At 40.0% G+C, this 72,089-nt stretch overlaps 1 protein-coding gene across 2 annotated transcripts; it reads left to right on the forward strand.

Annotated features, from left to right (window-relative positions):
• The first annotated feature begins 12,619 nt into the window (after positions 1–12,619).
• LOC126169940 (exonuclease 3'-5' domain-containing protein 2) lies at positions 12,620–41,354 on the forward strand. 2 transcript variants are annotated; one of them, XM_049920684.1, is made up of 7 exons: positions 12,620–13,014; positions 13,082–13,238; positions 15,912–16,504; positions 23,752–23,954; positions 31,257–31,399; positions 31,578–31,768; positions 40,965–41,354. In XM_049920684.1, exons 1-7 carry the CDS (start codon positions 12,827–12,829, stop codon positions 41,248–41,250), a joined length of 1,761 nt encoding a protein of 586 aa, XP_049776641.1. In that variant the 5' UTR covers positions 12,620–12,826; the 3' UTR covers positions 41,251–41,354. The 2 variants fall into 2 exon arrangements, with proteins under 2 accessions (XP_049776641.1, XP_049776642.1); XM_049920685.1 differs by lacking the exons at positions 12,620–13,014; positions 13,082–13,238 and adding an exon at positions 16,626–16,791 and having other exon boundaries at positions 16,199–16,504.
• The last annotated feature ends 30,735 nt before the right edge of the window (positions 41,355–72,089 follow it).

The raw sequence follows: 72,089 nt of genomic DNA on the forward strand, positions 1-72,089 counted from the left end.
ATGTAAAACGCATATTTTTGGGGGTATCCAGATACTTTTGACCACATAGTGTATGTGTTGCATGGTGTGAGAGTGCTTGAAGTTGAACGTGCATGTTGTGCCAGCTTAGCCCAATGGGATGCATAAATGGTGTTGGGAAACTAACAAAACACCGACATCCACTACAGCAATACGACTTCATCGCTAGAAAATGATAAGCTTATGTCTTTTAGATAAGCGATTAATTATCGATGAATGCGTTTTTTTTAAAAAAAATAACCTTAGTAATAACTAGAGACCGGAGTATATGCATTTGCATGTTGCATATGCATTTGCATATTTGGCTCCTTTTCATCGGTTATTGCATATTTTAACTAAAAACTGATGATGATCGTCTGTGTTTACAATAATTTAAAACTTTTGACGGACGGTCTCTAGCACGATCTTATTTTGATGTCTCACAGATTAACCGAGACCTAGAACTGCACGCAGTGGCTAACCGAGAGGCCACTGCCTAGCGAAATCATTACAGAACAGGAACAGGCAGACAGAGACAATGCTCCCGCGCTCCGGGTTAATCCCCTCTGCTGTTCAAATGGCTCTGAGCACAATGGGACTTACCATCTGAGGTCATCAGTCCCCTAGAACTTAGAACTACTTAAACCTAGCTAACCTAAGCACATCACACACATCCATACCCGAGGCAGGATTCGAACCTGCGACCGTAGGGGTCGCGCGGTTCCAGACTGAAGCGCCTAGAACCGCTCGGCCAAATCAGCCGGCCCCTCCGCTGTCATACCATACGCGTTGGCAATTAAACTACGCAAGCTTTTCGTCGCACGTCCATTGTTTCAGTTTAGCTTTCTATTTGCTTGTCCACAGTTGAATGTGTTTACGACATGTAGAGTGTAACGTGTTGTGCGCCACGCCGCCCGAAAAAAGAAACGTCGTTTCGTGTATTTCTGACCATTCTGGAACATTTACATATGACGGAATTGTTTTATACTGTCGAATTTGCCAGAAAAAGTTACGTGCAAAACAAAAAAGTTTCAAAACATTGTCAAAATAAGTCTTTATATCGCAGGAATGAAGAAGAAAGGAACACGAAAACAAATTCTGACAACAGCAAGTAGCAGTAACAGGGATTTGTTCAAAGATAACCAGTAAAGTCGGTTTAACATGGATCTACGTGAAGCATTCATTGCAAGCAATATTCCTCTTCACAAACTTACCAACCTATTCTCAATGGCTTCCTGCGCAAATATTACTTAAATCAAAATATATCAGATGAATCAACATTGCGTAAAAATTACATACCGACAATTTACGTAAATGTTCTGGAATAAATATGCAATGAACTCAAGGACAACATTATCTGGATTTCATTTGACGAAACTACAGACATTTGTCGCCGTTACATTGCAAATTTAGTTGTTGGTGCTTTAAAAGAAGAGCCTTCTTCTTCATATTTAGCGGCCTACAAAGAACTTGAAAAAGCAAATCATTCTACGATCGCCAGATTTGTGAATGACGGCATTAGAAAAATATTTTCAGAATCTTCTGCAGATCTAAGGGTGTTTGTGTTTATTTCAGATGCTGCTCCGCATATAATCAAAGCAGGAAAAGCCCTCCGAGTATTTTATCCCAATCTGATTCATGTGACGTGCTTTGCTCATGGAGTACATCGCCTTGCTGAAGAGGTGCGTTCCACGTTTGTCAATGTAGACAAACTGATGTCATCCACAAAGAAAGTGTTTCTAAAGGCTCCTACTCACATCAAGACCTACAATGAAAAAGTACCACATGTGCCTTTACCTCCCGAACCAGTGGTAACTTGTTGTTGTACGTGGCTCGAAGCTGTGTTTTTTTACAATGAACATTTCGAGGCCATTAGAAGGGATAGTAAACGACTTCGATAGTGCAGAGGCTTTGGCAGTTTAACAGTGCAAGGAAACTTTTAACGATTCCAGTATTAAAAAAGACATTGCTGTCATAAGCACTCATATTTCCCATATACCTGCAAGTAATAAAAAGCCTGTACTCAATGATTGGAGTTGAATGAATCCACTGAGTTAATGAATAAAATTATTCTACTGAACTCGTCATTGCCGGAGGTATTCGCAAGAAAACTTAAAGAAATGTTTGAAAACATTTTAAACAATAACCCAGGCTTTGAATCCTTGTGCCAAATTGACAGTTTTATTAATTTGACAGGTGAACTTGTACCAGAAACATTAAGTGAAAATGTAGCACACAAATTCAAATACTGCTCAGATACCTCAGTTGATGTAGAATGATCCTTTTCTGATTATAAAAATATTTTGAGTAATTGGAGAAACTATCTTACTACCGAACATTTGGAACAGTGCATGGTCGTTTACGTTTACGTCAGTAGAAAAATATAAAATAAATGGTTAATGATGCTTTGATCCAGTAGTATTAATTAAAAGTTATTGCTCTTCAAAAAATCTTGATTGTATGTTTTTTTTTTTTAATAAAATATTACGAAGGTTTTGTGTGTGCCCCTCTGTGTACGACATATCTCAAAGTTGGCCCTAATAATATTGTGAAGTTTTGTTGGTATTGGTATTAACTGTAGTGTAGTAGTATTAATACAAGTAGTTGCTTTCTTAGTAGACAGAGAATTTCGAGACCACTATTGTTAGTTCTATAAATAGTTCTACATGTAACTGAACTTAGTTAACATAGACATATAGTTTTTTTCAGTAACTGTAAAATTTTACCAAGAGTGAGAAGTGTGGGCTGTGTTGCGGGTTTGTGAGTAGTGGTTTACGGTGTGGGATTTGTTCAAAGTATTTTCATTGGGGGGGGGGCGGGGGGTGCAGTGGGGAAGCCATTGGGCATTCTAGTGAGATCCTCTCCTGGGAACGCAGCATTTGTAGTAGAAATAAGTTGATAGAGGAGCAGGAGCATATGATCTGTGCCCTTCAGGCCCACTTACAATGCGCAAAGGAAGAACTAGATAGGTTGAGGAGGGTGAAGGGTGGTGGGGAATGGGAATTGGCAGTTGGCAAAAAGGCAGCTAGGAGGAGGAGGTATTCAGACAGTTAAACTTTGCATATGCGCAATAGATTTGACCAGCTGTCAGAGGTGAATGGAGAAGAGCCTCTTTTAGCTGTAGATGTAGGAACATGCTGCAGTTAGGAGGCCTAGGTCAGCTGGAAAGTCTAATAGAAAGAATCAGGTTTTGCTGCTAGGTAGTTTGCACAGTAGAGGTGTGGGCCAGAAGTTGCAGGAAGTGCCGGGGAGTGAGTACCAGGTCACCAGCATTGTGAAGCCTAGTGCAGGTTTGCCTCAGGTGACTGACAGCATAGGGGAGTTATGCAGGAATTTTACGAAGGAGGAATAGGTAGTGGTAGTGGGTGGAGCAGGGAACAGACTTGATAGGGATGGGAAATATGATGTAGGTAGTGACCTGCTAAAGATAGCTACTGAGACTGGTGGCACTAATGATCATTTCGTGCAACTATTTCAGCATCATGATCGGCCTCAACTTAATGCATCTGTTAGGCATGTTAACATGGGGCTGCAGATGGCACTGATGGCAGAGGGCGTGGTCACATTTCAGTGGTGCCAGTTGAGTCTATCAGTAGATCGTGTTTTACTAGGCATGGCCTGCACACAATAGGTATGGGGAGGGGAGGCTGGCAAAGCTTATACATGACAGTGTAGTGGGTGGTGATGGGATCACTCCTGCACCTTAGATTGAAGTCAGCTCATAGGTATACCTGCTTAAAAGGAAGTCCCTCTAACTAAGGACTCACCTTCAGAGGATGTCATGTTTCCAAGTAGAGAAGGAATTAGCATAATTCATTAAAATATAAGAGATATTAGATATAAAGTTAATGAACTGCTTATAGATGTTGACTCTGAAATTATTGGTATGTTGGAGAACCACTCAAATAACTTGACAGATCAGAAGCTTCCTTTACCAGGATACAATTTAGCTGCCTGTTTTTCAAGGAGTTCCTTGTGGGGTGGGTGACTGGTCATGTATGTAAAAAATAGTATTCTATTTGAGTCCATAGACCTATCATGGCACTGCACTGAACAGATATTTGAATGTTGTGAAGAGGCAGATGAATTTAGTGAAAAACTAAACTTCTAATTGTTGTTGTTTATAGGTCCACTACCTCTGATTTCAGAGCAGTTCTGCTCAAGCTAGAGAGGGCTCTTGCTTCACTTTGTAGGAAGTACCAGAAATTAGTTATATGTGGTGACTTCAATATAAATTTTTGTATGATAGTGCAAGAAAGAGGATGTTGGTAGATCTCCTAACTTCATATGATCTGATGCAGGACTGTATTTTTTCCAGCTAGGGTCAAGGGGAACAGTAGCACAGCCATGGACAATATTTTTATTCATTCTTCATTACTAGATGGTCTTTCAGACCATGCTGCACAAATTTTAACATTAAAGGCTTTTGAACTCAAACAAATGTCTCATGTAATTAGAAACTCTGTAGGAAAGTTAATCCAATAGCAATCAGTTTTTAAAACCTTGTCAAGGAACAAGAGTGGTAGGATGTTTATAATGCCGACAACATAGATGACAAATATAATGATTTCCTTAACACATTTCTCATGCTCTTTGAAAGTAGCTTTCCATTACTAGATTCTAAACAGGATACTAGCAGCAATAGGCAGCCTGGGTGGTTGACTAGTGGGATGAGGATATCATGTAGAACGAAGAGGGAATTATATCAAAATGTTAGAAGTAGCCACAATCAAGCTGCAGTAGCCCATTATAAACAGAATTGTAAGGTGCTTAAAAATGTTATTAGGAAGGTAAAGAGTATGTGGTATGCAAATAGAATAGCTAATTCACAGGATAAAATTAAAACCATATGGTCAGTTATGAAGGAAGTGTCTGGTCAGCAGCACAAGGTCGACGATATAAAGCCAGTTCACAGTAAAAATATTCCTGTTACTGATAAATCAGATAAATGTACCGTATTTAACAATCATTTTCTGAGAATTGCTGGTGAATTAAATAAAAATTTAGTTCCTACAGGGAATATTATAACTTTCCGAGATTGATGTCTGAAATACTCCTCTGTGATACAGAGAAGGGGGAGATTGAGTCAACAATCAAATCAGTGAAGACTAAGGACTCTAATAGTCATGAATGGAGTGCCTAACAGAATATTAATGTACTGTGCTGCACATGTTAGCCCTGTATTTAGCCATATTTGTAATTTTTCCTTTAGGAATGGTCAATTTCCTGAACGATTAAGGAGCTCAGTAGTAAAGCCACTTTATAAAAAGGGAGAAATGGATAATGTAGACAATTTTAGACCTATTTCTTTGCCATCAGTGTTTGCTAAAGTTATTGAAAAGGCTGTGTATGTGAGGATAATCGATCATTTTATGTCACACGATTTGCTATCAAATATACAGTTCATCTTTAGAAGTCAATTAACAACTGAAAATGCTATTTTGTCTTTTCTCTGTGAGGTACTGAATGAGTTTAACGAAAGGTTTCAAACGCTAGGCATATTTTTTGATTTAACTAAGGCATTTGATTTTGTTGATCACAAAAGATTGCTCCAGAAGTTGGACCATTATGTAATATGGGGAGCAGCTCACAATTGGTTCACCTCTTACTTTAGCAACAGACAGCAAAAAGTCATTATTCACAATGTTCAAAATGGCTGTGGTGTGGGGTCTGAGTGGGGTACGGTTATGTGTGGGTTCCCCATGGATCAATGTTGGGGCCCCTCCTGTTCCTTATTTACACAAATGATGTGCCCTGTAGTATTACAGGTAACTGCAAAATATTTTTGTTTGCTGATGACACTAGCTTGGTAGTAGAGGATGTTGTGTGTAACATTGGCTTGGTTTCAGATAGTGCTGTTCATGACCTAAGTTCATGACTTGTAGAAAATAAACTAACGCTAAATCACAGTAATACTCAGTTTTTACAGTTTCTAACACAGAATTCAACAAAACCTGACATTTTAATTTCACAGAATGGGTGTATGATTAGTGAAACTGAACAGTTCAAATTTCTAAGTGTTCAAATAGATAGTAAACTGTTATGGAAAGCCCATGTTCAGGATCTTGTTCAATGACTTAATGCTGTCATTTTTACTATTTGAAAGGTATTTGAAGTGAGTGATCATTCGACACAGAAATTAGTCTACTTTGCTTATTTTCATTCGCTTACATCATACAGTATAATATTTTGGGGTAACTCTTTCTATTCTAAAAGAATATTTTTGGCTTAGAAATGAGCGATTCGGGCAAAAAGTGGTGTAAGTCCATGAACCTCTTGTCGACACCTGTTCATGAGTCTGGGTATTTTGACATTGGCTTCTCATTATATATATATACACACAGGGTTGATCATGACCGGGCCAAACACCTCACGAAATAAGCGTCAAAAAAAACTACAAATAACGAAACTTGTCTAGCTGAAGGGGGAAACCAGATGGCGCTATGGTTGGCCCGCTAGATGGCACTGCCATAGGTCAAATGGATATCAACTGCGTTTTTTAAAATAGGAACCCCCATTTTTATTGCTTATTCGTATAGTACATAAAGAAGTATGACTGTTTTAGTTGGACCACTTTTTTTGCTTTGTGATAGATGGCGCTGTAATAGTCACAAACACATGGCTCACAATTTTAGATGAACAGTTGGTAACAGGTAGGTTTTTTAAATTAAAATACAGAACATAGGTACATTTGAATATTTTATTTCGGTTGTTCCAATGTGATACATGTAGGCCTACCTTTGTGAACTTATCATTTCAGTTACAGTGTCATTACCTGTAAATACCACATTAATGCCATACATGCTCAAAATGATGTCCGTCAACCTCAGTGCATTTGGCAATGCGTGTAACGACATTCCTTTCAACAGCGAATAGTTCGCCTTCCGTTATGTTTGCACATGCATTGACAATGTGCTGACGCATGTTGTCAGGCGTTGTCAGTGGATCACGATAGCAAATATCCTTCAACGTTCCCCACAGAAAGAAATCTGGGGATATCAGATCCAGTGAACATGCGGGCCATGGCATGGTGCTTCGATGACCAATCCACCTGTCATGAAATATGCTATTCAATACCAGTTCAACTGCATGCGAGTTATGTGCCAGACATCCATCATGTTGGAAGTACATTGCCATTCTGTCATGCAATGAAACATCTTGTAGTAGCATTGGTAGAACATTACGTAGGAAATCAGCATACATTGCACCATTTAGATGCCACTGATAAAAATGGGGGCCAATTATCCTTCCTCCCATAATGCTGCACCATACATTAACCCGCCAAGGTCGCTGATGTTCCACTTGTTGCAGCCATCGTGGATTTTCCGTTGCCCAGTAGTGCATAGTATGCTGATTTACGTTACTGCTGTTGGTCAATGACGCTTCGTCGCTAAATAGACCGTGTGTAAAAAATCTGTGCTCAGTGGCAGAACTGTACACGACCTTCACAGTCGCCGCCATGCAATTCCTGGTACATAGAAATATGGTACGGGTGCAATCGATGTTGATGTAGCTTTCTCAACACTGACGTTTTTGAGATTCCCAATTCTCACGAGATTTGTCTGCTACTGATGTGCGAATTAGCTGCGACAACAGCTAAAACACCTACTTGGGCATCATCATTTGTTGCAGGTCGTGGTTGACGTTTCACATATGGCTGAACACTTCCTGTTTCCATAAATTACGAAACTATTCGGCGAACGGTCCGGACACTTGGATGATGTCGTCCAGCATACCTAGCAGCATACATAGCACACGCCTGTTGGGCATTTTGAACACAATAGCCATACATCAACACGACATCGACCTTTTCTGCAATTGGTAAACGGTCCTTTTTAAGACATGTAATGTATCAGGAAGCAAATACCGTCCACACTGGCGGAATGTTACGTGATACCACGTACTTTTACGTTTGTGACTATTACAGCGCCATCTATCACGAAGCGAAAAAAGTGGTCCAACTAAAACATTCATATTTCTTTATGTACTACATGAATATGTAATAAAAATGGGGGTTCCTACTTTAAAAAAAACGCAGTTGATATCTGTTTGGCCTACGGCAGCGCCATCTAGTGGGCCAACCATAGCGCCATCTGGTTTCCCCCTTCAAGCTAGAGGAGTTTCGTTCTTTGCAGTTTTTTCGTTTGGTGCTTATTTCGTGAGATATTTGGCCCGGTCACTATCAATGGACCACCCTGTATATTCCTTACTGTCATTTGTTGTTAACAATGTTAGCTTATTCCCAAGAATAAGCGACTTTCACTCAGTTAATACTCGGCAGAAATCAAACCTGCATTTGGATCGGACTTCCTTATATCTTGTGCAGAAAGGTGTGCAGTTTATTGCTACATCCATTTTCAATAAGCTACCACTTGAATGAAAAAATCTTAGCAGTAATCCATGTGCTTTCAAATCGAAACTGAAGAGTTTCCTTACCGATCACTCCTTCTATTCTGTCGAGGGGCTCCTTGAAAAAGTAAGCTGATTCTTGTTGTATTGTTGATTATGGATTGACTTTTTCCGGGTTCATAAACGTTTTATTTTTATCTGTTATTACTTTTATGTTTTAATTTCATGTACTGACATGTTCCATGACCTTGGAGATTTCCTCCTTAATTTCGTCCTACTGAACTTGACATTTAAAAAATAAATAAATAAATTGTTTCCCTGCACCTCACTTGTTACCGACAACAATAGCAACGAAGGAACAATTCCTGAAACATGTTATGCTTCCCTATTTTGCAAATTTTTAGAGAATAATCCCAGAAGGGCCCCCTTCCTAACCTCTACCAGAAAATATTCGGATAATGATATCAGCATTCTAAATGTACTGATTTATTGCATGGCTGGCGCTCTTCCTCGTGATTGATATGCACAGATTCGAGATATAATGCATGCAGTAACTACCATGATTGTTATTATTTGATTTAGCATATTTCGACACTTCTCATACATTTTTAAACATTTTCGTGCATATTTGCATGCATATTTTAAGGTTTTTATGATGCATCTGATCCGGTCTGTAGTAACAACATTGTTTAAATGAAGGAAACCATTAAGACGCGTTCTTTTTTTTTGCTTTCATCTTATTGTAAAGTTTCACCTACAAACAGTTCATATTTTTGTCATGATTTTCTATGTGTGTGTTTTTTTAAACATTCATTGTAAAAACACAGCACTAAAATTTGTGCTAAGTGTTGTGGAGAGGACTACAGCATTCCAAAGGGAGAGAGAGAAGCAGATGTGTCTGAGCCCTTGGCAGGGAGCCAATATGCAACGGAGGCCTGCCTCTGACATCACGCGACCGTCTGGGGCCACTGGTGATTAATCAAAGAGTCTCAACCCAGCTAGCACTCAAGCTTATTTCAAGGTGGATATTGAGTTTCGGTTCAGTTGAAAATTCAAGATTGAAAAATCAGCCTGTTACACAGCTTATTTCAAGGTGGATATTGAGTTTAGGTTTAGTTGAAAATTCGAGATTGAAAAATCAACCTGTTACACAGTTTACATCAAGCTGTAAAAATTTAGCTTGAATTAAAATAATTTTCCCAAGCTTGAAATAAACTGTAATTTCCCTGGAAGGCTGTACAGCAGATGCGCACGCAGCATAGCTTCCATAGACGTCCACGGGAAGCATCACAAGCGTTTATAAGCCTTGCACTGACTCTGCTAGGTTTACGGCCATTTTACCTTTGTGACGCGCGTTAGTGATTGTTGACTGTTGTGAAGTTTGTTTTATACTGGAAAATAGTTCGGAAATGTGTGGTGTCTCCTGCCTTACTGCTACACCATGTCTGAAGAGGATATATAGTGTATTACAGGTACGTTGGTGCATTTTTCTCTGGTGGTATGTTAATATTAGAAATGTTAAATATTATTACGTAATGTAAAGAAATATCATATTCTTTTACGTAGAAAAATTGAGCCTGGATGAAAGTGAAATGGATTACCAGCTAAGAATACATATTACAAGATGTTCAGCAAAAAGAGGTCATTTTAAACTAGCTCTCTAGTACGTGGCAGCAATAAATTAAAACTTAATGTTATTTTACCTTTTTAAAATGTCGCCTTTTTTTGTTCTTTTACATTTCAGTTCCACTGAACTGGTAATTTCTGAAATTCATTTCGATTTCATCTTTTATTTCATTTTGATTCCGTTTCACTAGCCAAAAAATAATTGTGGGTAGAATAAAACGTCTACATTTTTCTAAACGGTAGTTTCCTTATAAGCTTACAGTATGAGGTGTATATGACTTCAAGTAATTGTTTCTTTATAATTCAAATTCAGATTAAATGGCCCTGAAACTATTAGAAATAGTGATGTGTGGCTTCTTCATGAAGTCATCGCAAAATTACCCATATGTCATCTTTACTTTAAAAGTTTCAAACAAAAAGTTATTTCAAATTACTTTAAAACTCTTTGGAATGAAGTTACCAGAAGCAGATGCTTACTCAGTGACGTTTATACTAGTTAATGATTCTTACTACATCAGTGAGTTTGAAGTTATTTTGCTAATCTGGGGCATAAATTATATTTAGGTTGATCAGTTTCAACTTTTTACATTTTTTATGTTTAGGTATGGCTAACATTTTCTTTTACCTGTTACAGGATCATTATACCGGCAGAAGTCAGCGATATTTGATCCTGCTCTGGTCTGTGTGCTGGGGCCAGAGGGGCTTCAGAATAATTAAATTTTAAAATAAAACAATTTTAAACACTTTGAAAATAAAAAATTTTAAACATAAATGTCTTGATAATTTTTTTCACACCATTTCCATTCTGATATTTATTTAATTAATTACGTTCAATAAATTCAGATTAATAATTATAGAGCTTAAAACAAGCTGTAAATATCAGGCTGTATTCCACGAGTGTAGATACAGCTGGAGCCAAACTTCATAAGTCAAGCTTGAAATATAGCTTGAACTCTGCCAACTTTGAAGTTTGTTTCAAGCTTGAATCCAACTAACAGGCCTGAATATTTCAGCTTTGATCAAGCTTATATACTTGAACTTTACATCTGGAGACAAGTTTGAAACCGGCTTACTGTGCTATCTGGGAAGGGATTGGACCTAAATGTAACGTCGCTGTCAACGAGAAAGGAGGGATTAGAGAGTGTCAGACCAAGCAATTGACGTTCCCAAACATTCGCCACAACACTGACAATTGTGGCTAGAGGACTGTCTTTAACAAGAGCGACAGTCTCTCAACTACTGCCCAGTCTCTGCTCTGTCAATAGACCAGATGACTACTGGTTGCTGCCATAGACTGCCACACACACTGCTGCCAATAGTGATGCTGTGAAGTAAAGGGGTAACCCTTCTCTTGGCACAAACTAATTCCCTACAGCTGCCATATCGAACCTCTTGCACATTTCTTGAGTGTAGTTCTGGTTTTTTTATGTTTTGTAATGGGGTTTGTTCTGTTTAAAGTAGTTATGGTAGTGTGTAAGCGTTATTCTAAAATGTATGAAAATGTAGCAGCAAGAATAACAATATTATTTGAAATAAATAAATATTCTCTGATAATTCTTATTTCTGTGTTGCTGAGCCCGAGTATAATGATTTTTGTCATAGCTTATCATTATAAATAAATATTGAAATGCTGTTTCACTAATTCGGTAAATGACATTAAAAAGTATGCAAAAAATAATTAATATATCACGCCACAACCTCTTCCCATAAGAACACTGGTGTGTTTTATTTAAATTCAGTGATGAATTACTCTGAGCAAAATTAATCTTACACACCACCCACAAAAATTATTTTATTTACATGAAGTCTAAGGTTGTAGTACTGAATGTTATTTTCACTGTTAGAATAGCTTTGTCTGCCACCACTATATGAGCATATGGAGCGGCAATTTCAAACTGCAGAGATAATCCGACATTAATTCTTTCGATCGATATAACAATATTTGAACTCCAAGGACAAGACCCACAGGAATTTATTATTTTTCTATTCTAATCTCTCTCGTAATCCGCAGATTAATCTGGCTGCATGTTTTGTTATTAAACAGAAGAAGAAGTGTACTATACATACTGCAAGTGGCATATTGCGACGGCGGATATGTATGTAATTATGGTCTTCTGAATTTGGTGGCCAATGTCGCTCAGGTCGAGACGCGGTCCAGAATAATCTGCGTGTAGCCACTAGCCGCGTACGTTGACGCCTCTGCCCTCAGGCAGTGAAAACATATCCGAAGTTCTATACTATGATTCAAGCCTGTTCGGCATCACCCCTTTCCCCGAGAACTGACAGACAAATCATATGCAAATTCCCCCATATGCCGGGGGCACCTGGATTAAAAAGTGGAATGGAACGTTGATGGGGAGGAGGGCTGATATGGCGAAGTCGCTGGTCCACTTTGCGTCAATGAATGGCGAACCTATCGCTACCTATATAGAAAGTATTTTTGCCGCAGTCAATTTGTTTACAGTTGTTTACTCTCGTTCTGCTTTTATTTTTATGCAATGCAAAATTAATGTTATCTGTTAAATAACTGACCTGTCATTTTATGAGGATAATATATAATTTTCGAACTCCTGGAACTATTGTACATATTTGTAGGTTTTCTATCTTTTAAAATTCTTTGATAAAAGCACAAAGACACGTGGATAAAGGTGAAAGAAAATCTGTGACAGCCCAGCGTTATTGTTTGGTGTTTGGGTTCTGTTGTATAATAATAATAGGGGTGTATATATATACTTATGGTGGCAATGCTATTATCAAAGGGTTAAGTGCCCTATTGGGCATGTATTGAAAAAGAAATCCCAGACCCTAAATTAATTTGTTTGTACGAGACACGAAGAGATCTCTCTTTATCAGAATGACTGATCGTAATAAATATTTGATTTCTGGCATTGTTTGTGCCACTGTAGGAGTAAGCGTAATTTTTGCGTTTAGGAGATACCGGAGATTAAAAACAAATATACTCCACAGTCAACAATGGAAAAAGAATATCATTGTAGTGGACTCTTTAGAAAGATGTGCGCCGGTTATTGACAGCTTAAAAGAGTAAGTACCAGATCTTGGGGATAGTGCATTGTAAAGTGTTCCTCATTGTAACTGATCGACCTTCCAGGAAATGCCAGACCCTTAAAGTTCTTGGGTTTGATTGTGAGTGGGTAACAAGCGAGAAAAAGTCACATCCAGTAGCGCTGCTTCAGTTAGCATCGTCGGACGGGTTTTGTGCTCTGTTCAGGCTTTGCAAAATTAAATGTGTTCCAGACGACTTGAAGGTAGGCAACTGGTTACATGCAATGTGTACTTCATAAGAAAAAAAAAGGTCTTTCCTTGAAATGCGTGTCGTGAAGCTTAGCTTTATTGCTGTTTGTGCTTTCTTGATGTTCATTGATTTGCTTAGCACGATAAACTGAATAAATTTTTATACACAATAACTGTTTCCAAACGTTGCACTGTTGGAGCAATGTTTTTATGCTCATTATATATTTAGGTTTCTTTCCGGTGCTAAACAGTTATGCTACACTTTTCAAGTACTGTCTATCAGTGTCAATTCTTTGTGTAGGCCCTACGTATTAAATAATTCGTAATGTCATTTTGCTGCAGAGCAAGTCTGAGGTTGTGCCTTCAGAGTAGTACACTGAACGAATTCCTGCGTGTATTATACATTAAAAGCCATGGTTCATAGTACCATAGTATTTCTGAAAGAATAAAATTGCCATCACATAACTTGTATAGGAATTGGGCATTACGTCGTACCGAGTTTGTATCAATAATTAACTCGTGTTAAGAAGAAATTATTAATGAAGAGCTGTTGACAGAGGGGGTGGCGCCCACAGTCGTTCGCATTCTTCGCAAATAACTTGGCAAGTAACGTATCCCACTATGAGAGACAGCGACAGTGACAAAAGAAAATTGTAGATTAACAAAACTGACATACAAATGTAAAAATACAGAACTGTCTCGTTATTCACTCAGTATAAATATGGTTTCTCTATGTTATGCAGTTAAGTTGAATTACGATGTGCACGAATTTCTTCGATTTTACTCCTATGATCATATGATTTTTGTGGTTTTTAATAATTCGCTGCAGGAGTGCCGATTTTCTGTGATGTTTTTGAAAAACCATTTTTGTGATGCAGGTACCATTCATTGCAGGTACTGACGACAGAGCTCCCCATGCCAGGTGTTTCTGTTGGTCTCATTAAGGATATTAGCAATATGTTTCTAACACAGAACTCTAGGTGACAAATTTTATTCACAAGGTACAGCATGGAAACCACTAATATTTGAGCCAATAAGGTTTCCTCAGTACAAGCATATTTAAAATGTACCTTTAAATGGCTACATCACGTAACAGGTTTCCATTCATACACTCCTCCCCAAAATATGTCAGGTTAAAGCACTAGGAGCTACTAACTGCATGGAAACTATTGCTGCGTGAGAAATGAAAGAACATCACTATCATTCATGTTCTTGGGTATTCATCAAACTTGTTTACCATCTGATATAAACACTTATTGATACTTTGTAGATAAGAATTCTGACCACTCCTATAAGGTCAAGTGAAAAGTGTGGTACTATGTTTTTGAGTTGTGTGTGTGGATTTTTTTGGTATTGAGGACTTCATATAAGCTACATAGGTCAAGCAAAATGTAAAGTTCCTAGGGTTTTAATGTTTGTAGCATTGTGTTGAATGTTGAGCACCTTTCGTGCTTGATTTTTGTTTTGGGATGGTGCTGTCATTGGTATTGTAGCACATTTGGCTTTTCCCCACCCCAAACTCCCTGTTCCCCATGGTTGGCCCTCACCATATTGCACATGCTGGAAATAGGGGTACCCACTATCTTGATGATATCACACATCATAGTAGACGGGCGGAATCAGGATTTTCAATATTGCACATTCCTTGCTGCAGATACATTTTGTGTTAGTAACTTAGGTGTTTCGCCTTGCATAATAAAAGCTCCAACCAAATAAGAAAAAATCCAATAAAGTAGAGAAATAAGATTATCTATGAATAAGATATTTGTTCACACAAGCACATCATAAAATAATGTGTTTTTTGGTTTTTGTGTTATTATTATTTTTTTAACAATAGAGGAATGTGAATTTTTTTTTATGGCAGTTGTATCATTCATATGTAACTTCCTTTTCTTCCCAAAAATAAAATCATTCTTTGCAGCAGAGTTTTGGTAGATGCTAATAACTGTAATTTATGACTGTGATCTCCAGTAATGACTGTTATTATAATGAAATATTGCTTTAAAATATTTTGCAACTTCAAGCTTTTGTTTGATTAATAAAGATATTTGAGTGGTGAATTTTTGAAAAAGCTGTGGAATTTGTTCTGTGATTTTTTTCCAACACTATTTGTAACATAGTTTTCTTCCTTAGATTTGGATCCCTGTCAGAACAAAAAAGTTATTTACTTTCAGCAGTGATTTTCTGACATAATGCAGATCATGCACTTCTCTCCAGCAACATTGCCAAATAAAGTTTGTTTTTATTCTCATTTCCAGATAGTCATACAAGTAATACTATGTTCATGATTTACGAAAATCTTTTTATATATTTATAAAAAAATATTGAAGTTCTGGTTCTCTCTCAAACCATGTGTAAAGACTCTGATACAGTGACCTTATTCTTCTTTTCGTCTGTGAATGGGTCACTTAGGACCTACCAAAAGCAACGCTTGTCATTCCTTTCAACCCAGCATTGTTTCATGTGCTATGGGTGAATGCATTTCATACTAGTTTAAGACCACCAGTACTGTTCAAAAAACTTTTCTGTGAGAGAATAAAATGAAGTTCTTAACTTGTGAAATCAATTTTTGGCCATGGTTTTCTGTGTGAAAACGTAATGTAATGTATAGTGTAGAAATATGTCTTGTATGGGGTGCAGAGAGCCATTAGGTGTCTGCAACTTACAAAGCACTTTTCTTTTTCCAGGTCATACTCGAAGACAGCCGCATTTTGAAAGTAGGTGTAGCTCCTACTGATGATGCAAAATACCTCTTTCGAGACTATGGAGTATCAGTGCGGGGCTGTTTGGACTTGAGGCATTTGCTTGCAGCAAAGGGCCTTGTAATATCAGGTGGCCTTGCAGGCCTGGCAGAGAACATACTGGGTGTTCACTTGAATAAAGACTGGAAAATTCGTTGCAGTGATTGGGAGCGTGATCACCTTACTCAAGAACAATGTGAATATGCAGCACTTGATGCTTTAGCTGCATATGAAATTTTCATCGATATTGCCAGACCATCAGGATGGTTTCAGAGTGGACCTGATGCTGATAATGTATCAAAGATAACTGAATCATGTCAGCGTTACTTAGATATCAAATACAAGAGTAGAAAGCACGGTACAGCAGTGGAGAAAGATGCTGGTGTTAATGGAGCTTTTTGTGCTGTTAAAGAGGTCAAGAAATTTAAGCAGTCATCTAGAGCACATTATACTCGAAGTCGACCTCTGTATGATAACTGTTACTTACAAGCACCAGATGGAGAAATTCTTTGCACCTGTGATAATAGCAAGGCCAGATGGTAATTAATTTTTACATTGATATAATAAAGTATGAAATGTATCATAATATTTAGAAGGAAAATAGTTTTCTTTTAATTTATCTTGTTTTCTTTGTATATTTAATGTATGTAAAATTTGCAGGTATTTCTGTATATGCCATGTCATTAGACATGGAAAAGAAAACAAAACAAAAAAAAAAGTTGTTGAAGAATACAAGACAAGAAAAGTTTTTACATTTGCGATGGGGTTGCCCTCAGTCAGTCCCTCTAGCCTGCATCTATATGCATACTCCACAAACCACCATATGGTACGTGGCTGAGGATACCTTGTACCATTTACTAGTCACTTCTTGCCCTGTTTCATTTGCATGTAGAGTGAGGGAAAAATGACTGTCTGTATGAGCCCAAATTTCTCTTTTCTTCACAGTTCTTACTTGAAACGTATGTTGGTGGCAGTAGAATTGTTCTGCAATATCTTTCAAAGACTACTGCTCTAATTTTTCTTGCCTGTGTATTGTGAAAAGACCGTCATACCACCCCCCCCCCCCCCCCCCCCCCCCACACACACACACACACACACACACACCAGGGGGAATCCGCTCTGAATTCACAAAGCATCTCAGTAATTGTCATGTATTGGTAATGAAACTTTATAAAGAAGTAACTTGTTTTGAAAGCCAAATAACATTGTGAAGTTTTAAATTCTTGATTTTGTGTGGTTTACTGCCATTTATCTCTGTACATTGAAGACTGTAAATGCTCCTTCATGTTTGACTTAAATGTGCGTATTCTTCTTTAAATGATCCATGTAAATCAAAACCCAAAAGTGCATCCAAGGATGGAAACATCAATTAAATGTACAATAGGATATAATCTACAATTAATGGTGTGACATAAAACAATATAGGCATATTCATTTAAAGAATATGCTACATATCTACATGAAGAACTATGAGAAATCTTTGCGAAACATTGGCACCACATTTGTTTAAAGCAGTCGGGCCAGATAAGGAAATTAATTACTCAGCAATATATGGATTATTTTACATAGAATTGTAGCAGTATCTTTCTTGCACATGTTTGGTACCATGAATTGGTTTCGATCCATCATTTAATCCCAGAAATGAAACAGTAATTGAAGCAGTGGGTGTACCAGATAGACAAAGTAGGTTCTATCTGCAGTTAAGAACAGTACTTGACAATACACTTTCCTAGGAAAGTGCTTTGATGGTGGGGGTTTGAAAACTGATTAAATGGCTTGTCAACATTATTCACTTCCTTTGGCACATTCTGATTTCCATATATTCCTGTGATTAAGAAGTTTGTGGCTCAATAATTTTCTGAGTCCAGTGACAAAGTTATGGCAACTCTGAGTGAGTACTTACCGATCCTTCCGGTATATACTTGCTGTAAAAGGGGGGGGGGGGGGTGGGGGGGAGAGCAGTGCATTGACCAAAATGCAGACTACATTGAAAAATGAGTACAGGTTTACCTCTTAAAAATTCTTTCATTGCTGCATTTATACCTTATCACATAATACATCCCAGTTTTTACCTGTGGATCTGAAACATGGACTGCGAGGAGAAAACATGGGGATCCCAGTTTTTACCTGTGGATCTGAAACATGGACTGTGAGGAGAAAACATGGGGATCCAAGTAGCTGACCTGAAATTTGTTGGAAGCACAGCTTGTGGTTTCTTAACAAAGTCAATAAAAATGCAAGATACAAAATCTGTATACATACTCTCAATATTATAACCAGAATGACCATGACCAACTGGAAGTGCAGAGAAGATAAAACAAGGCTGTGAAACCCTCAACATATTGTTATTGAAAGAGATATCATAATATGCCATTTTAAACTTTTTATTCATGTATTTAGTCCCTTAAATGATTCTAATAATTTTATAGTAACAACGAATTCTGGAGTGAGCTTCTTTATGTTTATATCATGTTAATTGTAAACGTGACATAAACAAAGAACTATGAGTTAGGCAACCGTGGTAGTATGCAGCTTTATCTGGTGAGGCAGGCCTGCTTTCCGACGAAAGCAGACATTTGAGTACAAACTCAAATTGTAACTGCTTCTGAATATGTGTTTACTAACAGCTTCAATTCCCATCACCAGTTTTAATAATTTCAAACAACTTATTTGTTGTAATAATGTGAGCACACTGTGTTCAGTATTTGAATGTTTCGTTTCTCATCAATACAATAATTTGTTGGTAAAATATGATATGCAATTTTTGCATACATGGTAAAGTGGGTCCATGATGGATGAGCGGAATTTACTGTAGTACTTTTATGAAGTTCCTTAGTTTAAGTAGAAATTCTTTTCCCTTTTGGAAACGGAGATCTAGTTTTTTCCCAATTATGCAGATAGGAGCAATAGGGTGGGGGATGATCCATGCTCATGCTAAATAGTGAACACCTCACGGAACTTGGCAATACTTCTGGTTGGGAACTGGTTTTGTTGAGCCCAGCATTCCCAAACTGGTGGCTGGTGTGCACAGCTAGTCACCTATATCCACAGCAGCAAAGTGGTGAAAATTTGTGTATCATGGGGAGTAGGTAAATTGGCTGGAAAAAGTGCAATGAACTCTTAATGTCAAATGTTTGATATGTCCTGATGGACTCAACAGTTTAGCTGGTAACTTCTGGGGAACCTACCGTACCTCATTTGTATCTGTCTTTACCAAACATCATGAGTACCTGTCTATGTGATATATATTTGTGTAACTGCTTGTGAAGGAGGAGGATTTCCTGTGCCACAAAGTGATTGTTCCAGCCTTTTTTATCTTGATCAGCCTGTCTCATATAACAGATCTGCCATTGTACTTTGGGTGTACTTATTTTCACTTAATGGATTTCAGAGGATTATAATATGGTTTGAGATCAGCTGAAATTATTTTAAACATCAAATAATTTGTGCTGTATTGCAAAACTTTCATGTTATCCTAAAGTAGTTGTAAAATGTTATAGATAATTCGGTATATATGGACAGTGTACAAAAATGTGGCAATTTTGTTTTTCCATGGAAGAATTTAAGTTTTGTGCTTTATACTGAATAGTGGCCATTTTCTTTACTTGTGAAAAGTTTACTCACACAGGATACTGTCACAATTGACACAGTTCACAAGGGTAGCTAGCTGTTAATGAGTAGAAGAAATGAAAATGGTGTATAATAAAGTGACACGGATCCCCAGTAAGAAACAGTTGAATTGTTCATATGTTAGATATCAGTAGCCAATGTTTGGCATATAATGAACATGTGAAATATTTTCATCAGAAATAATTGAATTTAATATGGAATTCCTTTTGGCTGATCTACTGCAACCAAAGAAAGATGGCCCTTTTCATGTCACTCCACACATTGGTCACAAGCACATCATCAACAGGTTGAACATACACAAATGTCTTTAAATGCCCCTACAACCATAAACCCAAAGGATTCAGGTTTGGTGAAAGGGGAGGCTATGCTGTAGGACCTCCTTGACCACTCCATCATCCACAAAACATTGTGGTGAGGTGCTGTCACACAATATGTAGGAAACATGGTGGTGCTCTGTTGTGCATAAACGACAGCCATCTTTCTGCAAGGGCAACATTCTGCAGTGCTGTTTGTTGGTATGTTTGGTAAAGTGTATGGTCCTACGAGCCTATCATCGACAGTTCCTGTCCATGCATAGATACTGAAGTGTTCATGTTCCCTGTGATTGCTTGAGGATTTGCATCTGCCAACATGTGTGTATTGTGGTTATTTACTATGCCATCTCCTTAGAACCCTGCACCATCTTTAATATTACGTATTACTTGTCATGAGAAAATAACCCACATGTCAACAGATATCAGTATTCGCACATATAATTATGGGAACGTTTATTCTAGTTTTGACCTATACTACCTCCTGCAGGAATATTTGCCGCTGCCCCCCCCCCCCTTCTCTCTCTCTCTCTCTCTCTCTCTCTCTCTCTCTCTCTCTTTGTGTGTGTGGGGGGCGGGGGGGCGCAACAAATGGAATTAAAAATTAGAGAAGAAGCATTAGGTCAAATTATGAGTAGGAGGGCAGAGAGACATAATTGCTGATTTGCATTTATCCTATTCAACATATATTTAGAAGAAGTAGTAAATGACTGTCTTTTTGGAAGAAGGAGATGTGACACTGATGGACATGAGAATAGAGGAGGAGATGGTGGTACAGGAAAGCAATTTTAAGTATGAGGGACAGTTCACAAATAATGCACATTTTTTTTTTTTTTAGTTACACGTTTATTTTATTTCAATATCTCTACAGTCCTTCAATATAGTGTTCCTACTTCTCTAAAATCCCAATGTCTCGGAAGCTCTGTTATTCCATCCAGGACACCATTTCTGTTCCGACTTCTGTTCATCTGTCAAATGGCTCAGGTAACAGTGGTACACTCTTCAACAGAAAGATAACAACATCCACACATGGTGTTATCCAGATTCGGGAACAAGTTGAAGTCTAGTGGACTCATGTCCAGGCTGTAGGAGGAGGAACAGCACTTCCCATTCATTTTTGTGCAGTTTTTGAGCTAAAACATTGCACATACATGGGTGATAATTGTCGTGGGAAATGAGTGGCCCAGCCTTGAACAACTGAGGTTGGGTTTTGTACATTTTTCTGCCCGTTTTGCATGAAGTTATGATAATATACTGCTATGATACTTGTTCCACATGGAACTCTTGTCTGTCATGATGATTCCTTGGTGATTGCAAGCAGAAATCATCATTTACTTAAGCTTTGATTGATTGTGTTGAAATTTTGTGGGATGTGGAGAATCTGACTCTCTCCTCTCACTGGACTGTGAATGAAACTCTGCTTCAGAGTCTCTGATCAAATTTCATCAATAGCAACAGTTCAACACAAGAATACTTGATCTTCGTGGTCAAATCATTGTCTGAGGAAGGTTGCAATGTCCAGTCATTTCTGCTTCTCTTGAGCAGTGAAAACAGTGCGGGACCCATCTCGTAGAAATTTTTCTCTTTTTCAAATCATTTGTCAGAATACTGAGATTGTGAGAATTCTCCTGGCTTCAGAGAGTTCTTTGCAAGTCACACTTTTATCTTCTCCAAGAGCATGGACCACAAGTTTCACACTTTGTTTATCTGTTCATGTTTTTGACCTTCCGGGTCTTGGATTATCGTCTATGCTTATATGACTTAAATGACCACCACAAAAATGATTAACCCAATGTGAAACTGTACTACGGTTCACTATAAACTCACCACAAATTTCACTGAACACTCTGTAGCTTTCTGCTGGGTTTTTGCCATGTAAAGTTTTGCTCTTGATGTACCACCTCTGGCCTTCAACAGTCACAGTACCAGAGACTCCTTCAAGGTCCATTTGTAACTCTTGTTAGTTCTATCTTAGATACACAGCGAAAAAACAGAGACAAGTGCTTCTTACTCGATTTCCCAACTATATATGATGTAATTTTCTTTGATGATGCAGCAAACAGTCCACAGTAATACCACCATGTGCATTATTTATGAAATGCCCCTCACATTTGGGAGACAGAATAAAAAGTGCATTGAGTTGCAATTAAGAAGTAAAAACGAAAATGGCAATGACAAAGGCATTTTTTAATGGACAAAAGCAAATATTCACTGAATCCACAAATAAGCAGGTGAATCATCACCACCCAAAAGATGTGAAGAATAGTGAATAGCTTTTTGAAATGTGGCTGTATAGGAAAGTAGATTATGTAAATTGGAAAATGAAATAGTATGGTTAAAAAGAGATATTAGTTAAAGACAGAGAATAAAAAAATTAAAACAATAATAGTAAATTGATTTCTGACAGTTTATGAAAGCAGAATGTTTTAGATGAATTGATGTAACACAATAGAATACGAAGTTCAGCTTCAAGAGTGGTGTAGTGAAGGCAGCAGAGGAGCAACTAGCCAAAGACGTAAGTCCCATAGAAATCCTTGGATAACACGTAAGATATTGAACATATTTGACAAAAGAAGAAATTCAAAAACTTAGCAACTGACACAGGCAAAAGGGAATGCAGACATCTAAAATGCGAGACTGATAAAAGTAGCAAAATGAGAAGCAGTAATGACTAGGGGGAAAATCCAAAGCTGTAAAGAATGCATGATTATGGGAAAGATAGATACCATCTACATGAAAATTAAACAGACTTTACAAGAGAGGGAAACAGCTGTTTGAATATTCATAGTTCATATGAAAACTCAGTACTAAACAAAGAAGAGAATGCTGAAAGATGGAAGCAATATATCAGAGGGCTGTACAAAGGGAACAAACCCAAACATCAAGTTCTGTAAAGGAAGGACGGATTAGACGATGAGGGATTGACTGTGTGAGAGTGAGCAAATATTGTACAAAGCACTAAAAATGCAAGGTATCTGGAGTAGATGAATTTTCCTCAGAATCCTTAGGAGAATGTACCATGACAAAACTATTCATGTTTATGTTCAAGATATATGAAAAAGGCAGAACACCCTCAGACTTCAAGAAGAATGTAATAATTCTAGTGCCAAAGAAGACAGGTGCTGACAAGTGTGAATGTTACTGAGCCTTTGGTTTAATTAGACACAAATGCAAAATACTGCCACAAACTATTTGCAAGAGAATAGAAGGACTAATAGCAGTCTTCTTGAGAAAGGTCTGAGTTATCATGCAGTGGATGCTCCGGCAGTAGACAGTGGCACATCTTTGGTGGTGTTCCAGTGTTGCACCAACACCTGAGCCTTTCTGTGCAGATGTCACATGTAAGTAACTAATTCAGTTCTCTTCGGACACTGTGTATCTCATGCCCTCAATTATAGTGTCGTTTTATGCCATATATACTGCAGTTTCTTGAAGCAAATAACCACATCTATACAGGTTTGTCCATCTTTGTTAATACTCTTAACTTGATAATAAAGTGGATGTACTGCTTTCTTCCAGAGGAAAAATGATTAGCACTTGTCTTTAGTACTTTATACTGTATGCACATCCAATATGGTGATTCAGCAGATACTGTGAATGTATTTTGTTCACTCACTCAAAAATTAGAATTACTTTTTGCAAATAACAATGTACCTGCAACACATTGGAGAGTAGAGATTCTAGATGGCACTGTTTGCGTGAAATATTGTGCAGTACTTGAGAAATCAAATCTCGGATGGTTCAAAATTTTTGCTAGAATATGTAATGTTATGAAAGTTGTAGAAGATAATCGTGGGTTAATCTCCTGATAAATCTAACATTCTAAACAATTTTTTCCCTTTAAGGTACATACAGAACAATCTTGGTGATCTGATTACCGAGGACCCATTCACTGTAAGGTTGCGATTTGAACCTTCAGGCAGAGCCGTGGGAGAAGTGGGAAGTTACTACACCCAAGTAAAAGACAACTGTTGTGTTGTTTGTGGTCGTACAGAGTCATATTTGCGAAAAAATATTATTCCTCGTGAATACAGGAAATACTTCCCAGGTAGGTGCACTTAATTCATTTGTATACTTTTAAAATTATACGTTGTCTCCAGTGCACCACTGAACTGGGACGTCATCCACTTGGTACTATGCTTTTCATTGTGTTTTTCCTGTGTAATAGCTGCTTTAGTGTTTGATTGTCGCAGGCCTTAAATTCACCCTGGATATTTCCTAAACTGGATTCAGCTGCAGTGTTATGAAACATCAGCTGTCTTGCATGCTAATTCCTGCTGAATGACAGGATCTGAGACAAAAAAACTGCAGATAGTAACAAAAAAAGGGTTGCAGATGTTGCCAATCATTTTCTAACTATGATGGTTGAAGTGAAAAGGATAGATCATGTAAAGTGCACAATTTATTTTCCCATTACAATTACTGAAGAGCATTTTAAATGTGTCATATTGTGTTGCTGACTGCCAGCTTTGCCAGTTGGCATTGTTTTAGTTAAGGAGAGGACATGAAGGGGAAATTCTCAGTGTGTGTGGTACCTGTTGACAAGATTATTGGGAACAGAAATAGAGAAAAAAAGACTTTGTAAAACATATAAAACAAAAATTTCCAGAAAAAATGAGGAAATGAAAATCGTTGATAAAATGACATTGGAAATCAGAAACTGGTGGAGGGCAGGTACAGTGAATAGTATAATCTCCTTTATCTGTGGCCATATTTCCTGTATTTGAATTAATGGTAAATTTGTTGTTAGTGTGTTCATCCAGTCTGTCACAGGAAACAACTCAAAAAACTGTAAAAATATGAGACAGTATCATTGGTCAGTACTTATGTTTAGGAGACAAAGTTTTTAGCACTGCTGATGAATGCACACATATAAAAGTACACAAAATGGAAAAATTAGTTCCTTACTCAGGAAGAAAAGAGGAATAGGCCAGGGAAAGTTAAAAAATAAAAGTTGCTTACCCTGATATGATTATGATAGGACCCCACCTGTTGTGGGATGAGGGGAAGCAAAGGTAAAGGGGAGCTATCAGAGAGTCAAAGGTAGTATGTTTGTTACTACAGTTTCATCTTCAGTCCATAGATAGTGACAAGTGTGACGAGTAAGAATATGTCAAGAGGAAGAGAAATTGAATGAAGAGTGCAATTAAGAACTACAAGGACAGGGAGGTGGGAGAAAATATCAGTTTGGGGGGGGGGGGGGCAGAATGAAGGTGAAGAAGTTAAAAGCAATCAACAAAGTAATTAAATAAGATGCAATAAGTAAGACATTAAAAATCTAATAATAAAAATTAACGTTAAAAGAAAGTGATAATGGAGAAGAGAGGGTGTTGTATGTTAATGGAGGTTAAGTCCAGGAGGGAGTTGTGATGCCAGGATATGTTGAAAGGGGATGCGAGGATATGTTGTAGAGCTAGTCCCCATCTCCAGAATTCAGGCAAACTGATATTTGGTGGGAAGGTCCAGATAGCCCTTGTAATGTAGCAGGCGTTCAAATCTTTTGAGTCATGGTATAGAGCATGTTCAGCAGCTGGGTGGCCCCAGGGCAGACAGTTGCTTTATGCCATCCATGTGCTCATCCAGTTTAAAACACTTTGCACTGAACACATGTTAGTGTGGTATTGCAAATTGCCCATCCCATGAAAGTGAACATGTATTAGTTGCAAATCGTGTGGTGTCACAAATTGCGCATCCCTTGAAATTACAGTGGTCATTGGTGGTGGGGCTGGAGTGGATGATAGTGAGTGGGTGTGTGGGGCAGGTTTTGCTTTGGGAAGAACCTATAGGAAGGAGTGTTGGTCTGGGAATATCATACGGCTTTACAACGAGGTTGGGAGGGCAGGAAAACACGACAGTGATTGAGTGGGATGATATTACAGAGAGAGAATCTCATTTCATTGGTAGACTAGAGAAAGTCATATCCTTGGTGGAGCAATGTAACGTGTTGAGTCATTCAAGGCCTGAGTGGTAATAGTACTTTATGATGGGAGGGGGTGGGGAGCTGCTTCTTAGCTTTTTGGAAGTGGGAGCTATGGTAATCAGAAAATGATAGAAGAATGCAACCTATGATATTTGTTTGTTTGTGAATAAGATCTGTGGAGTAGTTGGGGGGGGGGGGGGGTCATTCATACAGGTATTTTAGGGATTTGGTAATGGAACAGATACGTTCACTGTGGATGCCTAAGCTGTAGGATAGGAAATGTCTGATGTCGGAATTATGATGGCTGTCAAAAAGTAGGTATTGCTCCTTATGTGATGCTTTTTTGTGGACCGAGCATGAATTTGGACTTCAGTGAGTTGGGGATCAATGTCAAATAAGTGGTTTTAGATTTGGAAAAGAACCAGGTGAAATGGAGCTGGGAAAAGTTAAGCTTGCTGTACCCTGTGTTGAGGGCAGCACCCAGAAATTAAATCCCAGGTTGACAGTGAATAGCCAGTTTATTGAAACAGACATGAACTCGTCTCTTTCCTTAAGTTTGATTTACACCACAAAAATGAACGTTCGCTATTTAGTCTGTTTCAGCAAAGAGGTACACAATATACCTTCAATTGACAGAAGGACCAAACTGAATAACAGAAGTTCAAGTTCTGGTTTCACCAGGAATTGAAATTTTCATATCACAACACAGCAATGGTCCAAACACCAATCTCTGCAATTGTCCACACTCCAGAGCCCAAGTCTCAGTGTAGCTCGAATATGACTGCTGCATCTGGCAAAGAGTGCAGGCAGGGAAAAGAGAGTGCGGAGAACAGGTTGCATGACAATTCCAGGCAGGTTTCTGAACTAGAGAAAAGTGACAGTGGTCGGCACTTGCCTGAGAGAGCTAATCTGGAAGAATAGGTCTGGCCTAGATGTGGTAGTGGCGTCAGAATACTACTGGATTGGTTTGCTCACTTGTGACTTCATGGAAGAAAGTAGGCCCACAAGGACCGTAGTGACCTCTTCTGATGAGCCAGCTGTCACCTGCTGGTCAGGCATGTGCTTAAAGATTCTGTTCTGGTGCTTGCTGACGTGGCCCATTCAGCTAGCAGCATAGGCCACCTGTAGTGCCCTATTGTTATGCAAGTGGGAAGAGACTCCAGCATAGCAAATATGTTACACAAAGTGGAAGAGTTTTTCTCTACCAAGAGCCCAGACCACACAAAATGTCATCAATAAATCTACACCAGGGTGCCAAGCTACTGTATCTTAAGAACTGTCTCTTCGATTCAACCCATATTTAAAAATTCTAGGGCACAGAGGTCATGAGTATGTGGGATGGTTGTGTAGAGTGAGGTTGCTTCAGTAGTGAAAAGGAGAATTTCCAATGGGAGAAGGGTGGCAATGGATTGGAGACATTCCAGGAAGTGATTGATATTGCTTATGTAGCATAGGAGGCACTGTGTGACAGGTTGGAGGTGCTGGTCAGCCAGGGCTCAGATGCATTCTGTGGAGCTACTTTGGAATGGCCATGATAGTTATTTTTTTATATTTTGGGAAATAGGCAGAAAGTGGGGGTGCGTGGATGAGGAGGGACAAGGACTTCTAAGGAACCAGTTGTGAGTTGTCACGGGGAACCCAGAGTCTCCAATCCATACCCCCCTTCAGCTCCAAGAATATACTAAATGTTGTAAGTTGATGGTCATACTGTTCTTCCTTCATGGTCAATGGCTGATAAGTTTTTTAACACCTCAGCTTATTTGTGTACTTTTGTTGTTGTTGTTGTGGTCTTCAGTCCTGAGACTGGTTTGATGCAGCTCTCCATGCTATCCTATCCTGTGCAAGCTTCTTCATCTCCCAGTACCTACTGCAACCTACATCCTTCTGAATCTTCATGGTGTATTCATCTCTTGGTCTCCCTCTACGATTTTTACCCTCCACGCTGCCCTCCAATACTAAATTGGTGAATCCTTGATGCCTCAGAACATGTCCTATCAACCGATCCCTTCTTCTAGTCAAGTTGTGCCACAAACTTCTCTTCTCCCCAATCCTATTCAATACCTCCTCATTAGTTATCTGATCTACCCATCTAATCTTCAGCATTCTTCTGTAGCACCACATTTCGAAAGCTTCTATTCTCTTTTTGTCTAAACTATTTATCGTCCATGTTTCACTTCCATACATGGCTACACTCCATACAAATACTTTCAGAAACGACTTCCTAACACTTAAATCTATACTCGATGTTAACAAATTTCTCTTCTTCAGAAACGCTTTCCTTGCCATTGCCAGTCTACATTTTATATCCTCTCTACTTCGACCATCATCAGTTATTTTGCTCCCCAAATAGCAAAACTCCTTTACTACTTTAAGTGTCTCATTTCCTAATCTAATTCCCTCAGCATCACCAGACTTAATTCGACTACATTCCATTATCCTCATTTTGCTTTTGTTGACGTTCATCTTATATCCTCCCTTCAATACACTATCCATTCCGTTCAACTGCTCTTCCAAGTCCTTTGCTGTCTCTGACAGAATTACAATGTCATCGGCGAACCTCAAAGTTTTTATTTCTTCTCCGTGGATTTTAATACCTACTCCGAATTTTTCTTTTGTTTCCTTCACTGCTTGCTCAATATACAGATTGAATAACATCGGGGAGAGGCTACAACCCTGTCTCACTCCCTTCCCAACCACTGCTTCCCTTTCATGCCCCTCAACTCTTATAACTGCCATCTGGTTTCTATACAAATTGTAAATAGCCTTTCGCTCCCTATATTTCACCCCTGCCACCTTTAGAATTTGAAAGAGAATATTCCAGTCAACATTGTCAAAAGCTTTCTCTAAGTCTACAAATGCTAGAAATGTAGGTTTGCCTTTCCTTAATCTAGCTTCTAAGATAAGCTGTAGGGTCAGTATTGCCTCACATGTTCCAATATTTCTACGGAGTACAAACTGATCTTCCCCAAGGTCGGCTTCTACTAGTTTTTCCAGTCTTCTGTAAAGAATTCGTGTTAGTATTTTGCAGCCGTGACTTATTAAACTGATAGTTCGATAATTTTCACATCTGTCAACTCCTGCTTTCTTTGGGATTGGGATTATTGTATTCTTCTTGAAGTCTGAGGGTATTTCGCCTGTCTCATGCATCTTGCTCACCAGATGGTAGAGTTTTGCCAGGACTGGCTCTACCAAGGCCGTCAGTAGTTCTAATGGAATGTTGTCGATTCCTGGGGCCTTGTTTCAACTCAGGTCTTTCAGTGCTCTGTCGAACTCTTCACGCAGTATCATATCTCCCATTTCATCTTCATCTACATCCTCTTCCATTTCCATAATATTGTCCTCAAGTACATCGCCCTTGTATAGAACCTCTATATACTCCTTCCACATTTCTGCTTTCCCTTCTTTGGTTAGAACTGGGTTTACATCTGAGCTCTTGATATTCACACAAGTGATTCTCTTTCTCCAAAGGTCTCTTTAATTTTCCTGTAGGTAGTATCTATCTTACCCCTAGTGAGATAAGCCTCTTCATCCTTACATTTATCCTCTAGCCATCCCTGCTTAGCCATTTTGCACTTCCTGTCAATCTCATTTTTTAGACATTTGTATTCCTTTTTGCTTGCTTCATTTACTGCATTTTTGTATTTTCTCCTTTCATCAATTAAATTCAATATTTCTTCTGTTACCCAAGGATTTCTACTAGCCCTCGTCTTTTTACCTACTTAATCCTCTGCTGCCTTCACTACTTCATCCCTCAAAGCTACCCATTCTTCTTCTGCTGTATTTCTTTCCCCCATTCCTGCCATTTGTTCCCTTACGCTCTCCCTGAAACTCTGTACAACCTCTGGTTTAGTCAGTTTATCCAGGTCCCATCTCCTTAAATTCCCACCTTTTTGCAGTTTCTTCAGTTTTAATCTACAGTTCATAACTAATAGATTGTGGTCAGAGTCCACATCTGCCCCTGGAAATGTCTTACAATTTAGAACCTGGTTCCTAAATCTCTGTCTTACCATTATATAATCTATCTGAAATCTGTCAGTATCTCCAGGCTTCTTCCATGTATACAACCTTCTTTTATGATTCTAGAACCAAGTGTTAGCTATGATTAAGTTATGCTCTGTGCAAAATTCTACCAGACGGCTTCCTCTTTCATTTCTTACCCCCAATCCATATTCATCTACTACGTTTCCTTCTCTCCCTTTTCCTACTACCAAATTCCAGTCACCCATGACTATTAAATTTTCTTCTCCCTTCACTATCTGAATAATTTCTTTTATTTCATCATACATTTCTTCAATTTCTTCGTCATCTGCAGAGCTAGTTGGCATATAAACTTGTACTACTGTAGTAGGCGTGGGCTTCGTGTCTATCTTGGCCACAATAATGCGTTCACTATGCTGTTTGTAGTAGCTTACCTGCATTCCTATTTTTTTATTCATTACTAAACCTACTCCTGCATTACCCCTATTTGACTTTGTATTTATAACCCTGTATTCGCCTGACCAAAAGTCTTGTTCCTCCTGCCACCGAACTTCACTAATTCCCACTATATCTAACTTTAACCTATCCATTTCCCTTTTTAAATTTTCTAATCTACCTGCCCGATTAAGGGATCTGACATTGCACGCTCCGATCCGTAGAACGCCAGTTTTCTTTCTCCTGATAATGACGTCCTCTTGAGTAGTCCCCGCCCGTAGATGCGAATGGGGGACTGTTCTACCTCCGGAATATTTTGCCCAAGAGGACGCCATCATCATTAACCATACAGTAAAGCTGCATGCCCTCGGGAAAAATTACGGCTGTAGTTTCCCCTTGCTTTCAACCATTTGCAGTACCAGCACAGCAAGGCCATTTTGGTTAGTGTTACAAGGCCAGATCAGTCAATCATCCAGACTGTTGCCCCTGCAACTACTGAAAAGGCTGCTGCCCCTCTTCAGGAACCACGTGTTTGTCTGGCCTCTCAACAGATACCCATCCGTTGTGGTTGCAGCTACGGTACGGCTATCTGTATCGCTGAGGCACGCAAGCCTCCCCACCAACGGCAAGGTCCATGGTTCATGGGGGGGTGTACTTTTAGTGATTATGAAACATTGTCTTCACAACATGAACATGTCCATTTTTCTATCTTCAGTACAGCTAATGCTCTGCTGTGGAGACAATGAAAGAAATTATAATTTTATTTACTTTTTACAGTAGGAAAGGCAGTTGATGGATATTTATTTGTTGACAGTTGGAATGTGGACACAAAGGAAAATATATCTACCACATCATGGTCACAGCTGAAACAAGCAGTTGACATCGAATCAACACACAGTATTTTTTAGAGATATAATCCAGGCCACTTACATATGTTTAATACCATGTACCCAAGTCTTTTGTTTGTTTTTGCAACTACAATGTATGTCCATATTTCATCTGATGTTTTCTTTGCAGCTGTAATGAAAGATCACACTTCACATGATGTTTTATTGCTCTGTTGGGAGTGCCATCAACTCAGCAATTGGCATGACTTGTCCCTTAGAACAACACTTGCAAAAAAATGTGATGCCCCAATAGGGACAAAAGAGAACTTGAAGGTAAACACCTATAAGATGTATAAAATTAGCACTATTTTTGAGAGAATAACTATGTACAAGTATCCATATCAAAAGTGGTAAAAACTATATTTTTGACTTCACTTGTTTATGAATGGGACAGTGCTGAAAGTGAAATCTGAAATGAATCCAAAAAGTAAAAGATGTCATTTTTTTATAGACCTATAATATTCCTGGATTGAAAGAAGTTCGTTCTGCAGCAGTAGCTCTGCTGAGAAATGGAGATAAAATTCCGCCAGCACGCAAAGAAGAGATTAAGAAGAAAATTTTAAATTATTTTCAAGAGAGAGGTGAAAATAATGTGGAACTGACTCCAGAAATGTTGGAGGAGGCATCTGTTGTTGAAACTTGGTAACTATATACTTCAGTTATTAATAAGTACTGTGTTCATTGTATATGAGGTGTATTCAAAAAGTAACTAGAATTTCGTAACTTAACGTATTGAATTAATCTGATTTGCATAATTTTTTCATTGTTGTATTGATGAAGATGTCTGAAAACTATGTGTACTGTGTCAGCCATATCAGATGTTTAATCTGTTTCCAGCTGTCAAAAAGGTTAGATTGATGTGGTTGACATGGTGATTACTTATTTTATGTAAATGGATCAGAGAATTTGTGTTAAATGTGCAGCACAATTTTAATAATGTTAAATATTCCTTTTGGTGACTCTGCTTGGTGTAAAAACGAGGTTTATGAGTTATACAAGCGTTTCAAAGAAGGTTGTGAATATTCTGAAAAGTCACGAGTACCTGGATGCCCCATCACATCATCAGCCAATGAAATCATGAAAATATAAAAGAAATGATTATGAATGATCACCAAATTTCAATTGGATAAGTCTCTGATGATGATGATGAAGTATCAGTTGCCTCATGCCACAATTTTTTTTTTATTTTTTTTTATGCTGATTCTAAAATGTAATTGTAGTATTGGAGGGCAGCATGGAGGGTAAAAATCGTAGAGGGAGACCAAGAGATGAATACACCAAGCAGATTCATAAGGATGTAGGTTGCAGTAGGTACTGGGAGATGAAGAAGCTTGCACAGGATATAGTAGCATGGAGAGCTGCATCAAACCAGTCTCAGGACTGAAGACCACAACAACAACAATTTCAAACAAAAACAACGGTGAATGTGAGGTGCTCAGGAGTAGTTAGCTGACTGAAACATGTCAAGATAGGTGGTGAAACATAAGTTTATAAGTATGACATCAAAACTAAGGCTCAGGTAACCCAGTGGAAGCATGCTTAGTTTAAAGTTATTTTTTCACTGTCCTGTAATACATTGCACCAGTCACAATGCAGCTCCACTGCGAATACTCTTATCGAACACTGGATGAGTTGGTTGACACGTGATAAGCAGCTGGAACTCTACCTGACTAATGTCATATGATTGGCAGCTGCTGCAAATCGGTGAGTTGGTAGAGCTCCTGAGAGTTAATACTATCTTCTCCTGTGGATCCTGCCACCTCTTCTGCAGGAAGTATGAGATGTGTTGTTACTCGTCCGTTTTAGTTTGAGTGGCATGTCAATGGTAGATGTAGGCGTCCTGTACAGGGTAGGTGGGGACCGGGGAGGACTCATGGTGTTAAACCAGTCCCACTAACCGACAAGTTCGAGGAGCTGTCTTTCACTGAAACTGAGCCAGTGTGACACACTTCATCAGTTTTGGGGAAATCTGTTTTGTCCTGTGTCTATTGGAGGCAAATGCAGAGGGATAGCAGTCTATTAATCCTCACCAATTTGAATGTATGGGGAACAGTGGTATCCCTGAGGGAAGTGGCGGCAAGGGACAGGAAAAAACAGGGTGCCCTCAGTGTATGTTCCAGGAGGCCTCATTCAACAGGTAGAGGAGGCTGTTCTAGCAGTCAATGAGGGAGCAGGCTGCAACCACCTGCAGATTGTGATGCATGTCAGAACAAACAGTGCCTGTCATATGGGCTCTGAGGTCATGCTTGGGTCACTCCAGTGACTAGCAGAGAAGGTTGAGAAGACTGGCCTTGTGTGCAGATTTTGAAAAAACTCGCAGTTTGCAGCAGGAGTGGAAGAACTGAACCAGAAACTTGAAAGGTTCTGCGACACGCTAGACTGTGACTTCCTGGACTTGCACTGTAGGTTAGAACTGTAGGGTTCTAAATTGGTCAGATGTGCACTACACATCAGAGACTGCTACCCAGGTACCTGACAGTGTGTGGAGTGCACACAAGGTTTTTTCTTTAGATAAGGCAACTCTCCATCCATTCCGGTGCAACGACAATGTCCCTGGTTCCACTAATATTTACAGTTTTTCCTTCCACACATTTCATAGATCCTTTAGACACAACTATTGAGGCACCTAGAAGTATTTTTATGTACTTGCTGAACCTACTGGGGGGAGGAGGAGGAGGAGGAGGAAGGTCCATCAAACCACAAAACATTTGAGCAGCCCTTTTTCCTTTTCCTATTGCACGCATTGTATACACTAACTTCTAATTCACATCATATGAATTATGCACAATGTTCGAAGTCATTTTCGAGGTAGATTCATTGCAGGATCTACATAGAACAACTAATTATGACGCTAAACCCTTCCTGCTACTTTGTTGTTCAGTTATTTCCAGATAGCCTACATCACTTTGTTTACATTTTGCCACTTTTATCAAAGAAGATGCCCACATCAACAACAACAGCAACACATCCACAACAAACAGTGTCAACATTAACACAAAAATTTGAATCACCAGGAGGCGTGCCATGTGGGAGTTTCTTCCCTGAAGAACTGATACGTGGGTTACTTTCAACAGGGTGGCTTGCTTTGTTCATGAACTGGTTACCATGGAGTATCCTTTTATTAAATTTCTTGATGCGTGGCATAGTTCGTACTTATTGCACACTAAAGGATATGTACTTCCACAAATATATGTAGCACTTGGGCAACAAAGATTCAGTAACATGTGAACAAACTGCTTCAGCGAAACACATGTGAACAAACTGCTTCAGCGAAACAAAACTAAATACTAGCAAAGATAATCATTTATAGACACTAGAAGGCTGCACTGTTACCAACATATACTATGTATCATAAGTATTATCGCTGGAAACAGAAAGTTAACAGTCCTTTTCGAAATAATACTGGTCTCTGTAACAGAAATAAAGGGGGTGTGGCGGCATAACTAAAATTTGGTGTGTGTGTGTGTGTGTGTGTGTGTGTGTGTGTGTGTGTGTGTGTGTGTGTGTGTGTGTGTTTATATATATATATCTATCTAAAAACAAAGATGTATCTAAAAACAAAGATGATGTGACTTAACAAACGAAAGCCCTGGCACGTCGTTACCCACCAGGCCTCAATCTTCACTAATTTCAAGTTGCCGCCCCTCGTACATCACTTGTCATTCAACATCATCTTTGCCTCTGGACTTCCGCCTCGGCTGACGTCTCTGGTCATCCTCTTTGTCTGTACATATGTCTGCCTGTGTCTGTATATGTGCGGATGGATGTGTGTGTGTGTGTGTGTGTGTGTGTGTGTGTGTGTGTGTGTGTGTGTGTGTGTGTGTGTGTGTGTACGCGAGTGTATACCTGTCCTTTTTTCCCCTTAAGGTAAGTCTATCCACTCCTGGGATTGGAATGACTCCTTACCCTCTCCCCTAAAACCCACATCCTTTCGTCTTTCCCTCTCCTTCCCTCTTTCCTGATGAAGCAACCGTGCGTGGGTTGCGAAAGTGTGAAATTTCTGTGTGTTTTTGTGTGTTTTTTGTCTCTATCAACATACCAACGCTTTTGTTTGGTAAGTTTCAGTATCTTTGTTTTTAGATATATTGTTCGCACGTGGAATGTTTCCCTCTTATATCAGTGTAATCAGGAAGGACTATAGAATTTAATAAAGTCATAAAAAATTTTTTGATTTCTCCACCATTTATAAGTGCCCTGTACCCTTAAAACTACCGAAATAGAGATTGAAGCTGCATCATGGGAGATTATTTGGGCAGGTCTCAGTATCAGGGGTGGGCATAAAATTGTAATAGGGTCCTTTCCACCAGCAGGTTGTATAAGCACTGGGAAATCTGGGAAAACCCAGGAACTTTGTCATCTGGAAGAAAACTGGGAAAAACCCAGGAATTTTTTAGAATTCTGGGAATTTTTCATTGCTTTAGTTTTGAGTTAAAATTATGCAATTTTGACTGTTAAGAACTGACATGCTAACAAATAATTTTACTTTAGTTTGATACTGCAGAATAATAGTGAAGCAATAAAACAGAAATGTGAGAAAAACACCAACATAAAACTCAAGCACGTAGCTGAAGTCGCGCATGAGCAGTGCCTTCTCCTGATTCTCACCTACTTGATGTATGGCTGTTAGATGTATAAGCAATAGCTGCAAGCAGCCAGATGCTATCTGAAAAAAATTTTCTGGTGCGCCCATGCTGCCAGATTCATGCATGTGCAGGGCAGTCAGAGTTGTAATGGGGAGTAGTCTCCATGTGACATTGTAATCACGTCAGTGGTTTTCCCTCAGAATCTGGTGGTTTTTATACATGTCTTGTGTGCAGTTTTTGCACCTAATGGCTAGTGGAAATTGTGGAGGATTTGAAAAATGTCTGAGTGGTATTACATTAAAATTATTTTTAAACGTCACTTGATCTATTCAGTATACAGGAAATAGTTTTATTTGTTAACATTTAGCAGCTCTTAAATGTTTATCATATAAACATTTTTAATACATGGATTATGTTCTCTTTCCCGTATTGTTATGTGCTCTAGTATTAATGAATCTGCGACTGCATGCATAGTGCATACCTGTAGTGGCAGTGACAATGTGGTGTTTTTTATGTCAGTGGATATTGTTTTAGTGCTGAATATCAGTAAAGTAAAGACGCAGTACAACAGGAAATTTCATGCTGAATGGCTACACAGCAGTAAATTTGCTGACTGGCTAGAAAGAATTCAAGGCAATGGCACACGAGCAGATTGTAAATTTTGTTGTAGTATTTGGTTAGCGTGTTATGCCGACATGTTAAGCCACAAAAAACTAACAAACACCACCCGAACAGGCCTTGAAAGCCCAACAGTACTAACCGGCCACTGTATCATCCTCATCCCTTAGGCATCACTGATGTGGATATGTAGGGGCATGTGATCAGCACTCCGCTCTCCCAACAATTGTCTGTTTGCATGATCAGCACTACCACTTCTTAATCAAGTAGCTCCTCAGTTGGTCTCACAGGAGCTGAGTGCAACATGCTTGCCAACAGCACTTGACAGACACGGTAGGTGACCCATCCAAGGTCGATAGCACTTGACTTTGGTGATTTGATGGAGACAGTGTTACCACTGTGGCAAGGCTGTTAGTATATTAAGCTACAGTGACACACACACACACACACACACACAGAGAGAGAGAGAGAGAGAGAGAGAGAGAGAGCGCGAGTGAGTGAGCGTGTGCTAGAGCTGCAGTACCATTTTCTAGTGTGAGACAGAACTACCTTTCAAAAATGTGAAAGAATCTTTAGAAGGGAATTAAGCCGAAGGTTTCCTTGCATTTGTTTCCAGCCCTTGTGGAATCACGTCAGGTTATTACTAAAGTGATTTGTGCAAAAGTAAATTCACAGACAGTGATATTGACAGAAAACTTCATCTCCATAGAGCAATGTGTAGGGGAGCTATGAAACATGTACTAATGTCTTGAAACTTCCTGGCAGATTAAAACTGTGTGCCGGCCGAGACTCGAACTCGGGACCTTTGCCTCCGCAGGCAAGTGCTCTACCAATTGAGCTACGAAAGCACGACTCACGCCCCGTCCTCACAGCTTTACTTCTGCCAGTACCTCATCTCGTACCTTCCAAACTTTACAGAAGCTCTCCTGCCAGGAAGTTTCATATCAGCGTACACTCCGCTGCAGAGTGAAAATCTCATTCTGGAAACATCCCCAAGGCTGTGGCTAAGCCATGTCTCCGCAATATCCTTTCTTTCAGGAGTGCTAGTTCTGCAAGGTTCGCAGGAGAGCTTCTGTAAAGTTTAGAAGGTAGGAGACGTGGTACTGGCAGAAGTAAATCTGTGAGGACGGGGCGTGAGTTGTGCTAGGGTAGCTCAGTTGGTAGAGCACTTGCCCGCGGAAGACAGAGGTCCCGAGTTCGAGTCTCGGTCGGGCACACAGTTTTAATCTGCCAGGAAGTTCATATCAGCGCACACTCCGATGCAGAGTGAAAATCTCATTATGTACTAATGCCTTGCTTTGTGGAAATTTGTGTCAAGATATTGGTGACAGCATGTACAGCATTCGAACTGATGAATTAACAGACATTAATGTGACAAAATGTTTAGGAATAACAGTAATACATTACAAGGCTGCAACCAATACAATCATTTTAACATTTTTTCTTAAATTAGGTGACCTTGAGCATTGTAATGCACAGTCTATTGTAACAGCAATTAGAGAGATGCTTGAAGAATTAAAATTACATCTAAAACAAGCTGCAGGGTATAGGCCTACACAGTGTGAATGTAATGGTTGGTGTTATCAAAGGTGTCCATTAAATTTTGAAAAAAGACATTCTGCTTTTGATTCTTCTGAAGTATGTATGGCTAGTGTTACTGTGGTTGAAGTGGAAGGAGTTTTTAGTCAGATGAACATCATTAAAATTAAATGAATATAATAGAGGGAAACATTCCACGTGGGAAAAATATATTTAAAAAGAAAGATGATGAGACTTACCAAACAAAAGCGCTGGCAGGTCGATAGACACACAAACAAACACAAACATACACACAAAATCTAGCTTTCGCAACCAATGGTTGCCTCGTCAGGAAAGAGGGAAGGAGAGGGAAAGACAAAAGGATTTGGGTTTTAAGGGAGAGGGTAAGGAGTCATTCCAATCCCGGGAGCGGAAAGACTTACCTTAGGGGGAAAAAAGGACTGGTATACACTCGCACACACACACATATCCATCATATCCATCCTCCTCCAGATCTCTGCCCAAACTCTTTGCCTTTACAAATGTCTGCTTGTGTCTGTGTATATGAGGATGGATATGTGTGTGTGTGCGAGTGTATACCAGTCCTTTTTTCCCCCTAAGGTAAGTCTTTCCGCTCCCGGGATTGGAATGACTCCTTACCCTCTCCCTTAAAACCCAAATCCTTTTGTCTTTCCCTCTCCTTCCCTCTTTCCTGACGAGGCAACCATTGGTTGCGAAAGCTAGATTTTGTGTGTATGTTTGTGTTTGTTTGTGTGTCTATCGACCTGCCAGCGCTTTTGTTTGGTAAGTCTCATCATCTTTCATTAAAATTAAAGTTAGAAATGGAGTGAAATTCGAGTTAATGAATTCGAGCAGGAATGAGAAGGAAGAAACAATGTTGCCACAGTTATGAACTGCCAAAAGAAGTGCTGAGGCAAATTGGAACTGTTACGCTTATAAAGCATTTGAATGTACTTCATACGCTACTATCTCTGCCTTTGGCGGTGAACCTTTTGTCGAGGAAGACGTTGATGATCCGAGCTGTTATTTTCTCTTACGTAACTTCACCGTGACGTATTTCATAATACAATTCTAGTTTTAAGTGCAAAGAAAAAATTGGATTGTTTCATATTTTTGTTTACTCAACATACTCAGTGCTCTAAAAGTTTATCGTCTAATGACTCTGTTAAATGCACCAAAAAAATCTAGTGGTCCCTATTGGTTCGGAATAAGCTTTTTAGTGGTAAATCACATTTCACTGTTGGCAACACTGCCACGTGACCCATGTTAACGTTTCGTAATTTTGCTGTTCTCCCTTCGCTTATAGCGCTCATGTCAGATGAAAACAAAACAAATTTCTGTGGCTGGGAGCTCTCAAATGAATTAAGATACATTCACATAATTATGGAAGACAAAAATGTGTTATTATCTTATATTGTGGTTAAAATGGGAGCTATCATAGTTTGAGATTTTGTGTGGGTTCTGACAGGGACCTCATCATGCCCTGGAATCTTGTTTAGTTTCTCAGTGCCTCACTCTGTCAGTAATGCTTTCTGTTGATGCCCAAGAAAATTGTGTTCATAAGAGAAAAAATTCATGTATGGAAATGTATGAGATAAGTATACAATTTGATATTGATGCGTAAATAAAATAATGGAACCTCCACTGAGGAATATCAACAATGTAGGAAGAGATAGAGTGCTACTTGCTGTAAAGAAGACACATTAAGTTGCAGACAGGCACAATTAAAAGACACTTACACAAAGCCTGCAGCCACAGCCTTCATCAGCAAAAGAGAATCAGGGAAACACACACCATTCTTACACACAAGCAAGCACACCTTATGCACACATGACCACCAACTCCTGCAGCTCAGGCCAGGGCCTGCTTGTGTGCATGAATGGTGTGCTTCTCTTTTGCTGATGAAGGTTGAAGCTTTGTGTAAATGTCTTTTAATTGTGCCTGTCTGCAATTTAATGTGTCTTTTCCTACAGTGTTAATGAGTAAATAAGTTTAACAAAAGGAGATACAACGATTAGGTAGGATAAATTTTCCAATAATTCATAATTTGAATCCCTTATTTTTCCCCATAGCTAAAGCATGCTTTGTCCCAATGAAAGGCTCTTTTCCTACAGTCCTCGTCTCTTCTCTAGTAATTTATGCATCACGTTGGCTTGCAAACTTGAATAGTATTTATCATTTAGAACAAAGCAATGGAACTATAGGAAACACACACACACTCATAGGTGCATAATTTTGGGATATCCCAGACAGCAACAAGCTGTTGCGCATTTCAAACATCAACCTGTAATTGTATTACGTAGTTGTGTAGTAAGTTTATGATTATATATATAATTTGTTGTTGTCTTGGAACATCTCTCAATTACATCGCAATCTGTGTATGTTTGTTCTCATTGCTTTGTTCTATGGTTAAAAATCTGACCACATTCCAAGCGGAACAGATCCTATTTAATGTTTTCAGTATTATGATTGTGGCAGTTTTTCGTTCTTCACATGCATTCCATGAATTGGTCACAGATTTCTCTGTTAACTGAGATATATCTGGGAAAAATATTACTTAATTATTCTGTTGTAACATATTAATTGTTATTGTGGTTAAGAATAACAATGTTACAAAAAGTATAGATTGTAACACACCATGTAGTGGAGATGTTAAGTCGCAGATAGGCACAACAAAAAGAATGTCAAACACACAAGCTTTCAGCCAGAAAGGCCTTCATTGGAATTAGACCCCCCTCCACCCGCTCACACACATACATATATGTGTGGGTTGCATTTGTGCAAGTATGTGTGTATGTTGTGTAATTCCAATGAAGGCCTGTTTGGCCAAAAACTTACGTGTCTGGCAGTCTTTTTGTTGTGCCTATCTGTGACTCAATATGTCTGCTATATGGTGTGTAGCAATCTTTCCTTTTCATGATATTGTCGTTATTCCATCCTGTATTTTCCACTTAACAATGGTTTATTATGCCAAATTATGTAGTAACTTCCTTTTTTAGATTGATGTCATGAATTAAAAAAACTCATTACATTAACACATTTCCATTTGTAGATATACTCTTGCAAATGTTATGGTAATTACATTATATTAATTTCAGTGTCCTTAACCAAGACTACCAGCCACATGGACAGAAAGTGGTTGAATTTTTTAAGCAAGATGGTATGGGCGGCTTGGTGCAGTTAGAAAGAATGTGGCGAGAACACTTTCTTGAAACAATGCAACCCAAGTACCTGCCACCATTGTGGTCTGTGTCACACAATCATCACCGACTAGCCCAGCGAGCTGAACAGAACAGGGTTTTACCTCATGAGTTAGATATTGCTGGTCTTGGACACATTACAATCAAAGATTCACAGAAGAGATGTGAAGATCCAAGTGGTTGACTTTATTTGATGTTTTCACTGAATGCACTAAAGCATTTATTCTGTTAATTATTTGTTTTGTTATTTTGTAAGAAGACAAATATATATATTTATTTTTCCTTCCAGATATTTCCTTAATTTTTGCTGTTATGGTAATGTGATGTTTATTTGACTGTTTACCTCAGACTACATTGTAAAAGTTTTGTTTCTGCCTAATGTACAGTTTCTTATGGGTTTGTAAGGGAATGTCATGAGTTTATTATGCCTTTATGAAGAAAAATTGTACAGTGCAGAAGAAATGCTGAGTGGTGAAGGAATGTTCGTAAGGGGGAAATACAGATTGATAGTGAAGTCCATTACCTTCAGTTGTTAGTTCTATATGTTGGAGATCAAAATTACAATGTCATACTAAGAAACAGAACATCCAAGTACTGAAATTGTGATTGTGCAAACAGTTCAGAAGAATGTGAGTGGAGAACAGGAAATTACCATATTTTTTGTTTTAAATTTTTGCAGAAATTCCATTGTGGTTATCCATTTACACCTGTTCCTTTTAAATAGGAAACTGGTCTTCATACAAATCAAAATATTTCAAAGGAAGACAGGCTTTTGTATAAAACATTGCTATTTAATTGCCACTTAAATTAACAATCCAATGTTAAGGGGGTTAGATTGACACTCTACAATAAAGTAAATATGAATCTGAATAAAGCTACATATCTGAGTGTCTCATATTTACAATAGTTATTATTTTCTTCCACTTTAGGACAAAGTTTTAAACATATTAAAAATGTCGACACTTATCTCACGAGAAAATAATGGTGAACAATTTAAAGATTCTAAAGAAAATTAATTTGTGTTTTATAACTTCACTCGACCTTTTTTATGTCATTATTGATGAATACCAAATAACATAAACATGGAACTCCACATCGCCTGCAAATCTAAGCTAAGAGAAGCTTTTTGAACTTAACTTTGCTGTGTTTATTACAGCAAGAATTTTTTATATATAACCTTGAAGATGATTTCCTGCTGTGCACACTTCAAATTAAGAGGTAAAACAGCTATGACAGTTAGAAAAGAAAAGCTCAGTGACCACTAAAAATATTATTTTGAAGTGAAACTTGATTTTATGAATGCAAGAGACTTACCTGACTCAATGGAACTGTATAATTTTGAAGTATGGAGTTCCTCAGTTGTAAGCAATGGTAAGGGACAAGTAGCTTGTTTTGAGAAATTACATAGGAGACACTATAAAATCTCATAAATAAGATATTTGAGGTACAGGCAATATGATTTTTTTTTTAAATTCAGGTAAGTCATTGTTTCAGTATGCATATACTGTAACAATATATTTCTAAAATAGTAAATTCTACCCCAAATTTTATTCTTAAAAATCCTTTAATGGATACTTAACATTGTTTACTTGCAAACTGAATGCATTTCTTAACATGGGTCAGCAGTGAATTACCATTGTTTACGTACTGAACATATTAATGAAACATTACTGCAAATCTCCCAAAAATACAAATTTAGGAGGTCCAAATTGTTTCACTGTTACTTACTAAGATTTTCATTAGCAGTTTTTGCAGTAATAAAGCTGGAAAAGCTCAGGAGATAACCCTACGATTCAGCACGATATAAAATTAATTGTAGCAAAAGATGGCATTTAACATCTCTACCATCTGCCTGTCACGTAAATACACATAAAATATGGTAAGGAACACTATATTGTATACTTGCTTAAATAAATATTCATATTTACGTGATTAGCAATGACTTTTGAAACACGTTTACCCTCAGGAACATATTCAGGATTTTTATCTGAGTCATAGTTATCTACTCTCAGTTTCAACAAATCATCTCCGAAAAACACATTACTGACGTGAACACCACATGTGTTACTACTCTTGGCAGCCATGTTTTTGACCTTCACCACTGTTTACATGTCCACATCACGACAACTAAGTTGCCATTAGCAAGAATCTGGAATTTGAGATAAAGCTTTCGTAGAACTATCGACTAATATGACTAAAGCACATCATTTTCCATGTTTTACGTACAATAACTCTGTTTCTCATTGACTGCCCCTTACCATCATTTACATCCAAGGTCTTCATATTGAAGTCTCTGTTTTCCATTATTCTTGGAATTATGTCACTGTGAAAATAGACTTAGGTGTTTTTGCTACCATCATTAAATTTCCCTCTTTCAGTTACACCTCATGGTACCTGCCTGGATAGCTGCACACATTAGCACTCCACTTCTGAGATTTGGGGAGGCGTGGCAGCCCCAGATGGAATGCACTCAGTGGATTAATGATGAAGGCCAATATGCTGACGAGCCTATATGTGGTTTTTAGGTAGTATCCCACATCTGGTACTCATGTCCCACCTCAGTTATACTATTCTCAAATATTTCGAAAACTTTCTCATAGTTTTACATGGACAGTACTAGATGTAGAGAGACTGGGTACACAAATTTTGTTCCAGGGGAAAAGGGATGGTGACAGAAAGGAGATGTGGAAATCCTCTACCACTAATATTGCCTGCTGGAGAATAACATGCCAACCCCATGAAGATATGGGTAAGGCCAGGCAAAAGACAAAGTAGTAGTTACACTTCACAGTAGTGCCTTGATAAAAGGCAAGAGAGATTGAGTGAGTTAGTGAATCTTACAGACCACTCCCAGTAAGCCACAGCTATAAAACTGAGTTAGCTACAAAATGCTGTACATAAAAGTTGGATACATTGCTGCTTTACCACACAGAGGACGCATTCAGCGGCAGACAGGCACAATTAGAAGCAGACCTGGAAAAATCAGCTTTTGGACAAATTGCTTCCTCAGAGCTCAAATGCACATGCAAGTGTGTGTGTGTGTGTGTGTGTGTGGGCGCGCGCATGCGTGCGCATGCATGCATCACAAAAAAGGTGAAAAACTGCAGATCATTGAACAGAAAATCATGAGAAAGATCTTTGGACCAATCCACGAAGAGAACACATGGAGACATAGAAAGAAAAAGGGAACTGTATCATCTAATCAACAAGTGCACATAGTACAGAAAATTAAAGCACAGAGAATAAGGGCGCATAGTACCAGGAGGACAGAAACAGGGCTAAAGCTGTGCTTACAGGAAAACCTTATTTAACTTGTCCAGTTGGAAGACCAGTGAAGCAATGGAAGGATGAACTGTACAAGGACTTTCAGCAGTTGGATGTCCATGAGAACTGGATCTAAAGTGCGCAAGAACGCCATCTACCACACACACACACACACACGGAAAGTGCAGCATGTGGAGATATGTGCTGTGGGAGAAAAAGAGAATCGGAGAAAAGGAAACAACTGTGCAGCTGAGCTGCAGAAAGATAAGGAGGAGGGGGGGGGGGGCAGAAGGCATCTGTGACAGAGTTGTCTTCAGACACTACAGTGAGTGCCAATTTCAACTGGAGTGGGGGCTGCTAGGTTCAGCATCAGGGTATCTGTGCTGGGTGGGGAAGAACTGGGCACAGGAGCTTGGGGGGGGGGGGGGGGGCATTGTGTGGGGCCATAGTGGGAGAAGGGGATAGAGGCAATTAGGGTACAGTGATTAGTGAGAGTTGATATTGGGGGCATTTCAGGGATGAGGGATATGTTGCAGGGAGGGTTCCCACTTGTGCAGTTGAGAAAAGCTAGTGGTGATGGGAAGAATCCAGATAGCTTAGGCTGTGAAGCTGTCATTGAAGTCAAGCATGATGTGTAGCATGACATCCTCAGCATCAAGATGATCCAGCAATCTCTTGGCCATGGTTTGAAAGGGGGCATTCAGTTCATCATTTTGGTGCGATGTTACGTGTGCTGGACTGCTGTTGAAATTGCTCGTCAATATTTTATCAAGTTTTAGTTCAGTTACTTATTTTTAAAGTTTATTTGTGTTAATAGTTGTAAAAGTAACTTAGTGGATTTTCATTAACCTCAACATTTCTTCCTGTGGTCTGTTAGTCGTGAGTGTGCTTACGTCGTTCGTCCAAGCCACGCTCCTCAGTAGTTTGTTTACATTTTGCGGCGTGCAGCTGCAGCTGTAGCAGTTAGAAAGCTAAGTACTGACAAAGTTGCTTGTGCACTGTTAGATAGTTATTAAGTTTAATAGTTTTCAGTAGTGTTTCGTGCTGTTTGTGGCAAAATGACAATTCAATAATAGTTTGGAAACGTTCGCTCGCTGTGTTGTTTAGAGTTTTCTGTGCATTGAAGTTGTTTCGTAAATTTCATGCTTTAGTTTTCAGCTGATGTTTCTTATTGTTTCTAGTGAAATATTTCATTCAGTGTTTTAACTTTGTTGAGTGTTCCAGTGGCCGCTTGAATTTTTGGTTTTAGCTAATAATTTTGTGAAGTTATGTAGGTAATGGTATTAATTGTTGTGTAGTAGTATTAACACAAGTAGTTGCTTTCTTAGTAGGCAGAGAATTTAGAGACTGCTATTGTTAGTTCTATAAATAGTCCTACTGGTGTAACTGAACTTAGGTAATGTAGACATATAGTTTTTTTCAGTAACTGTAAAATTTTACCATGAGTGAGAAGTGTGGGCTCGGTCATAGGTTTGTGAGTAGTGGGTTATGGTGTGGGATTTGTCCAAAGTATTTTCATTGGGGGGGGGGGGGAGGGGGGAATTACAGTGAGGAAACCAGTGGGCATTCCAGCGAGATCGTCAACTGGGAATGCAGAATCTGTAGTAGAAATAAGTTGATAGAGGAGCGGGAGCACAAGATTTGTGCCCTTCATGTGCAGTTACAATGTGCAAATGAGGAACTAGATATGTTGAGGAGGGTGAAGGGTGGTGGGGGTTGGGAACTGGCAGTTGGCAAAAAGGCAACTAGGAGGAGGAGGAGGAGGTATTCAGAAAGTTACACTTGCAGATATGCAATAGATTTGACCAACTGTCAGAGTTGAATAGAGAGGAGCTTCTTGTAGCTGTAGTTGTAGGGAACATGCAGCAGTGTTCACCATTTAGGAGGCCTAGGTCAGTTGCAAAGTCTAATAGAAACAAGAAGATATTGCTGCTATGTAGCTCGCACGGTAGAGGTGTGGACCAGCAACTGCAGGAAGTGTTGGGGAGTGAGTACAAGGTCACCAGCATTGTGAAGCCTAGTGCAGGGTTGGCTCAGGTGACTGGCAACATAGGGGAGTTAAGTAGGAATTTTACGAAGGAGGAATAGGTAGTGATAGTGGGTGGAGCAGGGAACAGACTTGATAGGGACGGGGAATGTGATGTAGGTGGTGACCTGGTAAAGATAGCTACTCAAACTGTTGGCAGTAATGTTCATTTCGTGCAACTGTTTCAGCGTCACGATCGGCCTCATCTTAATGCAGCTGTTAGGCGCGTTAACGTGGGGCTGGAGAGGGCACTGATGACAGAGGGCATGGGTCACATTTCAGTGGTGCCAGCTAGGTCTATCAGTAGATCAGGTTTCATAGGCATCATACAGATTAGCTGGCTGTTTTTCAAGGAGTTCCTTGTGTGGTGGGGGAGTGACTTTGTACGTAACAAACAGTATTCCATTTGAGTCAAAAGATTTATTGCAGCAGTGCGCTGAACAGGTATTTGAATGTTGTGCAGGGGCAGTTGAATTTAGTGAAACTAAACTTCTAATTGTTGTTGTTTATAGGTCCCCTAACTCTGACGTCAGAGCATTTCTGCTCAAGCTAGAGAGGGTTCTGGATTCACTTTGTAGGAAGTAGCAGAAATTAATTGTGTGTGGTGACTTCAGTATAAATTTTTATATATGATGATGCAAGAAAAGGGTGTTGGTAGATCTCCTAAATTCATGTGATCTGATGCAGACAGTGTTTCTTCCTACTAGGCTGCAGGGGAACAGTAGCACAGCCGTAGACAATATTTTTATTCATTCTTCATTACTAGAGGGGCATTCTGTTAGTAAAAGGGTGAATGGCCTTTCAGACCATGATGCACAAAGTTTTAACACTGAACTATGTAGGAAAGTTAATCCAACAGCAATAGAGAGGTTTTTAAACATTGCCAAGGAACAAGAGTGATAGTGCCGATAGCATAGACATTAAGTATAATGCTTTCATTACACATTTCTCGTGCTCTTTGAAAGTTGCTTTCCATTAGCACGCTGTAAATGGGGTACTAGCAGTAATAGGCAGCCTGGGTGGCTGACTAGTGGGATGAGGATGTCATGTAGAAAAAAGTGGGAATTATATCGGAATGTGAGAAGTAGTCGCAATCAAGCTACGGTTGTCCATTACAAACAGTATTATGAGGTGCTAAAAAATGTTATTAGGAAGGCAAAGAGTATGTGGTATAATAAAATAGCTAATTCACAGGATAAAATTAAAACGATATGGTCAGTTGTGAAGGAAGTGTCTGGTCAGCAGCATAAGGTCTACAATATAAAGTCAGTTCATAGTAAAAATATTTCTGATACTGATAAATCAGATTTATGTACAGTATTTAACAATCATTTTCTGGGTGTTGGTGGTGAATTACATAAAAATTTAGTTTCTACCGGGAATCATGTAACTTCCTTGACAAATGCATTTCCGAGATTGATGTCTGAAATACTCCTCTGTGATGCAGACAAGGGGAGACTGAGTCAGCAATTACATCACTGAAGACTAAGGACTCTCATGGATATGATGGAGTGCCTAGCAGAATATTAATGTACTGTGTGCACATGTTAGCCCTGTATTTAGCCATATTTGTAATTTTTCCTTTAGGAGTGGTCAGTTTCCTGAAAGATTAAAGTACTCAGTAGTAAAGCTGCTTTATAAAAAGGGAGAAAGGGATAATGTAGACAATTTTAGACCTATTTCTATGCCATCAGTGTTTGCTAAAGTTATTGAAAAGGCTGTATATGTAAGGATAATTGATCATTTTATATCACACGATTTGCTTTCAAATGTACTGTTCGGCTTCAGAAGTTATTTAACGACTGAAAATGTTATATTCTTGTTTCTCTGTGAGGCACTGGATGGGTTAAACAAAAGGTTTCAAATGCTGGGCATATTTCTTTGATTTAACTAGCTTTTTGATATAAGTAGCTCACAGTTGGTTCACCTCTAACTTTAACAGCAGTGAGCAAAAGGTCATTATTCACAATATTGAGAATAGCTGTGATGTGGGGCATGGTCAAGTGGGGGGTGCCCCAGGGATCTTTGTTTGGATCACTCCTGTTCCTTATTTATATACATGATATGCCCTCTAGTATTCTGGGTAACTCTAAAATATTTCTGTTTGCTGAGAACACTAACTAGGTAGTAAAGGGTGTTGTGTGCAACATTGGCTCGGTTTCAAACAGTGCAGTTCATGACATAAATTAATGGCATGGCTTGTAGAAAATAAACTAATGCTAAATCACAGTAAGACTCTGTTATTAGTTTGTAACACACAATTCAACAAAACCTGACGTTTTAATTTCATAGAATGCGCATATGATTAGTGAAACTGAACAGTTCAAATTTCTGGGTGTCCAGATAGATAGTAAACTGTCATAGAAAGCCCACCTTCAGGATGTTGTTCAAAGACTTAATGCTGCCATTTTTCCTATTCGAAAGGTCTCTGAAGTGAGTGATCGTTTGACACAAAAATTAGTCTACTGTGCTTATTTTCATTCACTTATGTCATATGGTATTACATTTTGGGGTAACTTTTCCCATTCTAAACGGATATTTTTGGCTCAGAAATGGGCAGTTCGGGCAATAAGTGGTGAAAGTTCACAAACCTCTTGTTGGTCCCTGTTCACGAGTCTGGGTGTTTTGATAGTGGCCTCTCATTATTGTCATTTCTTGTCAACAATATTAGCTTATTCGTAAGAATAAGCCACTTTCACTCAGTTAATACTCGGCAGAAATCAAACCAGCATTTGGATTGGACGTCCTCAACTCTTGTGCAGAAAAGTGTGTAGTATACTGCTGCATCCATTTTCAATAATCTGCCACTCAAATTCAAAAATCTTAGCAGTAATCCATGTGCTTTCAAATCGAAACTGAAGAGTTTCCTCATGGATAACTCCTTCTATACTGTCTAGGAGTTCTTGGAAAAATTAAGCTGATTCTTGTTGTATTGTTGATTGTGTTTACATAAACTTATGGATTTACTTTTTTGGGTTCATTAACATTTTATTTTTACCTGTTATCACTTTTATGTTGTAATTTCACATACTGACACGTTCTGTGACCATGGAAATTTGCTCCGCAATTTGTTTGCATGGATCTTGACGTGTAAATAAATAAATAAAATGGACGACAGGTTGTTAGTGGCTATGCCCACGTACGATGCTATACAGTATTTGCATCTGAGTTGGAGGCCGACTCAAGGAACTTGTTGAGATGATGAGGATCAGGAGAAGCGAATAGAGGAGGAGTTTAGACATCTGGAGGAACATGAAAAGGGTGTTGCGATGCTTGGTCCGGGTCCTGAAGATGTCATTAGTGAATAAGGTGAGGGATTCTGGGTGGCTGAAAAGGATTCCTCTAGATGGCCCATGAATGGGTTGGCTTGGTCTGGCACCATAATGTGGATTTGTTTGTAGGTGATGCCATCAAAAGGAGAAGTGAGCAAGGATATGGTTGGTCATGCAAGAAGGGAGTTGAAAGCTTTGGAATCAGTTTGGTATTGAGAAACATAGTGTTCAATGGTGGCAAGGCCATAGGCATTTGGAATGTTGTGTAGAGGAAGGTGGAGGGATAGTGGTCATGACTACTAACTAGCTGGCTGTCCACATGTATGACTCCTGCCAAACAGTGGCCAAGAGGCAGCTGAATAACCCTGTTTCTGAGCATGCCATGCAGTGTGGTGTGCTTGACTTCAGTGACTGCTTCACAGTCCAGGCCATGTGAATTCTTTCCGTCAACAGCAGCTTTTCCAAACTGCACACGTAGATTGAAATGCTGCTTTCAATATATCCTTCACTCCCATGACCCCTGATCTCAATCTTAACTGGTCCCTGCCCCCACTTACCTGTGACAACTTTGCTGCTCCCACTACTGTCACTGACACCTTCTGTCACCCCCCACCCCGCCTCCCCCAACTGTGCAGTTCAACTGCACAGTTGTTTCCTTTTCTTTGGTTTTCTTTTTCTCCCACAGCATAGCTCTCCAGATACTGCACTTTGCAACCCATCATCCTGACCCTGCTACTTCTCTACACATCTTAATGGCAGCACTATCTCATCTTCAGTATCCCCTATTCTCTACATTGGTGCCATAGTGCCCTGAGATGACCATGTGTGTGTGTGTGTGTGTGTGTGTGTGTGTGTGTGTGTGAGAGAGAGAGAGAGAGAGAGAGAGAGAGAGAGAGAGGGAGAGAGAGAGAGAGATTTGATGAAGGACTAGTGGGAAAGCTGATGTTTTGGTTCCAAAAACCTACTTTTAGTTGTACCTGTCTGCCACTCAGTGTGGTGACAACAATCTGTCCAACTCATATTATCTCACTCTGGATTTTCCATTGTTTAAATGCTGTGAGGATGGTGATTAGGGCTACAGTTGGAGTCCATGCTATCCATGACTTAGGTTTTCTTGGAACATAAAAAATGTTACATATAGAACTGTGAATATTTCCTCCCATTACATACACGTACATATTGGCAATCATGGACCCTGAAGATCATGCGATTACTTTACAATATCCTCCCACAGATGGTGTTCTTGTGCACTTTAGATCCAGTTCTCACAGACATCCAACTGAGAAATTCCTTCTGCAATTCATCCTCCTATTGCTTCATTGGTCTTCCAATTGGACAAGTTCCATCAGGTTTTCCCATAAGCACAGCTTTAACGTGGCATGTTTCTGTCCTCCCGGCAGTGTGCCCTGCCAGTCTTATTCTCTGCGCTTTTATTTTTTGTACTGTGTTTGGTTGTTTGATTAGGCAATATAGTTCCTGGTTCTTTCTGTGTCTCCATGTGTTCTCTTCATGGATTGGTCCAAAGAACTTTCTCATGATTTTGTGTTCAATCTGCAGTTTATCTGTATCTTTTTTGTGGTGCTTAATGTTTCTGCCCCATGTAACAACACCAGTACTGCCACTGCCTTGTAGGCTTCAAATTTGGTCTTAACTGACAGATTTTTTGATGTCATTATCTGCTTCAGACTGAAATAAGTTTTAGACCCGTTGACAGTATGTAGATTAATGTCTTGTTTTAGGTTGTTATGTGTGTTGAACTAGGCATCAAGGTATTTAAAATTTTCCCCTCTGGTTATATTCCAGTTGTAATGGGGGATTGTTAGGGACATTTCTGGATACTTCTACCATATCAGTCGTCTGTGTATTAATCCTCAATCCAGTCACACTGGCATTTTTTTGCAAAGTCGTCTACAGTTTCTGCATCTCCTCCTCTGACTCTGCTACAGGCGCAATGTCATATGCATATTCACGTAGCTGTGTTCTTCCATTTAGCTTCACCAGTTTGCCTTCTCCTTCATTTCTTGAGTTACTTTCTCCAGGACCAAATTAAAAAGCAATGGTGAAATTTCATCACCTTGTCTCACACCTGTTCTGATGTTGAATTTTTTGAATTGCTATCCCTGGTATTTCACTTTTCCTTTTGTCTCTGCTGTACACATCTCCACCAAGTTAATGAATTTCCTTGATATGCCAAACTCCCTGAAAATGTTGTACATACATAATCTGTGTATACTATCATAAGCATTTGAGAAATCTGCAAATGTCCAGGGACCGATATTTGAATTTCAATTACTTCTCCCAGATTTGTCACATGGTGAAAATTTGACCCATGGTTGATCTTCCTGCCCGAAAACCTGCCTGGTACTTTCCAACAGATCAGCAAAAGGTTTCAGCTTTTCAAGAATTATTAATGAAAACACTTTATATGGTACACTTAGAGAAACAATGGTAGCTGACTTCCACTATGTTGGGATCTCCTTTGTCCATACTTCACTTGAGAGACTGTATATCTCTTTCAGAAGTGCTCCACCTCCTGCCTTCAACATCTTTGCCATTATCCTATCATCTCCTGGTGCCTTGTTTTTCTTCAGTTTCTTAATTGCTCTATCTGCAGTCTGTTGAATTACTTCAAATTCTTCTTGCTCTACACCGTCTAATATTCTTCCTTCTGGGAAGACATTTTCAGGATATTGAACAACTGCTCAAAATATTCCATTCACCCATCCAGAATTATTTGTTTGTCCGTTAGCTTATTTCCATTCTTACCACGCCTGCCCCAATAGCTGAGTGGTCAGCATGACAGATCGCCATCCTACGGGCCCGGGTTCGATTCCCGGCTGGGTCGGGGATTTTCTCGGCTCAGGGACTGGGTGTTGTGTTGTCTTCATCATCATTTCATCTCCATCCAGCACGCAGGTCGCCCAATGTGGCGTCAAATGTAATAAGACCTGCACCAAGGCGGCCGGACCTGCCCGTAAGGGGCCTCCCGGCCAATGGCACCAAACACTCATTTCCATTTCCTATCTTACCATTAATAAATCATGCCTCATTTCTTTACTGTTTCTCTGAAACATTTTTCTGCTGTCTGATATCGTATTTTCCCTCTCTATTTCATGAATCACTTGGGCCATTAATTTTATTTTCTCTGTCCTCAGGACCCCTGTTTGTTTCTCTTTTTGTTTTTGACTGCTTCCTACTTTTCTGCACAATTTTTCTCCAGCATGAGTGTTTTTCTTAGCTTTCCTCTTGGCCTTCACAGCTTGTTCACATTTGTCATTGAACCGTTTCTTCTTGGTTCGGCTTTTTTCTCCTGGAATTCCCTTTGTTGCCTCAGTTGTAGCAGTCTTTATGTCTTCCCATTGATCATTAACACTTCTTTCATCACTGTGACTTGATGACAGGTCTTCAGATTTTTTAAGCACTCTGATATACTAGTGACACAACTCTATATCTTTAAGCTTCTCAATATCAAACTGTAGTTGCAGTTTGCCAATTACTAGGTAAAAGTCTGTGTCCGCATCAGCCCCTCTGTAAGATCTCATGTCTGCCATATACTTCTTGAACCTCGCATCTAAAAATATCTGATCAATTGTATTATTATCTAGGAAAGTCCACATACAGTTGTGTATGTTTGTGGGGGGAGATGGTCAAGCTCACCACAAGATTCTGGCTGAGCACAAAACTGATGAGATGCAGTCCATTTTCATTTGTTTTCGCATCTACACTTTCTTCCTGTCCAACTTTGACACTAAAATCTCTCAAAATTGCCATAATATCTGTGTTTCTTTCTAGTTATTCACAAAACTCACTTTTCTCCTCCTCGTCAGTTACATCTGTTTGTCCATATGCATTAACAAGTGTTACATCTCCATACTTACACCTTATAGTGAGACATGATATCCTCTTGTTGGTAGCACTGAAGCCCTTCACGTGCCTTACCAAATCCTGCTCCATATTCATGCCTTCCATGCTCTTCACAGCATCCATAAAAGATTACTGATTTATTCTCATGCAAAATCCTTTCTCCACACTCCACCTAGTTTCTTGCAATGCAGTGGCATCCACTTTGTACTTCTCTGGCACTATGATTTTGGCAACTCCTGGTCTGTATTCCATGTGTCAACTCATAAACCAATCCATCTGCTCTATTTCATCTTAACAGCGTTACATTCTTCAGCGCACTTATAAGGTTTTTGGTAATGATAAATGCCATCTGGCCACATTACAGGCATTTCACAGGGTTAGCCCAGTAGTGGGGCTGCCACTTTCCTGCTTCTAAGCTAGCAGGATTTGTTATCAGGGTTTTCTTTCCCAGGAGGATAGTTTTCCCTACAACTCAAAAACTCCACCTGCCTTATGGAGTAGACACATACAGAATATGCAAGGAATGGAATAATAGCAAGCTGGGTTTTTGTGAGGCATGCTTTTTCTGGCTACTCTGCTGAGACCTTTTCCTGGCTACTCTGTTGAGACCTGTCTGGCTAAGTAGAACCAGCCAGTACCTATGCTACCACCAATATAGCTCTCAGCTTCATTGGAGCATGCAAACTCTCATGCTAGCACGGACAGTACTACGATAGGGCAGTGCCCTCTGGGAGATAAACTTCTCTCTTAACCTAAGACTTTTATAAATTTCTTAAGCTGATTTCTTTCATAGCTTAAGAAATTTATAAAACTCTACAAAAGGTTGTCACATCAATGCACTATGTTTTATAGATCAATGAGCCATGTGCACTTAGGATACAGATTCTTTTCATCTCCTTCCTGCCAAAATGCACAACTTGCTGCACTTTTCCCGTTCAAGCAGAACTGGCTGAAAATATACATTTTTCGTTAATGGATTCTATTATCAATATACATAAAACATTTTGTCAGATAGAAATTGGCTGTAGTAGCTGAAGTTGTGCTAAATAACAAAGTAAATTCATTTGTGCTTTTGAAATAACTAGGAGCAGAAGGCAGCAGCAGAAAGGGACTGATGACCTGTAGGTTGGTCTCTTTACTCCCCATACAAACCAACCAACCAGCAGCAGCAGATGAGATCTTGACTCGTGTATTACTCCTTGCAGCCACGGGTTTACAGAAATACAAATAATGAAAGGCCACATGACTGTTAGAATTAAGCCATAAACTCTGGAAAATCTTTCAAAGGGAACAGGAATTCTGTTAGGAAGATCTTGCCAAAACCATAATGCATTATGTTTCATATAATATCCAAATTATTAAGCAGAGAAGAAAACTGTACATCCATACTTTGATGAAAAGGAAGCATTTTGAATGGTTTGTCATTACGTGACCTTTGAGGATGCATGACTCGGCATGTAACACAGCAAATTCTTGGTAATCTACAAGCTGTTCTCATAAAAATAAAATAAAGACAGTCAGTAAGTAATTTAATGTACATTGTACAGCAGTACTTGCATCTGGCCCCATTCTGAATATAACATTTTATTTCTCACATTCCACTGCCCATGCATCCAGTTTTGCATTGCTCTGCCTTAATATGCATGTATTGCCAGGTAATGGGGACGGTATTTTATGTACTTGGTGATTTAAAAAAAACTGAAAGAATGACAGGTCATTTCACTGCATTTGTGAACAGGCACTGTAGTCCTGAAAACATGGGACTCCAATCCTACAGCACCACTGCTTTTTCCATGCTTCCCTACTGCCCCTATAGGCCTAATGTCTGCTGAGCAAGTGGTTGGCACTCACTGAGTACTACCATTGCTTGCTCTTCTTGTGTCATACCCTATTGTCTGTCTTTATCTATGCCATTAGGTCCTTTGTGCTCACTTCCAACACTGCGACACACAATCTAAATCTGCAGTTCACTGTCTTCTTATGTTCATTGTCTTCTTTGGCATCCATGGTCATCCTTTTTATCTCTTGCTCCCTGTGCACTCCCAAAGGATGACTCACACACTTTATACATAAAGGATGATTCAGTAACATAATTCCCAGCACCTAGGTTTACAAGTAGGGCTCACATGTATTCCTTTTGTAAAGACAAAGTCCAGAAAAGAGCTGGTACCTTGCCAGTCAATAATTGATCACTAAGGCTGGACTTCGAGAGGTGTGAACAGTCACCTAAGATGGGCTAGTACCTTACTAGGGGGATTCCCCAGGAGAAGGGAGCATGCCATCAGAGATCAAACTCCAATTAATACACCAAACTGACTGATTCAATCTCCAGCCAACAAACAGAAATGAAACAAAGTTATGGAATTAATAAACCTTCCAACTGCACCTTACTACCTAGTAGTATCGTGCACAGAAGGGGGTTGTAGGTGAAGTATTCTGGGCTCAGAATATTATTTTCATCAGTGTGACACAAACAGTCTCGTTGGATTGATACTGAAGCTCAACACAATGTGCAAAAGTGTCTATAACTGGAAGTAAATAATAGATGAAATGGAGATTTCACTGAATGGTTGATAACACAGTTTTTCTATTACTGGAACACCCCAAAAATATTCTTGATGAAGGTACAAACATGACCAGAATAATTTCAAAGTCCCTTCAATCTTGTTTTGAAGAGTGTAACAGTAACAAATGAAACCAACATTTCCCGCAAGCAAGTCGCTGAACTTAGTGCTGTCGACTGGAGGCAAAGGTGGCTTGTGGTCAGAAACTCTGTTGGGTCCATACCAGATGGCATTTGTCGACTGGCTGTAATGGTGCTGCCTGGATTGGGGCCTACCATAGGGTATCTGTTGACTGGCTGTGATGGAACCACCTGTATTGGGGCCAGTGTGGTCCTAATACCCATATGGTATAGATATACTTGCATTTCGTTGCTTGTTTATGACCGGTAGATACAGCAAAATGTTCACAATAGGAGCGACACCTGTCACCGTTGTGCGTGCCACCTGTTTTCGTGTCTGGTGTACTCGAAAGCCCTCTGCACACCAAGCTGCAAATTTATTGTTTTGCTGGACTGTGCAGTTGTTGAGTTTCTGGGTCTGTGCCTCCTACAGCCCCACCTATTCCTCTTGCTGCTCTCCCCAACCCCCTCCCGCAAAGTGACTGAGAAATGGTGGAGGCAAGTGTCTGGATCTTTGACTATGTCACTGTTGTCTACCTTGCCTGCACAGGAAGTGGAAGGTAAAGTAGGATCGACATCCATTGAGGTGTCGTGCTGTGATGGCCAACATCCCATGTCACTCTGTGGAGGAGTGGCCAGATTGGCATCACCAGGGGACCTCCACATGTCTGGAACAGAAAACTGAGTGAGCTTTTCAGGCATGGGAATTGAACCACATCACAATTGAATCTGATGAATGTGTTTGTGACAATGCGTGCTGTCCTGTAGGGTGACCTCCAGCATGGTGCAGCTGAGGAAGCATGACACTGTGGCCTGTAGCCAGTGGATCCACCCGTGGGCAAAATTCATTTCCTACATGGGATCCTCCAATTGGAAACAATGCTAGTGGGGCTGTGGAGAGTGGTCGCACTTTTCCTGGGGATGAAGGATGGAAAGGGAGGATCCATGCAGCAACTGTTCCACAGGAAAGGAGCCATCCTGTGAAGTGGCATGGTTGGATACCAAAAAGTGTGGGCGTTTCATCCAGGGGCTAGTGGTGACATGGCGTTGTCGTTTGTGTCTTGAAAGTGTGGACAACAGATTGGTGATGCTGGATGGAATGTTTCCATATGAATAAAAGAGCTGCTATTTGTGGCACAAAAGGAAGAAAATTTGGGGGAGGTGAATTGAGATCCATTGTCAGTGATAGTGGATTCAGGAGGCCTTCCAGAGCTAAAATATGACTAAGAATTTGATGGTCTGGGCTGAGTGGTGGATGGCATGGGAAGCCCATTCTGGAAGTGGAGCAGGCAGTGATGATATTGGCTACTGCAGCGTCTGTGCCCATCCAGTAGACTGTTGCCGAGCTAGCCACTTAGTCAGGATCTTTAACTTACCTGCCATTTCCTCTAGTGCCTCGTCTATACATGACACTTTTAAATGTAGGCTGCTTATCTCCTGAGACGAATCAGTGAATAATTCCGCCTCTAATTTGTTCCCCATATTTGCATGTTAACTCATTACAGACGTGAATGCGTGAATTTTGATTTAAATGATCGAACGTCTGTGATAGGTCATTCTTAAAACCTTCAGATGTTTTTTGTTCATTTTTAAAATCATAAAATTTTTCATCAATTTTTGTTTGTTGTGTACGAAAATTATTAAATAATTTCTTCATTAGGTCAGCGAGGCCTTTATATATGTCCTGCTTTGATGACGCATTAGCGTCTTGTCTACCTACTTTCTCTCATTCTGTTACATTTGAAACAAGTTCTCGTGACCCGGAGAAACTGAAATTTATAGATTCTGCATAGCGCGTCTTTCACTGGTGAGATTTGGGAATTAGTCTCGTTTACCGAGAGCATGGTAGCATCATACGGGCTGTTGTCGATTTGATCGACATTTGCGGTGTCACTATCATTTACCATCGCTCCCACCGTGGCAACATTTTGCATCTCTACACTATCATCGTTAGTCGACATAAATTTTTTTAACTGGTTACATTTTGTAAATCTTTTTTAAAGTTATAGATATGAAGTGAAACTCAATTTTAGTATTAAAAGTGATTGTGAGGATTTTCCTGATGGGTACATGATGTGTTCTACACTAGTATTGCACCTTATTGTTGCCATTTACAGTTTTTATATCCATATTCCAAAAAATCAAAATAATGTTAATCCAAATCTCAATTGCTTTAAAAAAATGCTTAAATTTTATGACTGGAAAGGGTGAGTTACTAATACTACTTTTGATCGTGGCATTACAAAGTGCAGTCATTGCGAGATATAACTTAAATATTGTTGGTAGAATTCCTCTGGTTAACCATTTGTAATTTATGCGTACCATATGCTGTTTGCCCTTGGTTTTGTCTCGGCAATGTTATTCCTGCCACGAAACAAAGTAAATAAAAAATAATTAGTACAATAGAATGCTACACTACATGTTTTGTTTCATTTAATTATTGCACCTGTCTAATGTATTTGGCACCGTCCAGGGAACAGGCACCAGTTCTACTGATTAACCCTTTCACATATATGGGACACATTTGTCCCACACGTAAATCACCTTAGTAATTGGACTGCAATCACAGTTGATGTGCTGCAGATGCTCTACTTGAATCAGAGAAATTGGTTTTCTTTAATATCGTACATCTTTGGTGGCAACAATTACTATAACTACCATTAGTCATCGGTTATTGTTGGTGGTTCTCACTTTGAGCAGATACACAAATTTATTCACTTATTGTGTGCATATTGTGTTCTCTGCCTTACTGTCAAAGCTTGAAAGTATATTCAGGTAAGTTTCTCTTTTACTTTAGACCATTCATTTAGAAAATAACTGTATTTCATCAGCGGAAATCTTTATTTTCATTCTTTGGGACATAGTTGTCCCAGTGGACCACAATGGTAATTTGTGTACTTGTTTTGGAATGTCATGAAATCGTTACTCTTACGTAAAAAAACGAGCAGAATAATATTTAAAATGCAATTGAAAATATATTATCTTTCATTTTATTAAATAAGCGGAAAAAATTTGTACTGGTATAATTTCAAATCTGCTTTTAGGTCATGTGCTCCAGAAAAATAGAATTTTTCCATCACTGATGAAAGTGTTATGCAGATTTTGGAGGCTTGCAGTAGTGATGACGAAGATAATCTGTTACCGGATGAAGAAGATAAAATTTTTCTTGAAGGAGATATGGAAGACGAAAGTGAACATGTTGTTATAGAAGATCCGGAAAAAGAAAGATGTAGACCACCTAGCAAAAGAAGGCATCCAGACGAAATATCAGAACGAAATGCTGAGGTACCTGATTCCCTTCCAGATTTACCAGAATTTAAATGGTCCAGAACTTACCAACCAAGACAGTTCAGTGATAACATGAATCATGAATTTGGGAAAGTGCTTTTGTTTAGTGTCATTGAAAATCGTGAAATGCCACAGCCATTTGAAATTTTTTCTTCCACTTTTGGCCTAAAAGATTTGGTGCATGACATATTAATTCCTGAAAGTATTCGGTATGCAGAACAATCAGGCAACACATTCAGCACAAATGAAGATGAAATCAAGGCATTTCTTGGTATGAACCTGGTAATGGGGTACCGTATTTGGCCTACATTTAGAAGATACTGGGCAACTGAACCCGATTTAGGTGTTGTTTATATAGCTCAGATTATGCTACTACATCGGTTTGAAGAGATTCGAAAGTACTGACATTTTTCCAACGATGCAGATCAGTCAATAAAGGAAGACTGCACATAAAAAGTGAGACCTGTAATTACCCATTTGAACAAAACCTTCCAGGAATATTTTAGTGCAGTAGATGAGCATATGATCAGATTCAAAGAACATTATATTATGTGATAGTATGTCAAAAATAAGCTAGTCAAATGGGGTTTCAAAATGTGGTGCAGATGTGATTCGGGAACTGGCTACCTATTTGAGTGTGATTTATACACTGCCAAAAAAAACTCAGGTCCTGAAGTAGGGCTTGGTGAATCAGTAGTTCTGCAACTGACAAAATCACTATCGAGACTGGGATGTGAAATTTACATAGATAACTTTTTTAACTCTCCAGCTTTGCAGTATTACCTCGGTTTACAAAATATTAGATCATGTGTGGGACAGTACGCACCAATCGTAAAAACATCCCAAAGACATTCCTCCAGACGAGGAAATGAAAAGAAGTGATTCATACAGTCTCAATAGCAATGGTCTGACAATCCTCAAATGGATGGATAACAAGCCAGTTTTTCTACTGACTAATTTTATTTCCCAATACCATGTGCGACAGTGAAGAGGTGTCAGTCTGGTTCTTCTGAAAAGATCAATGTTCAGTGTCCTCATATGATAAGAAAGTACAACAAGTGGATGGGAGGAGTGGACCTTATGGACCAGAAGAAAGTGACTTATGAGATCGACAGCAAGGCAAAGATTAAGTATTACCTGAGAATTTTCTTTGATCTTCTTGACATTGGTATAAACAATGCGTATGTAATATATTCAAAATTGGCAGAAGAATCAGGATTCAAATCAACGCTATCAGCCCTATAGTTCAGACAATGCATTGCGAGAAATCTGATTGGAAATTATTCAAGTCGACAAAGGAATTTATCAACAGTAGTGAAAACATCAAGAAGGTTTCAGACCAGTTGCAATCCAAAGAGTCCAGAGCACCAAATGATAAAATCAGGCGTAGGGAAGAGATGTGTTCATTGTGCTTCAAACTGTGTTGCAAATCGGACTTACAATATTTGTGAACAGTGTGGTGTTAATTTAGGCTTTACTTCAAGCAGAAACTGTTTTGCAGAACTTCACATCAAATAGACAACATATGCACAGCCTCTGTAATTTTTCGATGTATTAAGTGTAATGAGTTCTGTAACTGCCCTTTAAGGAGCAGAGGTACAAATACGTCCCACCTTTTTTTTTTTTTTTTTTTTTTTTTTTTTTTTTTTTTTTTTTTTTTTTTTTAAGCAGTACAAATAAAATGTTTGAAATAATAACATATTTTGTTTATAAATCCTCCAGTTACCACAGAGATACAAAAATTTTAATCACTAGCACTTTAGTTTTCTTATGTACCTGAAGGGGTTAAACAATAATTTTGAGAGTAGTAATTACAATGGAAATTTGCTGGCGCTGCATAAGAGGGACAACAATAGTAAATTCGCTAGGGAACTTGTGTCTCAGCTGATTTACAGCCAGCGACACACACTGTAGACAGGCTTATGATTTTTCGTACACACGAAAAAACTGTAACACATAACATTGGATTATTAGATGACAGTTCTTCGAGCTGTGATGTTATTTACCACCTCTTCTTGTTTGAAGATAATGTTACGGCGTCCAGCTTGCTCTGCTTAAATGTCTTGCTTCTCCGAATTAGTACAGACAACGGTAACGCAAATAGATTGATCAGATGAAATAACAAACTGCTAAATGAAGTTGACTTCGTGCTATAAGAAGTAACGTATTTCACATTATTAGTGAACTAAACAGAAATCCACGTCCTCTCTCTTGGAAACGAAAAAAAAAAAAAAAAAAAAAATAACAACATCGATGAATCATCCAATAGTTTTCTTCTTTTCTTTACAGACATTAGAAAATTAATGTTCTTCACTTTTTCTCACTAACTCCACAGGCTTGATTGCTGCGTACATACCGCGTTTTAATCTTTGCCATAAACGACTTAGGCAAATGAATGGATAAAAATAGGCGAAAAACATTTACGCTTATACACTGAAGAGCCGAAGAAACTGGTACACCAACCTGCCTAATACCGTGTAGGGCCCCCTGTGAGCATGCAGTACTACTGCAGTACGACGTGACATGGACTCGACTATTGTCTGAATCAGTGCTGGAGGGAATTGGCACCATGAATCCTGTAGGGCTGTCCATAAATCCATAAGAGTACGACGGGTTGGAGATATTTTCTGAACACCATGTTGCGAGGCATCCCAGATATGCTCAATAACGTTCATGCCTGGGGAGTTTGGTGGTCTGTGGAAGTGTTTAAACTCGAAAGAGTGTTTCTGGAGCCCCTCTGCAGCAATTCTGGTTGTGTGGGGTGTTGCATTGTCCTGCTGGAATTGCCCTAGTCTGTTGGAATGCACAATGGACATGAATGGATGCAGGTGATCAGACAAGATGCTTACGTACGTGTCATCTGTCAGAGTCGTATCTAGACATATCAGGAATTGATATCACTCCAACTGCACAAGCCCCACACCATTACAGAGCCTCCACCTTGTTGAACAGTTCCCTGTGACATGCAGGGACCATGGATTCATGAGATTGTCTCCATACCTGAACACATCCATCTGCTCAACACAATTTCGAATGGCTGACTTGCCATGCTAACTGCTTAGTCAGGACCACTCTCCAGTGACGCTCGTGGAGAAGCTCAAGGACCCGGTCATGGAGGGCACGTGCGATGACAAAGTGTGTCTAGCCATCTTTGCCCTGGATGAAGCTGATGCCTTGCATTGTAGAAAGATTCTGTCAATGTGCCCAAAACCTTGGAGTTCATGATGTGGCAGTGTCTTTGAGTTGGAGGGCCAACCCTGGTGGATGTGCTGTAGGACATCGTGGATGATGGGATTGCTGGTCATATGACGCCAAACTAGGACCACACAAAGGGGAATCCAGGCTACTGTGTCCTTTGCCTCTGTATCCATGTGGAAACAGACCTCCCAGTTGTCACTGAAGGTTGGATCTTGTCCTACGGGCAGTCTGGAAAGGAGGTCGACATGAGTGTGATGTGCTGTGGAGCAGAATTGGATCTCACATGTGTAACTGAAGAGGAAGAGAACCCAGCATTGCAGGTGATACACCATCTCGGTGGGATGGGGGCAGTCGGCTTGAGCTGTGGTAACAGTGGCTTATAGTCGGTGAGGAAGGTGAAATGACACCTGTAGACTTACTTGTGGAACTTCTTAATTTCAAAGATGATAACCATGGCCTCCTCCTTGATTTGACTGTAGCTGCACTATGAGGCATTCAAGGTCATAGAAACAAAAGCCAGTGGTTGTTCCACGCCACCACAATGTAGGAGAGAACTGCTCCCACACCAAAGTCTGATGCTTCAGCTGCCAAGCCTAGAGGCTTGGAAGGCTCATCAGCAATCACGCAGGTGGGGCACAGGAGTGTGTCCCGTTGGGCTCAAAACGCTCAGCTGTGTTGTAGTGACCAAGTCTATGGGATGTTGTTGCTGAGCAGATGGTGTAAAGGGGATGAATCACTGGTAATAACTGAGTTGTCCAAGTACTGATTTCAATAGAGCTCTGCCTTTGGGCACCGACATTTAAATAGCCTCAACGTACTGAGGATGGGTAGAGCAAATTCTGGAAGCACTTAAAAAATGTTCCAAGCATTCTACTTGTCAAATGCAGACACACACTCGTCCTTGTTGCACCGCAACCGAACGTGATCGAAAATGCCAAAGAGAGTGTTCAAGTTGTATGCAGGGCCCTCAGCATACTTGCTGGCCACCAAGATATAGTCTAAGTAACTAGCCATTCTGGAGACATCACAGAGTAACTGTCCGAGATATCTCTAAAAAATGACAGGTTGACTAGCAATGCCTAACGGCAGCCGATCGTACTGCAACAAATATTGATAATGAACACTTCCTGAGAAGCTGCGTCCAATGACAGCTGTAGATAGGTGTCCCTGAGATCAGTCTCAATGAACACTTTACCACCCCTGAGCTTAGAATGTCTTTCACGTTGGAAATTGTGTGCTAGTCTATCACTGACTGAGAGTTAACTGTGTCACTAAAATCATCACACATGCTGAGAGCGCAATTCGGTTTTTGCACAACAATTATGGGAGTGGGCCACCTACTGTTGGAGACTGGCATGATAATTACCTCATCTTGAAGCTGCTGCAGTTCCTGGTCAAGCCTGTCATACAGGGTTAAGTGGATAGTGCAGGCTTTACAGAACTTCAGTACTGCCTTGGGCAATAAGATGAAGTGAGCTTTGAAATTAGCGACCCCAGAGGAAAGTGCTGAAAACACTAATGGATATTTGCCAAAAAAGCAGGTCCATGAGAACTCCATTGATTAGGACAGAGATTGACATCAACTCCTTGCAGTGTGGGAGAATGGACACTAGAAGAGAGACAGCAATGGGATCGGTGTCCTCTGCTATCAACCCAGAGTCTTGAGACTCAATATATGTCCAGTCAGCATGGAAGACCGCAATGCTTCGGCCACATGGCCAGCTTCGCTGGGGCATTGCTGTCGCTGTGATAGGCAACGCACTGGCTATAGAAATGGAGCTGTCGAAACTGACTCGGGCTTGGTTGTTCCTTGTTAGACTTTCCATTGGTTTTAGATGGAGAAGGGTTCCTCTAAGGCAGGTGTGAGGCAGACACATAAAGCAGATCTTGCAAGGCCGCCAAAGAGTCTAAAGATTGCTCAAAAGCGGGAATGATAGGTAGACACGCCTCCAGAGATGGGTCTGTAAGTTTCAGGAGATTGTGACGTAATGCTTCATCTGGGGACTGAACAAGGACCATGTCCGAAGCGGGTGAAGAGGCATAGGAAGTTCACAACTGGAGTCAGCCCAGTGAAAACAATCCTCCCTAGAGAGCCCCTGAATGTGGGCTGTCCATTCCCTGTAAGACTCAAAGATGTCTAACAAGGAACAAGCAAGCCCGTGTCAGTTTCGACAGCTCCATTTCTATAGCCAATGCGTTGCCTGTCACAGCGACAGCAATGCCCCAGCGAAGCTGGCCATGTGGCCAAAGCATTGCGGTCTTCCATGCTGACTGGACATATATTGAGTCTCAAGACTCTGGGTTGATAGCAGAGGACACCGATCCCATTGCTGTCTCTCTTCTAGTGTCCATTCTCCCACACTGCAAGGAGTTGATGTCAATCTCTGTCCTAATCAATGGAGTTCTCATGGACCTGCAAATAGACACTGGCTGCTACACCAACGTTATTGACTGGACTATGGATCAGAAGGTGGGGGCACTCCCATTCAACCATTTGACACCCCCTCTTTTGTTTTAGCAACGATCTCATCTCCATCCCTGGTGCATTTTTGGTCCAGCTTCGGTATGATTCCACAACACTTATAGGTCATATTCTGGTGGTGGCCACTCCTGGCACTTCTAACCTCCTTGGTCTGGACCTCTTGGTCTTGGGCTTAGAGATTCACAGCCACACCCTACCCTAAGTGTCGTGGTAAGTGATCCTTGGAGATCAGAGATTTTTTGGCAAAGATGGTTTACAATAACTAAAAAATTTGCTGTGACCATGTCCACCTGAGAATCGAACTAATCAAGAAGGTTATATTTTAATGTGGTGTAAGGGAGGGACTGATGACCTCAGATGTTAAGTCCCATAATGCTCAGAGCCATTTTTGTAAGGGAGGCAGGAGTTCCTTCTCATAGTGAAGCTGCTGAATCACCTGATACACTGAAGGGTCAGTGTTAGCCAGGAGGAAAGCACGTTGCTGTGTCCCATAAGTGATGTCATGGACGAAAAAACTTGTTTCTTCTGTGAAATGTAGCACGACCAAGGTTCCATCTTGTGGTTTAATTCCTGGAATGGTGGCACTAGGATGTTGAGGACCAAAGAATCAAGCTATGCTAGGTGTCCAGCAAGCTCTGGTGTCGACTAGGTGATCATTGCGAACCTCTCCACAAGGAGTTTGTTGGTGCAGTGCATTCTCTGCAGGAGAAGGAGCACCAGATGAGTTAAGTCTACATGATCCACAGCCATTGCCATGGCTGAAAATGTCTGTACACGGAGGCACTCCGTGTAATAATTGCTTGTAAATTTTGTTTAAATGCTTGTCGCAATCTGAAGCAATCCTTGCTCAGAACACTCCTACAGGAAAATATAAGAATAAAGTCCTGCCTCCATTTATTAACAAAATTGTTTTCTTCAACACAAATGATCACTGATACTGAAGCTCGACACACACAATGTGCAAAACTGTTTATAACATGGAACTAAATCTTAGATTAAATGGAAAGTTCACTGAATGCTTGATAACACAATTATTCTGTTACTGAAACACCCCAAAAATATTCTCCATGATATGATACAGTCCTCCCACTAGAATGAACACTCAGAAATCTCTTAAGTTCAGATGCCCACTGGGAGGCATAAGCCTGAACAGAATGAAACTTACAGTTCTGATGAGATTGGAATAATTGCAAAGTCCCTTCAGCCCCACCGGAAGAATCTGACAGTAACAAATGATACCATCCGTTCCCACAAACACATCGCTGAATATAGCACTGTCCACTGGAGGCAAAGGTGGTGTGTGGTCATAAATATGTAAACAGTGGTGGATCCATAGCTGAAGGCATGCATTGACTGGCTGTGATGAAACTACTTGGGCTGTGGCCGGTACGATCCTAAACACTCACATGGCAAAGTATACTTGCATTCAGTTGATCGCACATGAAATGGCTGTGCAGCAAAAAGGTCCGCAGCAGGAGCAAGCCTTGTCACAGTTTTGTGTGCCACCTGGTATCATGTCTGGTATATGCGAAGGCCCTCTGCAGGTCTTGCAGCAAATTTCTTGTCTCGCTGGACTATTCAGTCATTGAGTCACAGGGCCTACGCTAGATGCAGCTCCCCTGGTAGAGGTGTGTTGCAGGGTGATAGTGGCACCTGATGACTCCTGCAATATGCCAACAGGTTTATTAAACTAAACCCCATCATCATTCAGCAAGGACTGGACACAATTGCAGGCACAGTGATGCAGTCTCCCACTTATAAAATGGGACCTTGCTACCCGAGACAGACAGTGTCTTTCAGGCCCCAAAACAGTACAGTATTCCATGGATACTCTATTTGTGTAGAGCCCCATCACACACTTAATTTTCACCTGGAATAGTTACCACATGGCTGTTTGGTGGTCTGACAGAGGGATAAGTCCAAGGTGACTGCTCTGATTGGGGCATAAAACCAGTCCATCAAGTTATGAAGAACGTAGATAACGTAATATTGCCTACCCATATCCTATTTTGGCACAGCAGAATAGTAATTGAGTGTAGAAATAAAATTTTATTAGAATCGACTGAGACGACATGGAGTGGAAGACCTCTGCCAGCTACATCAGTGCGTAACCAATGTCAACACTCGGGAAAACCGAAATAAAACAAACAGAGAGCTAATTCTTCATAGTGTGCAAGAGAGGGGGTCACAAATCAGAAACATCGAATTCAACACTTACAAGGGAAAATCCCCATTCCACCCGTGTTAGATTTAGTGATAAGCTGGTCCATTGGATAGCCCATCATGAATACAGATCAAGCATGAAAACAGGAAGAAGGTGTACTGGACTGTGGAAAAAAGAAGCAATATAAAAACAGTGAATGGTCTATTATGAGCAACATAGAGCATAGGGCTTTGTGGTCATGTGGTCACAGTGTTGGACTGTGAAATGGGAGATCTGGGTTCAAATCTCCATCATGCTCCACTTTTTTTTTTTTTTTCAAAAAATTATTAACTGTCCATCCAGTTATTGATGTGTCTATTTGCTGTATACAAATTTGTACCTGTATTGTGGTGTAACGTCTGTTTGCAACAGTGATGGATGATGAAGGAACCTCCAGGCATACACTATGTGATCAAAAGTATCCGGACACCACCAAAAAACATATGATTTTCATTGCCAGGTACTCCATATCAGCGACCTCAGTAGTCATTAGACATCATAAGAGATCAGAATGGAGCTCTCTGCAGAACTCACGAACTTCGAACGTGGTCAGATGAATTGGGTTTCACTTGTGTCATATGTCTGTACGCGAGATTTCCACACTCCGAAACAACCCCACTGTTTCCGATGTGACAGTGAAGTGGAAACCTGAAGAGACACATACAGCACAAAAGTGTACAGGCCGACCTCATCTGTTGACTGACAGAGACCGCTGACAGTTGAAGAGGGTTGTAATGTGTAATAGGCAGACATCTGTCCAGACCATCATACAGGAATTCCAAACTGCCATCAGGATCCACTGCAAGTACTATGACAGTTAGGCGGTAGGTGAGAAAACTTGAATTTCATGGTCTAGCAGCTGCTCATAAGCCACACATCACACCGGTAAATGCCAAATGACGCCTCGCTTGGTGTAAGGAGCGTAAACATTGGACGATTGAGCAGTGGAAAAACGTTGTGTGGAGTGACAAATCATGGTACACAATGTGGCGATCAGACAGCAGGGTGTGAGTATGGCGAATGCCTGGTAAACATCATCTGCCAGTGTGTATAGTGCCAACAGTAAAAGTCGGAGGTGGTGGTGGTATGGTGTTTTCGTCTTTTTCATGGAGGGGCTTGCACCCCTTGTTGTTTTGCGTGGCACCATCGCAGCGCAGGCCTATATTGGTGTTTTAAGCACCTTCTTGCTTTTCGCTGTTGAAGAGCAATTCGGTAATGGCGATTGCATCTTTCACCCCGATCAAGCACCTGTTCATAATGCATGGCCTGTGGTGGAGTGGTTCATGACTATAACATCCCTGCAGTGGACTGGCGTGCACAGAATCCTGACCTGAATCTTACAGAACACGTTTGGGATGTTTTGGAACGCCGACTTCGACCCAGGACTCACGAGTGACATCGATACCTCTCCTTGGTGCAGCACTCCATGAAGAATGGGTTGCCATTCCCCAGTGAACATTCCAACACCTGATTGAACGTATGTCTGCGAGAGTGGATGCTGTCATCAAGGCTAAGGGTGGGCCAACACCATATTGAATTCCAGCATTACCGATGGAGGGCGCCACGAACTTGTCACTTTCAGCCACGTGTCCAGATACTTTTGATCACATAGTGTATGCACCTCCTATTTGTGCTACTGAAGTACCACATGTTATGCCTCTTGCGTTCCGTTTTGGAAGTTTTGACTCTCGAATTCCTTCGTTATAACATAGTTCACAACCATTTATTTGATGTTTTCATTTCTCTGAGAAGTTTATGAGGGATATCGCCTGGTCTCACTCTTCATCACATTTGCTTGTGACGGTAATATATTGTTACAACATGACTCATATTCTATAACCATTGTATAGTATGACAATTGCCTACACTACAATACGATAACAGACACGTCAATGACCGGATAGACAGTTCATAAATTTGTGAGAAAATGTTGGGCATGAGGGAGATGTGAACACAGATCTCCTGCTTTGCAGTTCAACACTGTGACCACACAACCAGGACGCCATGGTTCTTGTCAGTCGCTCGATGTTGCACATCTTGAGTTTGTACTGTACGCAGTTTCTGTTTTGCTTCTTTTTCCACAGTTCAGTGCACCTTGTTGTTTTCATGCTTGATCTGTATTCAGTTTCTGATGGGCTATCCGCTGGGCCGTTTTACCAATAAATCTGAGGAGGATGTGATGGGGAGTTTCCCTTTTTAGACGGCAGTGCGGAGAAGACACAGTGCTCCTCTTCACCTAGGGATGACCCAAGAACGCCATTGAGGATGCAAACTTTGCATAAGGAATGCTCTCATAGAATGAGAGCATATTTGGAGCACTGCTATAAGACTCTCACATTCCAGTCACTCATTCTTAGAGTTAGACCATTCCATCTGCATCATGGATACTGATGGAAGGTTGGGTCTACTACACTGGTGTCCAAAATTAAAGCAACAAACGGAAATCTTGCAAGATTGCGTTTATTTTGCCACAAAACATTATAAACAGTTGATAGTGAAGTAGAAACAATGTAAAGAAGACAGGACATAAACAACTGCAACATGCATAACGGTAGACAGAAACATTCTTCATTTTCTCCAACTTAACAGATTTGCACACACATTCCAACTGGGGTGTGAGAACCCTTGGCAGCAATATAGGCCAGACAACGATGGGGCATGTGATGATGTCATCAGTCTCAAGTTCAGGTGATAACGCCCATTCTTCCTGCAGTCCAGGAGAGTGGTTGGTGGATATTAACATGATACATCCCAGGCATGGGATTCAAATTGGGAGAACGAGCAGGCCACACCATGTATGCAATGTCTTCCGTTCCCAAGAAAAGGTCAACCACCTGTGCTGTATGTGGTCGAGGATTATCGTCCTTCAATATGAGGTCAAGCTGACAGCACTTTGCAACAACCACAGATGATCCCAAGATCTCGTCACGAAACCTGACAGCAGTTAAACCTTGCTGATTCACCCATACAGTTTCATGAAGAGGGTTTGAATGGTAACTATATTTCCTTGCCACACTATCAGGGATCCTCTTCGATAGCAGTCTCCTTCCACAATGTTTGTATCCCGAAATCATGTTCCACGTCCCTTCCAGATGCGAATCCGTCCAGACTAATCGGGACTCATATGTGAAAACAACATTGGCCCACTGTTCGACCGTCCAGGTGGCGTGTTGATGACTTCACTCTAGACGTTCTCGTCTGTGAAGACAGACAGCAGGTCTCCGACAATAAAGGCCACTCTGCCGAAGCCTTCTGCACACCGTTTGCCTCGATACGACACGTCTAGTGGATGCTGTGAGCTCACATGCCAGTTGCTGTGCAGTACTAAGGCAGTACTGCCGTGCCCTTACAGCCACAAAACGGTTCTCTTTTCTGAAGTCACATATAGTTGACCATGCTGTGGTCTTTGGGATAGTCTTCAGGATACATTTTGGTCTCTAGAAACTGTCGCCACATCCCATAACAACAGAACAATTCACATTAAGCCATCAGACCAAATCAATTTGCGACTGTCCTGCTTCCTTTATTTCTATGGCCCTCCATTGTAGAGAATCTGGTAGTTATCTTCTCTGTGCCTTACTGCACCATCTGAGACTCTGTACACAGCGATTATGGATGTGGGGCTAACTGGTAAACACTACCTCATATCATACATACTCTAACATCATCATTGGCATGGTTGTCCGTTGGCCGGAATGCCATCTTCCGTATAGAACACGATCATACAGATATCTGGTTTACCGTTTGTTTGATTATATCTGAATTAGACACAGGACAGAGAAATAGCTGTTTCTTGCTTTAATTTTGGACACCAGTGTAGGTGCAGGACGTTCTAATGAGTACAGCGAAGTGTCTACAGCCGCCACTGCTATGAGTCCACTGCTATGAGTCCACAGCCATCTGGCTGTGGAGGGAACTTGGACTCTGCAAGCAGTCACTGTGGTGACTGAAGGAAGATGAGAGCCTGGCAGATCTTTCATGAATGAAGAACCAATCTGCCCATCTGCATGCTGTTGATTATGGGAGCAGGGCACCTGTAAGCCCCTCCTGGTACTGGCTTTACACTGGGATCACTCCTTGGATCGTCATTAGTGACACTGTTGGGCTTTTTGTCTACATGCCATCTCAACAACTGACAACAGGGGTATGCAGATATCTGGGGCTGATTATAAGTGCATATGGAAGAAAATGTGAAACAATTGGAAGAAGTTTTTAAATGACTACAAGCAGCACATCTAACACCAGTGCTGATAAGAGGCATTTCACCGAAAACAGAAATAAACTATCTGGACATGTTATTAGCCAGGAACAAGTAAGAACTGATCCTTGTCTTATATCAGCAGTTCACGATTTTGTGCCGCCAGAGACTACAAAGCGTTACAATCGTTTTTAGACCTGTGTAATTCATATAAGAAATTTGTCAGGGAATTTGTACAAATTGCCAAACCCTTGAATAGTTTATTAAGCTAATGAACAGAATTCGAGTGTTCATCAGAGTGTCAAGCCACATTCAAGAAACTGAAACATGCTTTGGTACTGATTCTTAGGTTGGTACGAGATGCATTCAAGTTCTAAGGCCTCCGATTTTTTTTCTAATTAACTACTCACCCGAAATCGATGAAACTGGCGTTACTTCTCGACGTAATCGCCCTGCAGACGTACACATTTTTCACAACGCTGACGCCATGATTCCATGGCAGCGGCGAAGGCTTCTTTAGGAGTCTGTTTTGACCACTGAAAAAT

Source organism: Schistocerca cancellata, chromosome 1 (assembly GCF_023864275.1).
Source record: "Schistocerca cancellata isolate TAMUIC-IGC-003103 chromosome 1, iqSchCanc2.1, whole genome shotgun sequence".
In the NCBI taxonomy this organism is placed as follows: Eukaryota; Metazoa; Arthropoda; class Insecta; order Orthoptera; family Acrididae; genus Schistocerca; species Schistocerca cancellata.

Bases quoted from the DNA above. Each gene is read 5' to 3' on its own strand.
- LOC126169940 (XM_049920684.1), top strand. From the start codon at position 12,827: ATGACTGATCGTAATAAATATTTGATTTCTGGCATTGTTTGTGCCACT. The intron at 31,400-31,577 runs GTAAACACCTAT...ATTTTTTTATAG, and splicing joins GGACAAAAGAGAACTTGAAG to ACCTATAATATTCCTGGATT. The intron at 31,769-40,964 runs GTAACTATATAC...TATTAATTTCAG, and splicing joins GCATCTGTTGTTGAAACTTG to TGTCCTTAACCAAGACTACC.